At 42.2% G+C, this 72,089-nt stretch overlaps 5 protein-coding genes across 5 annotated transcripts; 2 read left to right on the plus strand and 3 right to left on the minus strand.

Annotated features, from left to right (window-relative positions):
* Positions 1–11,074: 11,074 nt before the first annotated feature.
* LOC113269193 (olfactory receptor 1D2) lies at positions 11,075–12,818 on the plus strand. The gene has a single exon (XM_026517934.4). The coding sequence runs from the start codon at positions 11,093–11,095 to the stop codon at positions 12,053–12,055; it is 963 nt and encodes a 320-aa protein (XP_026373719.2). The 5' UTR covers positions 11,075–11,092; the 3' UTR covers positions 12,056–12,818.
* An 8,300-nt stretch (positions 12,819–21,118) lies between these two features.
* Positions 21,119–22,072, minus strand: LOC113269194 (olfactory receptor 3A2-like). Its single transcript, XM_026517935.1, has one exon. The coding sequence runs from the start codon at positions 22,058–22,060 to the stop codon at positions 21,119–21,121; it is 942 nt and encodes a 313-aa protein (XP_026373720.1). The 5' UTR covers positions 22,061–22,072.
* A 10,481-nt stretch (positions 22,073–32,553) lies between these two features.
* Positions 32,554–33,513, minus strand: LOC113269195 (olfactory receptor 3A1). Its single transcript, XM_026517936.1, has one exon. It carries the CDS (start codon positions 33,499–33,501, stop codon positions 32,554–32,556), a length of 948 nt encoding a protein of 315 aa, XP_026373721.1. The 5' UTR covers positions 33,502–33,513.
* A 12,468-nt stretch (positions 33,514–45,981) lies between these two features.
* On the minus strand, positions 45,982–46,929 carry LOC113269196 (olfactory receptor 3A2-like). The gene has a single exon (XM_026517937.2). The coding sequence runs from the start codon at positions 46,927–46,929 to the stop codon at positions 45,982–45,984; it is 948 nt and encodes a 315-aa protein (XP_026373722.2).
* An 18,746-nt stretch (positions 46,930–65,675) lies between these two features.
* On the plus strand, positions 65,676–66,623 carry LOC113269197 (putative olfactory receptor 3A4). The gene has a single exon (XM_026517938.3). The coding sequence runs from the start codon at positions 65,676–65,678 to the stop codon at positions 66,621–66,623; it is 948 nt and encodes a 315-aa protein (XP_026373723.3).
* Positions 66,624–72,089: the final 5,466 nt, after the last annotated feature.

Below are 72,089 nucleotides of genomic sequence, written 5' to 3' on the forward strand. Positions count from 1 at the left end.
CTCTTTACTGCCCTGGGAAGTAGAGGGGCAGCCTGCGGCAGGACTGACTAATACTGGGTAGACAAAGCTGGCTCCTTACCTTTGGATAGAATTGATTCCATGGCTGCAATTCATGTTCTTGAGCTCCTCTCAAGCTCCTCTGGAGACCAGGTTGAAGCTAATGTGCTGAGTCCCTTCTTACCTCCATCTTCTTCTGAGGGTATGCCTTCAATAAACCGCTCTCACACTTCCCATGAGCCGCTCTGCTTCCGGGGAACCTGACACAAGGTAACAGTCATGTATTGCTAAAAACTCTCCAAAATGGTTGTATCAGTTTATGCAGTTAAGCCAGAGCTCAAAGGCTGAGAAGGAGAAAGCCATTCAGAGTTGAGGGAGAGTTTCCAGGCAGGAGGAAAACAAAGGTAAAAACCCTGAGATGAAATAGCTCTGTGACTTCAAAGAACTGAAAGAAAGCCAACATGGCTGAAGTTTTGGGAACAATAGGAAGAGAATGGTAGTGGTCGGGGTTAAGGATGTATATAGCAGTGAGACTAGGTAGGAACTTATAGGCTGTTTTACATTTTTTCTTTTTTCTTAAAGATTTTATTTATTTGAGAGAGAGAGACAGAGAAACAGAGAATGAACGGGGGAGAGGCAGAAGGAGAGAAAGTCTCAAGCAGATTCCCCGCTGAGTGTGGAGCCCAATGTGGGGGTTGATTCAGGGCCCGATGTGGGACTCGATACCAGGACCGTGGGATCATGACCTGAGCAGAAGTCAGACTCTTAACCGACTGAGTCACCCAGGTGCCCCACATTTTTTTCTTTTTTCTTTTTTTTTTTTTTTAAAGATTTTATTTATTTATGTGACAGAGAGACAGCCAGCGAGAGAGGGAACACAGCAGGGGGAGTGGGAGAGGAAGAAGCAGGCTCATAGCGGAGGAGCCTGATGTGGGACTCGATCCCGGAATGCCGGGATCACGCCCTGAGCCGAAGGCAGACGCTTTAACGACTGCGCTACCCAGGCGCCCCCCCACATTTTTTTTCTAATTGTAATAGTAAGTTCTTGAAATGAGTTAAGTAGGAAAGTGATAGGGGCCAGGTTAAACCTTAAGAAAATTACTCTGGTGTATATAGAGAATGGATTGGAAAGAGTAGCAGGGAGTTGGTGTCCACAGAACAAGGAGATTGAATCATAAAAAAAGTGTTAGTGCAAAAAGTAACAGACATAATGGGATCTACAGTATAATACTATTTATGTATATAAAATACACAGACGTGCAAACACGTGTATTCTTCTGGTTTACATGGGTGTATTGAAGTGGTTGTCTATGTGGGGGAAGAGGGAGTGAGTGGAGATTGGAGCTTATAAAAGACAATAAAGCCAGAGACACACCTTGAAAGGAATGGTGGTGATAATGTGCTATGAACTGAGGGTCTATAATTTACTCATCTCTGGACTCAAAGAAAACAAAAATCAAGACAACAGCAACCATACACTTCCCCACCACTATTTTCACTGTCCTTCTGGAGATCCCTGTTTGGGATGTGAAAGAGCAAAGATGGTGCCCCACTTGGCTTCAGAGAGTAATAATAACTTGCTCTGAGGGTCTCCAGGACCAGGTTTTCAGAGAGACATTCAAAATAACCCAACCTTTTACTTGTTATGTGGGCTTCACGGGGCTGCAGAGACCTTCCCTAGTGATTGACTTCAGCATGAGTCAGAACCTGAAGGCCAGAGGAAGCAGAAATTCCCTGGAGCCTCATTAGTAAGGAAACAGATGGAGCCCTGAGGCAGTCCGAGGAGGGATTCTGGAGGGGTGCTCCTGACGCAACTTTGCAGGCTAGTTCCTCATTTCCCTGGGGGGCTCCGTGGAGCCGGTCCTATCTCTGGGCTCCGAGAGAATCCAGGCTGAGATATCTTATTATTTCCTCTTTGCGCAAGTTTATGACCTGGTCCCAGGAGACTGAAAACAGAACTGCCACTATGTGTGATAGAGCTCTGTGCCTCAGGGCCCAGGGCAGGGATCGATACCCACTAGGTATCAGCAAATGTCTGTGGATTAAAAGTGATTGCCTGAATGCTCGACTGAGGGCAAAGGCCTTGATGTTTTCCTTTAAGCGCTCACGGAAGCATAAGGCATACTCTGCAGATGTATTTGTCAATTCATGTTCAAAGAATTTGTTAAGGTGGCTCCTTTGTTTCTCTGTGTAGCTTTGAGAGACTTAAAGTCCTGGAATCAGAAAGCATGTTTCAGGAAGAGTGTATGTCAGTTTTATCCAATGTCATGCTGGTCTGAGGGGCTTCAGGGCCACGTTCTCAGACACTGTTCGAGAAACTCCCAAACCTCAATTTATTGAGCAAGCCTCTGTGGGCCATAGTAGTTTCTTAGTAACTAACATCAGAGCCGAGGAGTATGGAGGAAGCCAAATCTTGCTGGATGGAGCCTTAACCAAAAATCTCCCAATAGGCAAATACCAGTAATGTCCTCTAGGCCCCAAGTCTTGGGCTGGGCCCTGTAGATATTGAGAGGAATGAGTGATTCTTACCCAGAGAAGGCCTAGGTCTTGGTCCAGTGGGAAACAAACATAAGTAAAAATCATCTCTAATCCCATCACCCAGAGACAGCTGCATGTAACATATTGGTATATTTACTTCTAATATTTTTTGTGCGCGTGTAGAAATAGTTTTCCTTCTTGTTGTTTTATCACATAAGAAATTTCCCATGCCCATAAACATGTTGCATAATATTTCACCTGTTATAGGTAGCATCACAGGCTTAAGCATTTCCTAATTGATGGGCATTTAGGCTCTTTTTATTTAAAAAATTATAAATAATATTATGACAGATATCTTTGTTTATAAAGCCGATTCAGTTTTGGATGATTTATTAGGACATGTATTGTAGCAGTAGAATTATAGGGTTAAATTTATGTGTTCATGGCTCTAGGTATCTTGTATATGTGAAAGTCTTCCAAGTTTACGCCACCATCTAAGAGGTCTTATACCTAAATATCTTCTTCCTATCTCCCCTGCTCACCTCTCAGAAGTTCAAACTCTTCCCTATGTTAATTCATTATGCTCCTTCCTCAGGTCCTCCAAGTCAGAACTAAAACATCATCCTTGATTTTACCCTTTCTTCTTCTTCTTTTTTAATGATCTGTTTATTTGAGAGAGAGAAAGAGCAAGCAAGCAAGTAGAGGGGGTAGGAGCAGAGGGAGAGGGAGAAGCAGACTCCCTGCTGAGCTGGGAGCCTGACATGGGGCTCGATCCCAGGACCCTGGGATCATGGCCTGAGCAGAAACCAAGAGTGGGACGCTCAACCAACTGAGCCACCCAGGGGCCCTGATGTTACCCTTTCCTTTCCTTTTTTTTTTTTTTAAAGATTTTATTTATTTATTTGACAGAGATAGAGACAGCTAGTGAGAGAGGGAACACAAGCAGGGGGACTGGGAGAGGAAGAAGCAGGCTCATAGCAGAGGAGCCTAACGTGGGGCTCGATCCCACAATGCCGGGATCACGCCCTGCCACCCAGGCGCCCCCAGATTTTACCCTTTCTTATATCTCTAGGGTCCAGTCCACTATTGAGCTTCATGATTTCATCTCCAAAGGTAGCTCGATCATCTCTTTTCCTCTCTCTCCTACTCCCATCCTAGTGCAGTCCACCCTCCCTCCTCGCCTGGCCCCTGCTCTTCCTGTCTGTCTCTAACATGGCAACCAGAGTGAACCATTCAACCTAAATCGAACCATCCCCCTCCACCAGCTGAAAATGCTTCCGTGACTCCTTGTTGCAGTTAGAATAAAAGCCAGAATGACTCCCTGGCTTAATCTGCCCCTGTGAACCGCCCCCCCCCCCACACCGCAACTTGAGCCACTCATGACTGCTGACAAAGCATCAGCACTGATTTCCTTCAGTTCTTGAACACCCATTTCTGTGCCTTTGCAGATGCTGTTCCCTCTCTCCAGAAATCTCTTTCCCTGACTCTCTGATGAGTGGGACCCTCTCAGCCATCTGGTCTCAGCTTGAATGTCTCTCAGGGAGACTTTCCCTGACCAGCCAATCTGAGATGGTGCCCATTCCTCCCGCAGTTATTCTCTATTTCAGATTACTGTTTCCTTGGGGCACTCATTGTTGAGATTGCTTTCTTCCCTGGGTATCTGCTTTTGGACGATCTCTCCTGTACTGGTCTGTAAGCTCCATGAGGGGAGGCAGCTGTGTCCATCCTGTTCATGGTAGTTTCCCCAGCACTGAGCCCAATGCCTGCCATCAATACAGGAATGAAGTAAGAAGGAAGGAAGGTAGACCCCCAGGCATGAGTATAACTGAGGTTGTTTTTTGATGAGAGGTGTTGGGTGTCCCGGCGGCTCCCAGAGGGGGTCCAGCTTGTGAAGACTGAGTGCGGGACTTCAGCAGCAGGAGAGAGGCCAACTATACAAACAGACTCCGTGGGCTGGCTGGGTGGAGGCACCAAGACACCTGTAACCACCTCATAATTTGACCAGTGGAGGGTTTGTTATTCTTAGATTTGAAAAGTGGGGAAACTGAGGCCTAGAACAATTCAATAAATTAATCATGGCCCATCAATATGGAACCAGGAACCATCTGAGATCACTCATGCTGTCCTCCAGGAGCGTGTCTGTGGCATTACCCTGTCCCGGATGAGGACTGCAAATGGAGACATTTGTTTTACAACTACCAACTATGAGACTGGAAGCACTTTTCTTGAATTTGTTTTAAGGTAATGAGCTCCCCATCAAAGAGAAGATACAAAGGCAAGGCAAAGTGTTCTCTGGACAGTTCCTCTATTTAGAGGGTGTGGAGGGGATAGATAAGCTTGTTTGAATCTAGAATCCTTTCATCTCTGAGTCAGTAGTGCTAGGAGTTTGGTCAGAGAGAGTATGGGTTGAGGGGAACTGTGGTTTGGGACATCCGAACTCATCCTATCCACCTAAACTAGGGAGGTAGGGGAACAGGGGGGAAGCTACGAAGTGAAAGAAGAGGGAAGGAGAATCTGGCTCACTCCTTGTAAACAAGACTCATTTCCCAAGACCCTTGTTCATTGGAGTGATTAGGCATGTTTGTCAGAAGAAGCTGCCTTGGGATTGCTTCCCTGAGGCCTCCCTAAAATTAACAAATAGGCCTGACACAGTCCTGACTCAGCCACTTCCTTCTGGAACTTGGGGCTCAGGCAGCAGCGTTTGGGCCCCCCAGCCTTGCTTGGGAGCCCACAGGCTTATAGCTTGTCTCCTCTGCTAGGGAATCAAAGATCCAGGTACTAGCTCCCCTGCTTTTCACCTTTACCCTGTTCCAGCCCCAAGTCCCAGGCTTACTGAAGATCCTTTATGGATCTTGACTGTGACTTTTTGTTAAACGGGGGAGAAAAGTGGAGGCAGCAGAACGAGTGAGCTCTAAGACCAGCACAGAGCAGTGAGTAAGGTTTGGATGTCATAGCCTCTCTCTCTCTTCCTTCTTATTCTTATCTCTTCTCGTTTCCATTTTCTCAATCACACAAACATACTCACATACTTTGAAAATTGTTCATAGAATCTAACACTTTAGTATTACAAGGTAAATAACAATCCCTCCAATCTTGTTAGCACTCTACAGTTTCCAAGGTGCTGTCACATGCTCTGTTCCACGTGATTCTCAAACCTGCAAGAAAGGCTTCCTGGGTGGGATGAGGAGGCTCGAGGAGGTTGCATGCCCTCCTCACGATCCTGCAGCCACGGAGCAACACAGGAGGTTCCAAGGACAGTTTTCTAACATCAGGTTTTGGAATACTTCTCCATGCCAGCCCTAGACCCTCTCCCCTCGCTGCAGAGGGGTTTGTGTCTCTGAGGCCATCTGACCACACAAGTGTTCAGAACCCACTGAGTCTTACAGACTCTGAACAGCATTTCAGTGCAATCAGAACCACCAGGTGACTGCTCAAAAGGACTTGGTCCTCAGCACAGAGCCACTGAATCATCTCAAGGAAGGGGACCTGGACATCTTTTAAAAACCTGTGTCACAGGTGATTCTGATGCACACTAAGATGTGGGGGACACTTGCCTTGAGGGCTAGAAAGCAGATGAGCCAATGTCCCTGAATGTCCTCTGGCTTTCCCCAGCCTTGTTACCTGCCTCTGGCTCTCGCTCCTGTCAGGGAGGAGTCCCAGAGGGCCCTGGGTCCAGGCACCTGGATGGCTGGGGAGGGGGCCGAGCCAGCGCTGAGCGCTTCCATGCATTTCCCTGTTCCCCCTCCTCACAGTGACAACACGGGGTGGACACCACTAGCTCAAGGCGGGGTAAACTGCACGTTTTCTCTTGTATCGTGTAAGAGCAAACGGGAATTTTAATTCAGCAGTTTTTATAAACATCTTTCCACATATAAATGAGAAAAAATTTAACATCATTTATGATGTTCATAATCTCTGATTTAATGGATTATATAATTTTTTAGAACAGCTTTATTGAGATGTAAGTCAATACCATTAAAATTAACCCATTTAAAGTATACGACCCAATGGTTTGAATATACTCACAGAATTGCACAACTGTCACCACAGTCTAATTTTAGAGCATTTTCGTGACTCCCAAAAGAAGTCCCGGGCCCATGAACAGTCACTCCCATTTTGCCCTTCCCACCGCTCCTGGCAACCGCCAGTCGACGTAATGTCTCTGTGGGTTTGCCTTTCTGTGACTTTTTAAGCAAAGTCTCTACTGTTGAATGTTTATGTTGTTTCTACGTTTTTACTATTATTAACAAGGCTCTGATAAACATATACATGTTTTTTCTACATTTTGCCTGATATCTTTCTTAAGATAAATTTCTAGAACTAAAACTTGCTTAATCAAAAGCATGTCCTTTTGTTTGTTTCCAAAGTCACAAAATGACATTGTTGAATAAACATTTTTCTCCTTTTTTGTTGTGTGTGGAAAATACCCAGTAATGTGGAGAAAATATTTTTCAACAGTAACTGTGTGTGTGTTTGTATGTGTGTATGAAAATGTACTTTATAGCGTACCTCTATGATTTTTCAGGAAATATAAAATTAAATTTACAAAAAACAGGAAAACCAAGTATAAGCAGTCTGGTATTTGCGTCAGTGCCCGGCATGATCACAGTGATTTCCAGCATAAAAGCAAGAAATTGCTGGATCTCAAGCATCTTCAATAACTGCCAGTCTAATTTACGACTATTGTCCTTGCTTCTTCAAGAGATACCTTTCTCAATATTTGTGATTTTTGCCCCAACCAGTCCATTTTGCTATTTCCTTGAGGTATTGAGTTAATTTAAAAACTTCTTTCTCTTGGTTTACCTGTAATGAAAGCTGTGAAAAATTAAAGCAGGTTTCACAAGTGAGCTTGGCAAAGGATGAATGAGCCTAGGACACTCTGGCAATACGTGTGAAAATGAAAAGCATGCGTCCTTTTGACTATAACTGAAAATATATCCAAACTATATGTACAAAAAAATATTCACTGGTATATTTCTGTAATAGGGAAAACAGGGAAAAAAAGTCTAAATATCCGTCATCGGAATATTAATAAAAATATGTATGATATAATCATAAAATGCAATAGTATGGAACCATTAAAAATGATGAAAATATTGATTTAGAGAATGTTCTCCAGGACATTGTTGAGTGAATAAAAATGATTTAATGAAAAAACAAAACAAAGAATTTCACCAAAATGTTAACAGAATCTGGGGTAATTTTTACTTTTTTTAAAAAAATATTTTTTTGTATTGCTTGAATATTTCATAATGAAATTTTTTGTTTATATTTAATAGATTGCAATATAGTAAAAAGCTAATTTTATTTAGAAAAAAACCCATGGAATATCTTTAAAGATTTATATTTAAGGGTAGGGACGACATTTCAACAAATTTCAAATAGAAGTTAACAATAAGTGAATACAAGTTTAAGATGGAAGTTAATTATCACAGATGTCACGATAAAAAGGAAAAAGATTGGCCCATACAATAACAAGCTATGGACCAATCTTATTTTTAAATAAGAAAAGTATGGTTTAATATCGGCGAAGTTATTACCAGTAATAGAGCACTGAAAAAGCATCTGACCAAAAATGCCACAGCCATATCAGATTATTCAAATATATCACAAAATACAAATAGGAAGATAATTGCTAAATATATATACCCTCTTTTGCTTAAAATCCTTTAAGCCTTCCTAATTGCACTTAGAATAAAGTTTTAAAACCTTTTTTTTTTAAAGATTTTATTTATTTATTTGACAGAGATAGAGACAGCCAGCGAGAGAGGGAACACAAGCAGGGGGAGTGGGAGAGGAAGAAGCAGGCTCATAGTGGAGGAGCCTGACGTGGGGCTCGATCCCATAACGCCGGGATCACGCCCTGAGCCGAAGGCAGATGCTTAACCGCTGTGCCACCCAGGCGCCCCTAAAGTTTTAAAACCTTAACCAGACTGCCTGCTCTGGACCCTGCTGGCCTGCATGACCTCACATCTCACCCATACCCTCCTCACTCAGCCACACTGGTCCTTATTCATTCCATAAACATGGCAAACCCTGCCTCAGGGCCTTTGCAATTACATTTCTAAAAGGCTCTTTGCTCAAGACTTCATAAGACTGACTGCTTTTTTTTTTATTTTAATGTTTTTTTATTATATTATGTTAGTCACCATACAGTACATCCCCGGTTTCCGATGCAAAGTTCGATGATTCATTAGTTGCGTATAACACCCGGTGCACCATGCAATACGTGCCCTCCTTACTACCCATCACCAGCCTATCCCATTCCCCCATCCCCCTCCCCTCTGAAGCCCTCAGTTTGCTTCTCAGAGTCCATAGCCTCTCATGCTTTATTACACCTTACGCCAGTTAGAATGGCAAAAATCGACAAGGCAAGAAACAACAATTGCTGGAGAGGATGTGGAGAAAGGGGATCCAAGACTGACTGCTTTTTGTCCTTCATGTCTCAACAAAACAGACATTGAAATGTGGAAAGTGGTTATCTATCCCTATATGGTGAATTAAATCAAGTCTAGTTATATTCTCTCATTTTTTATTTTCAAAGTTTTCATTCCACATATGGTAGATTTTCAAAAGAAAGAAAGACACAATAAACAGTTTTAATCTTAAATTTTAAAATGTTGTTGGTCTAATGTTTTCCCCTAAACAGACAGCTATCCCAATACCATTTATTGAATAATGCAACCTTACCTCATCGTTTTAAAGTACTACCCTAATAATCCACTCAGTCCTGCCTGCCTTGGCTCTGCTTCTAAAGCTCTACCCGGCACTCCAGCACCATTACCACACTGATTCAGACTCCTTTATAGTTGGTAGAGAAAGAGTCCCCTTCTTACACTTTTTAAGAATTTTCCTGGCTTATTTCCATATGAAATTTAGAATAGTCTTTGTTTCCCAAAAATCTTGTTATGATTTTGACTTCAGCTAGGTTAAATAAACTTCAGATTAATTTCGGAGAATATGCACCTTGGCAATATTTCATCTTTCTGTCTAGAAATTAGTGAGACTGTCCATTCATTATGAAATGGAGAGAAGGATAATTGGAAGGTCCTGCCCGATTCTTTTTTTTTTTAAGATTATTTATTTATTTATTTGACAGAGATAGAGACAGCCAGCGAGAGAGGGAACACAAGCAGGGGGAGTGGGAGAGGAAGAAGCAGGCTCATAGCAGAGGAGCCTGATGTGGGGCTCGATCCCATCACGCTGGGATCACGCCCTGAGCCGAAGGCAGACGCTTAACCGCTGTGCCACCCAGGCGCCCCAAGTCCTGCCTGATTCTTAATATCTTAATGCTTAGAATGTTGTGTTGATAATGTGACCAGGGTTGTTTCACATTGTATTTTCACCTCCTGATTGTTTACATATATTTATTTATAATAGGAATAGGCAATATGTATTGAGTGCCCACTACATGCCAGCTTTAAGCACTTTTTTGCTTAATTTTATCTTTGCTACCACTCACTTTTCACATGAAGAGAGCGAGTCCTAAGGAGCTCAGGTAACTGGCTTGACGTTTCATGGCAGGTGGCAGAGCTCAAACACAGATGCCAGCATGGGCCACCCGGTCCGAACATGGCGCTGTATGGCTCACTGGGAGCACTCTTGGTTTGGGGTCTGTTCATTGTGTGATTGACCACTTTGCTGAGGTGGCTTTCTATTTTGAATGGCATTTCAGTTGATTGTCATAGGTTCCCCAGATAGACCATCCTATCAGCAAATAACAGTGTTTCCTTCTCCTTTCCAATATTTTTATTCTCCCCCTTTGCCCAGTTGTATAATAGCCATTTCTTACAATGCCTACACCGGTTTTAGATACCAGAAATCTATTCGTTATCATCATATAGAGATCTTTAAACACTTCTCAGATATTGTAAGATGATAGAATTTTAAATAAGACAGACATTATTCCTATAATATTGAGTATGCCAGGTTAGAAGTTGCTGGAACGACTGAGATGCATAAGGATTTTCCATGTTATATGTTTGTGCCTGTTATTAGTTTGTTAACATAAGATATTATGTTTTTAATTTTTGGAGGAGGCTCCATACTGTTTTCCACAGTGGCTGCACCAGTTAGCATTCCCACAAGGTTTCCCTTTTCTGCACATTCTTGTCAACACTTATTGTTTCTTATCTTTTTAAAAAAGATTTATTTATATATTTGAGAGAGAGAGTGAGAAAGCACAAGCGGGAGGGGCAGAGGGAGACGGAGAAAAAATCTGAAGCAGACTCTGCACTGAGAAACAAAAACAGCAGACTTAAATGCAGAGAGCAAACTGGTGGTTGCCAGAGGGGAGGTGGGTAGGACCTAGATTAAGAAGTATCAACTTCCATTTATAAAATAAGCCACAGAAATGAAAAGTACAGCCAATAATATTGTAATAACATCGTGTAGTGGCAGATGGTGACTACATATACTGTGGTGAGCATTGCGTAATGCACAGAATTGCCAAATCACTATTATACACCTGAAACTAATATAACATTGTATATCAATAACATTTTTAAATTATAAAATTTAGTCAGATATTTTAATGCTAAGAAAACAGTTGATTTTGCTTATGTGAATGTCTTTGTTCAATTGAGGGCACTTAATAAACAAACATTTGTTGGTGCTGATGTTGCAGACAGTCAGGGAAATGGATGGAAGCAATCAGAGTGGAGTCTCTGAGTTCCTGCTCCTGGGGATCTCAGACAGTCCTGAGCAGCAGCGGGTCCTGTTCTGGATGTTCCTGGCCATGTACCTGGTCACAGTGGTGGGAAATGTGCTCATCATCCTGGCCATCGGCTTTGATCCCCGCCTACACACTCCCATGTACTTCTTCCTGACCAACCTCTCCTTCACTGACCTCTTCTTTGTCACCAACACAATTCCCAAGATGCTGGTGAGCCTCCAGTCTCAGAACAAAGCCATCTCCTATGCGGGGTGTCTAACCCAGCTCTACTTCCTGGTCTCCTTGGTGGCCCTGGACAACCTCATCCTGGCCACAATGGCGTATGACCGTTATGTGGCCATCTGCCGCCCTCTCCACTACTCCACAGCCATGAGCCCTGGACTCTGTATTTTGCTCCTCACCTTATGTTGGGCACTTTCTGTCTTCTATGGTCTCACCCACACCCTCCTCATGACCAGGGTGATATTCTGTGGGTCCCGGAAGATCCACTACATCTTCTGTGAGATGTATGTCCTGCTGAGGCTCGCATGTTCCAACACTCAAGTCAATCACACAGTGTTGATTGCCACAGGCTGCTTCATCTTCCTCACCCCGTTAGGGTTCATGATCATGTCCTACGTCCGAATTGTCAGAACTATCCTCCAAATACCCTCAGCCACTGGGAAGTACAAAGCTTTCTCCACCTGTGCCTCCCATTTGGCTGTGGTCTCCCTCTTCTATGGGACACTTGGTATGGTATATCTGCAGCCCCTCCAAACCTACTCCATGAAGGACTCGGTAGCCACAGTGATGTATGCTGTGGTGACCCCCATGATGAACCCTTTCATCTACAGCCTGAGGAACAAGGACATGCATGGGGCTCTCGGAAGACTGCTCCTAGGGAAAGCCTTCCAGAGGTTGACCTGAGATAATTTGGGGTATCGAAGTGGAGACTAGGAATTTCCTCTACCATGTGCAAGGCATTATCCTATGGGAGACAGAAGAGTGATTAGGACATATTTCCAGCTCAGAATGAGCTTATGTATCTGTGATGAAGAAAAGACACCTCTATGTAACCCAGTGTTCCCCAGACCTTGCCAGCCTTGGCAATGCTAACACTAATACTAGAATTTTACAGGATCATTCTTTCAACTCTCCTGATCATAAGACCACGGTGCCACCATCCCAGCCTTTTAAAATATGCCAAGTTATGGCTCGGGAGGGGTGGGTCTCCCGTGTTCTCTAGCACACATCCACTCATGGTCCTGAGTTCTGGCCCTTTCTAAGGGGCCTGCTGCCTATAAGCCACCTGGAGAAAACAACTTGCGCTACTCCCGTGGCAGGTGCACTGGGTGAGGTTGTCCATTTCCAGCTCTGCTGGGCACATCTCCCACTGCTTTAGTGCTAAGCCACATTTCCTCTGGACACAGTCCCTGTGTTCAGGCAAAACTTGTAGACAAGTTCTTCTCCTTTGCTCTGGGCTGATTTTCATCTCTCAGGCTTCAAAGCAATACCGACTGTGCCTTTCTCCTGCTTTCTTTTTCCCCGTGGGAAGACCTTCATTACTGTGGCTCCTCACTCCATTGCCCCGTTTCTTCTGTTTGCTACCACTCAGTCCTTCACTCAAAGCAAAACTCCCCAGCTTATCAACACATGCTCGTGAATAGGAGTGGTGGGGTAGGTAGTAGAAGGCGGGAGGTAACTGTGAGACTCAGTCTCTACTTAGGTTCAACCAGCCACGTAAAGTGCAATGAATAGAAACTGATTAGCAGCTGAGTCACTGGGTTAGTCACTGGGCTGTGGCAGTTCCAAAGAGGGAGCAAGCCTTTGCAGATCAGTGGAGCCAGACTGGACTTTGACAGATGGAGAATTGAATTGACCTGAGGTTCAATTCAAGTAATTGATAATGACTGAGTGCGTATTAAGGGCCTCAAACTGGGTTACAAACAGGCATCAGGAGCTGATAATAGACAGGGAGGAAGAGTATTTTAATTTAGCGCTGCCGTCAGAGAGAGAAGTGTCTGAAGGTAGCGGTTATGCTCAGGGCAGGAGGGTTGGGGCGCACAAAGCGGGAGCGCCTAGCTTGGCTTGTTAGTGAGGAAGGATTCAGGGAAGGCTTCCTTAGGGTGGTGACAACAGAGCTAAGACTTAAGCAACACCATGCCACGTGAAGAGTTACCCGGGAAAAGTGGCAGGGCAACGTAAGATCACCACAAGAGAGGAGGGGCATGGTGTGGAGGGGAGTCTTCCTGTCTGCAGGAGCCAGCCAGGGCTCTCGTCCCAGACCCACCTATCCCTCGTGTGGTCATGGTCATCCCTGGCTAGGCCTTGTGTTCTCATCTGAACGTTGAGTACAATAGCATCATGTCACTCAAAGGGTAGCCGTGAGGATGAAATGAGAGAGTCATTGGCCCACAGTGAGTGTGGTTGTTATTAAGCAGAAACAGGTAGACAAAGACAGGCAGAAAACAGCCTGACAGGTGAGGGGGGTGTCCCAACTGAGTGCACCTGGTGGAACAAGCAGAAGCCAGTGATGATGCTGAAGGGGTAGGTGGGAGGGATTTCAAATGGCCTCCAGTGCCTTGTAGAGGAGCTCGAAATAGAGTCTGTAGACAGTGCGGTACCAGGGGATGTTTATTAGTTTTAACTTTCATTGTTTTTAGTAAACCAACAGTGTGCATTTCTTGCAGAAATATTAAAATAAAAATAAACCCCAAATACCCGTATGTCTTCTACCCAAAGACAACTATTTGGTATAAACTCTAAAACATTTGGCATAAATTCTAAACTTTGATCTCTGCTCTCTCTCTCTCCTATAGAATAGGATTCTATATATATAGAATATATACACACACACACACACACACAGAATGAATTCAAATTCTCTTCAAACTTGTTTTTTCACTTAATAGTGCCTTTCTATGTTAGTAAATATTCAGCTGCATTACAACTTAATGCCTACACAGTATTTCGGTGTGCAATTTAATGAATGTAACAGAATTCATTTAACACATTTGTTCAATACTTAGCTGTGTTCAGCTTTCCTGTTGTTTGCAATATGGCAACAGTGTCTCCGTATGTACATCCTTGTTATTGTTTCCTTAGGGGAAATTGGTGAAATGGAATTGCGGGGCCAAATGTTTTTATTGTTCAGAGCCTTTGATACATTTCTTGAATCATCCTCCACAAAGTTCATGATGACCTAGACTTTAATAAGACGGGTCACGAGATCTTGTTGTTGTTTTGTTTGTGTTCATTGGCCTGGAGGGATGTGGGAAGGAAAGGAAGCTCCAGAACTTTTAAGTGTAACAGGCAAAAGCAAAAGCAACTTTGTGCCTCTTCAGCAACATCGTTCTACAAAGATGGGACAAGGTTTCTGGTGAGCTCAGCTTCTGACCTGTCACTCTCCCGGAAGCTGCACCCATGAGAAAATGCCCCTCTTTCAGCAATACAAAGGAAGGCTCTGGAAGGCAGGCACTGGCCACAGCAGGGCTGCTGCAGTGAGTGTATCACTCCCTTCCTGGTAGGATGGTGTCCCTCAGGAGCCAGGCTCGGCTCCACAATGACTCACTTCTTCCTCAACCATCCGGAAGGGATGACATCCCGACCATGGGAGTATCTTTCTCGGACCCACTTGGACACAGACGGGGGGATGAGGGGGCATGGCAGCTGGTGCCTCTGTTTTCTTCTTTGTCCTCTTCATCCCAATAAATCGACCTTTTATTTAAAATCCTGAGTGTTAATGGTGGTTAAGTTGGCCTTTTGAGCCGTGACAGATTGTGAGAAACTTCTGTTACTACAGGGCATTTAGGCATGTTTCCCTGTAGCGTAGTTCAAAGTTCTGGGACGTAAGCTCTGATTAGACAGTAGTCCCCTCTTAAGTGGGTTTTGCTTTCTGCGGTTTTGGTTATCCGAGGTCAGCCACAGTCAGGAAGCCGGCGATCCTCCTGACACATCCTCAGAATGTCAGAAGTATCCTAATGCTGCATCACAGTGCCTAAGTCGTTCGTCCCGCTCCGTCTCCTCACGTAGGCATTTTATCATCCTCACATCATCACAAGAGGAGCTAAGATATTTTAAGAGAGGGAAAGAACACATTCACATAATTTTTATTACAGTTCACTGTTATCATTGTTTTATTTTATTATTGTTGTTAATCTCTTACTGTACCTACTTTATATATTACACTTTATCCTGGGTATGTATGTGGAAAACCATGGTATATATAGGGTTTGGTACTATCCTGTGGTCTCAGGCACCTTGTTTATGAGGGTTGGCGCATTTCCTATTATGTGTTACTTCCAGAATGGAGCATGTTGGAAGTTCCAATTGAAAACCTCTTTCCCTTTGTCAGGACTCTACCTCCACTTTTTGTCTCTCTGGCTCCATAAGCCTGTTAAAGCTTGGCTCACGGCTCGGCCTCCCAGCTGCACCTTCTGCTCCAAAGCCTCTCCGCCCTTGTCTTGGAATCAACAAATGGCTTGTGGGCTCAAACTCACAACCCCGAGATCAAGAGTTGTGTGGTCTACCGACTGAGTCAGCCAGGCACCCCAGATGAAAGACTTTTGATCCCAGAATTCCACCTCTCAGAATGTATCCCAGAGAAATCGGAGAAGCCCTCAAAGATATGCACGCAAAGATATTAATCTCTGCATTGTTTATGCTCGTGAAAACTTTGAAACCATCCAAATAGCCATCAGTTAATTATTGGCCATCCATAAGGAATAATACACAGCCCATAAGGTATTAACATGGAAAGCCATGCAAGACATATCATGTTTAAAAGCAACTGTCAGGGCGCACGAGTAGATCAGTCGGTTAAGTGGCCAATTCTGGGTTTCGGCTGGGGTCATGATCTCAGGGTCATGGGATCAAGCCCTGTGTGGGGTTCTGCTGTCCCTCTCCGTCTGCTCCTCCCCCTGCTCGCTTGTATATGTTAATTAATTGAATTTAAGTAAAAAATGGAAAAAATAAAATAAATAAAATCTGAAAAGAAAAGCAATTGTCAGGGCAGTATGTATATGATTCCATTTTTTGTTTGGTGACTTGTCTGTGATATATGTATACATGCCTTGCTTATTAATATATGTAAATAATGGATAAAAACATATACCAATCTGTTAATAGTCTTTCAAAATAATACTGAAAGATTAAGAAATTTAGAAAAGTTGCTCAGTTTCACTGATAATTAAAATGAATGCAAATTAAAAAAAAATGGCTTGTGGGGAACGCAGTGCAATTGTCAGCAGTGTCTGTCGGGGATTCCTTTTTTCCCTGCATTTTGGCCCCTCAGTTCATTTGGTAGCTTTTTGATGCCTCTCAGACTTCTGAGGGCAAGGACGTTTCTTTACTTGACCAGGAGTGTTGACACAAAATGAACACAGCTTTACGATTTCTATGAGGAAGGGAGGGAGTTGTATTCAAGCCCAGGTGAGGACAGCTGCCTGGGACACACAGCTTCACGGAGTGCTCTGCAGAGGGAATGCCGAACGCGGGATCATGTATGCTTTTGTTACATCAAGAGTCACAAATCATCGTGACGAAGGACAGTTCAGAAATTACAGACTTTATCTTATGCTTTTAGTACGTGCAAGGTTGCGGGCTTCGGAGGTATGGGACCAGAACTCCGGGAGATTTTTACTCTTATCTTGAGTTTGACATGTTTCTTTTAGGTTATTTGCTAATGAGGCAGGTGTACAATGTGTGCTCAGGGCAGAAAGAGCTTGTGCTTTGAAGTGTGGTGAAGTCATTGTGACCTTGGTAAAAGCGTATCTTCTCTGGGAGCCCGGGAGCTGGGCCCACACACATCAAACCCTGAAAGTTTACTTTATGAGGGGCAAGTCTAGAGGGGCTCTTCCCGGCCAGAGTTCCACAGGGAGCTGAGTTCTAATAACCTAAGGTATCCATTCAATGTAGCGAGCTAACGTCTGTCCTGTGCATCCAGAAGGTTGCTAGCTGTGGAGCCTTCGGAGCGTTGAGAAAAATCATCATTCAGATAATTTTGTACAGAGCTTAATTCTGTCATGGAAACCCAGTTGTGAGATGCTAGTATTGTCACAGGATTACAGGTTTTTTTTTTTTAAGATTTTATTTATTTATTTGACAGAGAGAGAGAGACAGCCAGCGAGAGAGGGAACACAAGCAGGGGGAGTGGGAGAGGGAGAAGCAGCCGAGCAGGGAGCCCGACGTGGGGCTTGATCTCAGGACCCTGGGATCACGCCCTGAGCTGAAGGCAGACGCTGAACGGCTGTCCCTAGGATTACAGGGTTCTCGTCTCATAGAGTCGAAGAATGAATCTTGTGGACACAAAAGGTTGAAGTGAAGTGAAAGTTTATTAAGCGAAGGTGAGAGCCGAAAGGAAAGAAGAGGCTCTCTAGAGTTGAGAGGGGTCCCGGATGGGCTGCCACTGAGGACTGTTAGCGGCAGTCTTTTATTGAGAACTGACTGGGAAGCTTGTGCCTTGAGATTCTTGTGCCGGTCTTGGTTTGAGCAAGGACTATTGGTAATACCCTCAGTGACTTAATTCTTGGAGGTTTGGCGATTTTCTCTGATTGCACAGTAGCCACCAACATCGGAGGCCAGGTGATGTGTTTCTTGATCTCTCGTTCAGGCTGGCTCAGCGCTTCTGCCTGCCAGGAATAGTTTCAGAGCCCAGCCAGGGGCCCCCTCCCCCTCCCTGCCTATACCTCAACCCCTTCCTTATTCACTAGGAAGAATTGTATGAAGCTAGCTAGGCCACGTGCCCCATAGAACCATCACCACGGCCAGGCCGGCGGTACATGCCAGTACCTGCACTCTGGAGCTGCAGGTGGAACCACATTCCCGGGAACCACCCGGAGCTGAATAGAAACTAATCACTGTTACAAAAGGGGACTTAGACGTCAGAAAGACCATAGATGTTCACTGCAAGCAATTATCAGGTAAAATACAATGCAGACTTCTGGCTGCCTCCCTGACTTGGAAGTCATTACTCTCATCCTCAAAATAAGAAAAAAGATGAGCAATCACAACCACAGCAGCTCTTCTGGCTCCACCAAATGATTGAGGTCCCATAAGAATTTAACCTTGGCTGTTGAAAACCATCGAGATTTTAGGAGCTGTTTGTTAGCACAGTGTAACCTAGCCTATCTTACTTGATATAGATGGAAAAAATCTTTTCCACTCAAAGCGAGACACAAGGTCATGAAGCATTATAAGGAAAGACTGTCAATCTGGAAGTAAAGAGCCACAGCGAGAGGCAAATGAGCATTTATTTAGGATTAAAGAATTGCAGTTCAGAGCACAGACTCTGGTAGACACCCAAACAGTGCCCCGCTTACTGGATGAAAGCAACGGGCTTTTTATGAGGAAAAGGAAGGGGCAATTACATGAGTTGAAGAGGAAAAGAGTGTCTTTTAAACACGGAGAGGTGGGGATTTTTTGGCAGCTACACACTTAAAGGTCGTGCTTCTTCATGTGTCGTATGTGTGATTAGCATGTTAAATTTCCACCCCTGGGCATGACTTTTCATATTATAATGAGAGAGAAAGTGGGGGGAAAGGTCGGCTCTGGGATCATCTTGGCACAGACGGGTTTGGTCCCATCCTTGACAGTCTTTGTCGCTGTGTCCCTCCTTTGGTAGCTATCCTGCTTCTGCACTCCTACAAGATATGCTATTCACGGGGCTCTCGAGGAATGCTGGATTTTGCAGTTAGGGCTGAGAGGAATGCTGGATTTTGCAGTTAGGGCTGAGAGGACCAGAGTCCAGTCCCTGCTCTGTCTCACCAAGGTCCAGGGATCTTTAATGGGCAAGAGATAAGACTAGTTGGGGCAGTGTCAAATGCTCATAGGGTAGATGGAGTGATGGAAATAGTGGTGATAATGTTCTCAAATGTTTTCTGGGTTCAGCCCTAGGAAAAAGTTCATCCAGCCGATTGCAATCAAGGGTCATTTAATGTGAAGAACTGTGGAGATGATCTTGTCCCAGTTCTTTATGGTGTAGGTAAGAACAAGCCCAGCTGTAGAAAGGACATTTCTAAGGTCTCAGAGCGGTGGTTATAGCCCGCATTCCTGATTTTTACTCACAAGATCTTTGCCCTCTGACGGAAGCTCATTTTCTTTAACCCTGAGATGTCTGGAGACCCAAGAATATCAGGAAAGAGACATACACCATCTCTGCTTCTTAGACTGTATCAGCAGGCATTGTCCCCAAAGGCAGGGGGGCTGACAACTTGGCTGTGCCAGTGGGGTTGTGGGAGATGAACTCCCAGCACACACATCCGCCCTCCCTCTCCCCTATCAGCTCAACTCTCTGTTCTTCCGGGACTGGCTCCTACCCAGAGAAAGCAGAAGAGTACCTAGACTATTTTTCATTATTATACCTTCAACAAAACTTAAACTTTATTTCTTTTCCTAGTTAGAAGGCAGTGGGATTGGGGGGAGCCCAACAATAACATCAAAGGTGCTGTTATAACATGACCACATGCTGATGGGCAGTGATTCCACAGTATGAATTTTATTCTCATCTCCCATCATCATTCATTCTTCTTTTTCTCCATACTCATCTTTTTGTTCAACGTTCCTGAGGCATCTTGTTTGCTAATCCCAATTCTCCCACCCTCTCTCATCTCCTGTTCTCTTGGGTTCTTTCCCTAAATTCTATCCTTCCTTCTTACCCCTTCTGCTCACCACCCTCTCCTGTCCCTCCCTATATCCTCTTGTTATATCTTCATTCCTCCATTCTCATTCACTCTCCTGTGTTTTCTTCCCATCCTCATCTCAACCTGGCCTCAGTTCCGTGGCTCCAAGAAGAGATTACAGTGAATCCAAGCTCCAGATGTAGCCATAGGACAGACTTAGGGATGAGACAGCAGAGGGGCAGTGGAATTGCCAGGACGGGTAAGGAGCCTTCCAAGGGAGGCCGGAGAAAAGATGCAAATTAGAAATGGATGAACTGAAACATCAAAGTGAGAAATTTCTCTGGATTGGAGCTGTACTGATGTATTTATAAAGTTAGAAAAAGGCTTCACTCCCAGAAACTTCATAATGGGCATGATTTCTGAGCTAGGAGATTGGGGAGTCAAAAAAATAAGACTTTGAAAGAAAAGGTTATATTGTACATTCCTCACTGAAAAAAACAATAGAAAGGAGCTGGTTTTAGTATAAATGCGTGTTCTTCCAAAGGCTTTATCACATATGTGAACAAGAGGATTCATCCAATAACAAAGACATGGCAGGGGTGCAGGTGGGACATTCCTTTTCTGACATGAAGATATATCATGTATGCATTAATATCATTAATGTAGTTTTAATTTAGTGATCTCTTTCTCTGTATAGACCCTGTCTGTCCATTGAGCGTCCCACTGGGTTCTTGTGTGATAGTGAAGAGAAGGAATTGATTTTTTTTGGAGGTGAAAGGTGAAGTGTAGAATAGAATAAACGTGGCCCTGGGCCAATGGTTTAAAATGGTTTTCTGCACTCTGATCTAGATGGAATATTATGTCCCCACCAGAGAAGAACCTCACAGTGATATTCTTGGTTACTTAGGTTAATTGGTTACCTATTAGTTAAACAGCCTTTCCCTGTAGGGTACTGTTGTCCAGAACTACCCAGCTACCCAGAAAATGAGCACAGCCATACACAAGGTAGCAACTTACCCAGGGCAGTTGCTCATATGCCCCTAACTTATCTGTTTGTCTTGATAGCCCTTTTTGCTATGTGATATTCCACATGATGCTTATTTATGTATTTTGTCTCTCTTAAATAGAACGTGACTTGCATAAGTCCAGAGACTTCTGTCTATTTTGTTCACTAGTCCTCTAAGTGTCTGGATCATAGAAGCGATTTAATAAATATTTGCTGTATGAATCAATTATGTAAGACTTACAAATACATTACACAAACCTTCAGGCAGTGAGAGATATGGTTATGGACCATTTCCCCAGATTATTGCCTTCACGGGAAGTTTTCCTTGACCCGGAAAAGGCAAGAAAGAAGGGATACTATCAACCCTTAGGTCAGTGACTGCCTCCCCACAAGAACCCGCCACAGGGCACCCTGGACATCAGGGTTCCTAAGGCTGTAGATAAGTGGGTTCAGCATGGGATTGATAACAGTGTTAAAGACCCCAACCCCTTTATCCTTGTCTGAAGACTCATCAGTACCAAGACGCATGTAGTTGAAGATACCAGTACCATAGAAGAGGCAAACCACAGTGAGGTGGGAGCCACATGTGGAGAAGGCCTTCTTCCTGCCTTCCACTGAATGGATTTGTAGGACTGCAGCTGCCACATGTGCGTAGGACACAGTGATGAGGACCAAGGGGGCTACAGCCATGAAGGCTGCTGCTACAAAGAGCAGCAGCTCGTTGAGTTGGGTGCTGGAGCAGGACAGCTGGAAGAGCTGTGGGAGGTCACAGTAGAAGTGATTGATCACATTGGGACCACAGAAGTTGAGGGTATTTAGGGCAATAGTGTGATTTAGTGCATTGGTGAAACCTAAAGCCCAGGACACAGCCACCAATATCCTCTGGACTGTCTGGTTCATTCGGGCGCTGTAGGTGAGGGGCTGGCAGATGGCCAGGAATCGGTCATAGGCCATGACTGTCAGCAGGAAGCAGTCCATCCCAGCCAGAAGGTGAAAGAAGAAAAGTTGGGTGAGGCAGGCTCTATAGGGAATTGTACGCTTGTGGGACAGGAGACGAGCCAACATGGAGGGAACAGTGACAGTGATGCACCCAACATCCAGCACTGATAGGTTCCCCAGGAAGAAGTACATGGGGGTGTGGAGCTTGGGCTCTACCAAGATGGCAGCCAGGATGCTGAGGTTGCCTCCGACTGTGACCAGGTAGGCAAAGAGGAAGACTACAAAGACCACAGCCCGCAGCTGTTCTGTAAGGCCCAGGAGAATGAACTCAGTAACAGACGTCCTGTTGGCTCCAACTTCTGGATCCATAAGTTTCTGTAAGGAAATGTCCCAGGAGGGGAGATATCAGTCCACTCCAATTTATTTTTTCAACATAAATGTTTTAACCCACCCATGTTCAGAGCCTAAGGTAAGTTCTCAGCTGTCTAGGGGATGATATCCCACACCCCAGGTCACACCTCACTCACTGACATCCTCCTTCACCTCGATAGCTTTACTTTGCCCTCGGCTGAGATGCCTGAAACCATCACCACTTTGTCCCTCCCATCGTCTCCTATAGGAAAGGGTCAGAATACTTGGGAAAATGAATTAAGATAAAAGCAGACTTCCTCTTTAAATGTAGTGAGATTAAGATGGATGTCTCCATTTTACTTTGAGGGATTAGCCCAAACCAATCAGCAGATTTCAAAATAGAGAAATTAATATTTCCAGAGAAACCAGAAAGCATTTGAAAACCCAGGTTTCAAAGCTTTTAGAGATATTGAAGATCAAGCAAAGATACCCCAGGACTCAGACCCATGATTGCAGACGTCAGGTAGTTCAGCCAAGCACATTTCTCCAAGGGGAGGGACGCATGCTGAAGTACAAATTCAAAATCCCTACACCAGTAAAGTGCTGATGTTCTTGGTGCTAGCTAAGCCTTTACATTAGAATTCGAATAACAGCCTAATTAAAAGTTATTTGTTCTTTTTCAAAAAGATTTTATTTATTTATTTGTCAGAGAGAGAAAGAGAGAGCACAAGCAGGGGGAGCAGCAGGCAGAGGGAGAAGAAGGCTCCCCGCTGAGCAAAGAGCCCGATGCAGGACTCAATCCCAGGACTTCAGGATCATGACCTGAGCCGAAGGCAGACGCTTAACTGACTGAGCCACCCAGGTGTCCGTAAAGTTATTTATTCTTTTTATAGTATCTGCTGATTGCCTCTGGAATAAACAAACAAACAAACAAGCAAGCAACAACTGTAAGCATGACCTGTAGGTGAGCTGCAGCTGGGTGCAGTTAGCTTTCTGCATGACACAGCCACCACCCTTTCACTTGTCCTTGACTCAGGCACAGTGACTTAGACCAGTAGGTCTAAGGAGAGATCCTCAAATGAAGCAGGTGCATATGTAGAGAGCCAGATTGAGCCAAATTTTCCAAATCTTACAATAAGATCCTGATGAAAAGAATATCAGTGTCTCTATTGCCCACGGAATAAGCAGAGCGAGAGCACCCTGAGTAATGTTATTCTCCTGCATAGAATACACTGGAATCAGAGGGAAGCAGTTGGAGTCTGGTGACTCTAACAGAAGGAAGAGGGTGATGGGCTCACATGGATGAAAAGTTGGTTGCAGTGATTTTAAAATACCCTTAAAATTGTGGGATCACATGATTGGTGAGATGGAAGATTGTTCCCAGGCATACTCATCATTGATGAAATTGGTAAGTGCTTTGCAAATGGACAAATCAATGGATGGATAGCAGCTCTATACATACATCATATTAAAGAACAATTAACTACTCTCCATTTCCCCTTTCAGGTCCATTTTAACATAAGCATTAGATTGCGACCCTGTGATTTTCTACCTCCTTGCCGATACTGTTTTCTCTACCTGCAATGGTTCCTTTCCAATGCTACCTCCCATGTATTTCAAGACTTGACTTAAGCTAGTTTCCTGAAAGTTCCCTGTTTCAAAAGTATCTCTGTCTGTTTGTCTCTGTCTCCTAAGCTCTTACTACACATTATTTCATGTAACTTATTACTGTTTATCTTCTTGCTTATTTTTTATAGAGCATATCTGCCTACTTCTCTGTAAGTGACATGAGGACCAAAAATATGTTTCATTCAGTTTTGCAATAACAATACTTATCATATGCTTTACATAGCAAGTACTCAATATTTATTAAATAAATAAGTGAATGGTTCAAGTGTTCATAGGATTGCAGAGAAAGAGAGCATCAGCATGACCTAGAGTTGTCATGGAAGACTTTCTGGACAAATTGGAACTCAAGCTAGGCTTTTGTGAATTAGTATGGTTTACGGGGCGTGTAGAGGAAAATGCAAGGTGCAAGTCTGCTGCAGAGACTACTGCTTTCCTTGGTTTTATGGGACAAGCAGGTAATGTAGCTATACACACACTAACATGTTTCTTTTCAGGTAAACCACTGAAAAGAATAAGGCCCTTAGAAGAGGCATACCTTACAGATAAGTAGTTATAGCTAGGGATAAAAGAGCAACAAAGCAGCCGCCACCAACCTGCAAATGGTGAGAGATGCAGCTTGCTTGAAATCAGTGGGATCCTGGAAGACCTCTGATCATCCAGAGACATCCAGAGTGCCTAAGGGGTCACCATGACGCCCATCATGAGGAGCCTTCCCGCATGACGATTCTCAGGTTTGTTATGAGTCCCAGGTTCTCCCTACTGAGCTATTACAGCTCCCTATCCTGGAACTCCAAACAATCCCTCCACGTTCCCAGTGGGACCTGGGACTGGAGTGAAGGTTCTTGGCTGCCTGATGCAGTGGGTTCTTGGCAGTGAACCAGACCCAGTGAATCCCTTCATCCTCTCTCCTAAGAGTAACATAGAATAGGCTTCTAAGAAATGCGGCCTTTGGCAAAGGGGCACAGAAAAGGAGACAGGACCTTTGGGTTGTATCCTCTGATCTTCCCTTAAAACATTTTCTTTTCCCAGGGGCATCAGTTGCACCACATGAAAAGTCAGGTGTGAGCTAATGGCAGCGATGGAGGCTCTATGTCTATTTTGTAAGGGCAGGGTCAGGACCCCTGGGCATACTCACCGAGGCATGGGCATAGAAGCCAATGAGGCTCTTCAGGAAAGAAGATGAGGAGCTATGCAGACCCAGTTATCCACCAGAAAGTAAGTTCCTGAGGGAAACAAGCTGACGTGCTCTCAGTTGTGGGGCTATCCTCTTTACAGTGTTATCCCTCCCAGAAGAGAGGAGACAGATCGGGAGAGAGACAAGTTGTTTTGTAAACAACCCTTCCTAGACATAGCAACCATGCCTTACACCTTCTGGTATTTAGACTTTAAAAAGGAAGAAAACAAGGCTTTCTCTCTAGCTCTAGCTGTAGAGGAGGTAGTTTGGGAAGGTGATCTAAATTCCGCTTAATGGCGGTGTCACTGAGGTCTATAGAACTTGTTCAAATCCTCAGAGCCACCCAGGAAGCTAGTGTAAGCGGGACTAGATATAGGTTTGCTGAGGGAGGAGTTTATTTTTCAGATGTCTACCCAAGCAGAGCTTTTGAGCAGAGATAAGCGAATTTCCAAACTTGCTTGGACCTGGGGATAAGGAGGAGGCCCCAGAAGAGAGGCAAGAGGGAGAAACCCAGTTTCCTAATGAGTCCTCAGGAATGTGGTGCTTTCTCCCTCAGGGCCTTGTTAGTTGGAAACCCCTGGGACTGCATCTTTGGTATGTTCAATGACTCGATGTGGGGATCGAAGAGCTATATCGTGCGAGGAGGACTCCTGTGGAGTTGCCTGCCAACACGACTGTCTAGGCCAGGCTCTGAGGGATTAAGAGCCCCGGTGAAGGCCACACAGAAGATGTGGGAAGGTTGAGGGGTGTGTTCTCTGACTCCTGTATTTACCACTACCTACTCAACACCCCTCTCTCTCGAGAGGGTGGGTGCTCTGTCTTCTCCCACCAGAGAACCCTTCTATCATAGGAAATGTACTGTAGACAGACCTGTTTTCTTGTTACTAGTGGTTGAACTTGGACAAGATGCTGTACCCTTTTGAGCCTCAGTTCCCTCATCTGTGAAATGAGCATATCTTCTATCATAGAGCATTGCTTGCAGATTAAATAAAATAAGATTCACTAAGATGCAAGTAAGAGTTGCCAACATGTCAACATACCAACTGATAACATTTACAGGTGTTTGTTAGGTATATGGTAATATGCTAAGCACCTTATGAGCCTGAAGTCCCTGCGAATCCTCATACTTCTAGGAAGCACGTTGTGGTAGACATTTCAGATGTCTGAGTCACATCTCCTTCAGCCTTTCTTCTAATTTCAGCTGTGGTTGGGTTGGACATTTCCCAGCAGGCTGCTGCTTGTGGCCAGGTGACAGAGGGTAGCCTCTTCCTTGGGATTCTCTGATTCCATGAATAATGGCGGTGGGGGTGGGGTACTTACTAGGTCTGAGCATGTGTACTCAGAGTGCAAGGAGCACCGTAACAGCACGAAAGGGGAGCCAATGAATAAACACCCCAACACGCCCTCCTTAGACAATTCCAGGAGGCATTCCATACGCTCACGCTCAACCGAGTCTCCGCTGGATGTCCATAGCAGAGACTTTGGTGGTAACCCCTCAGTCAGGTATGCTGCTTCTTTCTTTGTCTCCTCATAACCTGTCTTCCTCCCAGGGACCCCTGCTCCCTGAGATGACTTCCCAGTTACGCACACATGCATCTTGTCTCAGGCTCTGCTTTTGGGGGAGCCTGACTAAGACAGCTACTACTGGGAGTAGCCCTAGGAAGCACATCCTCCAGATGGGATTCTGGAACTGGACCATTCAGCACTGTTTGGGAAGGTGGGGTTGGCGATAACCGTAGCTTCATTACTGAGACTGAGTTGTGGTGCGTTGGGGTGAGGTACAGGCGAAAGGTTAAACACTGGGTCATGTGCTAGCACTAGCACATTCATATGAGGAGAACCATGGTAATTATAAGAATTGTGGAGTTTTAAGAACTAAGGGTAGCTTCTGTTAACTTTCCTGGAAGTCTGAAGAAACAATGATAGGGACAGGTCAGGCAACGATCAATTTAGGATATGTTGTGAAAGCCAGAAAACTTCCTTGGCAACGTTTCATGAGGCATTAATCTTCTGCAGCCACAAGGCAGACAGCACTGAAAATTGGTTCTCGTACCTAATTGTAAGGGTTACAAAACTACAAGGGAGGCTGAATGTGCGGTTTAAAGGGAAGGGCACCTCCTGTGCTAAATCCAGGGCCCTGCTAAAGAAGGAATGAGACCCTGAGTCTTGGGATGGGGATATTTGAGAGGTTGAGCATGAGAATTTTGAACCCCCAGTCTCTCTTGTAGCCACTTGGCAAAAACATCCCTTCCCCTTCGCTGGTGGAGATCAACCTCCTTTTGTGCGATGGCCATGAAAAGACCTCATTTGAAGCAGATGCCTTACAAGATGATTCTTTCCCTCCTCAAGAACATTTCCCGTGTCTTCTCTGTACCTCCAGAATAATTGGGATTGGGTCTCAACACATTCTGAGAAAAGCAATCCCACCCATGATGCAAGAGAAATAATTTACTCACTGAAAAGAATCCCATACCTGGCCGTGAGAGGCTGAATAATGCCCCCCCTTGATATCCACATCTTAATCCCTGAAATCAACTTTATATGGAAAAATCAGGATCTCGTAAACGTGGTTGCTATGGGTCTTCATCTGGGGAGATGATCCTGGTCCATTCAAGTGGGTCCTAACCATCAGCCCAAGAGTACTGACAAGAGAGAAGATGAAGGATATTTGATTATAGAAGAGAAGGCAACGTGAAGATGGGAGCAGAGCGGTAGTGAGGGGACCACATGGCAAGGAATGCCAGCAGCCCCTGGAGGCTGGGGGGACAAGGAATGCCAGCAGCCCCTGGAGGCTGGGGGGACAAGGAATGCCAGCAGCCCCTGGAGGCTGGGGGGACAAGGAATGCCAGCAGCCCCTGGAGGCTGGGGGGACAAGGAATGCCAGCAGCCCCTGGAGGCTGGGGGGACAAGGAATGCCAGCAGCCCCTGGAGGCTGGGGGGACAAGGAATGCCAGCAGCCCCTGGAGGCTGGGGGGACAAGGAATGCCAGCAGCCCCTGGAGGCTGGGGGGACAAGGAATGCCAGCAGCCCCTGGAGCCTCTGTAACAAACTTTCCTTGCTGACATTTGAAGTTAGCCCTATATGATTCATTTTGGACCTTTGGCCTCCAGAGCCATGGGAGAATACATTTCTGCTGTTTTAAGTCACTAAGTGTGTGGCAGTTAGTCACAGCAGCAGTAGGAAACTAATACACTAGCCAAATTATCCTGGCAGGAACTGGAAGTGCCTCTTGTTTATAGAGGAGCAATGTGGGAGTGGGTCATGGGGGCCGAAGGAGTAGGTGGAACGTAAGGCTGAATAGGGAGAGTTAATCAACAAGGAAGCACTTTTCATGATTCATGATTTAACATCCCGGCAAGGATGCCTGAAGCCTGTCCTAATAAACTGCAGAGATGTCTCTTTGAAGCTGAATGTTGGTTATAGGACCTCTTTAAGATCTATAGGTTGGCAGGCCTACCTCTGGGAATGTGTCTTCCTCCAGGTCCTTGTGGGCACAAACGTTCCCAGCCCATCACTTCAAGGTTATGGGGTCACTTTAATCTACAGTTGGATGGAGGTCAGTGGGGTAACCTCTGGGTGCATAGAAGAATGTGTCTTCTGGTGGGTCCCTGCACAAGCAGGAGTATTCCCGGCCCATGACTGTGAGGTGCAGGAGCCAAGTTATGGGCCTTTTCAGTGTCTTCAGTTGGACTGAGGTCGGAGGGCCTGAGAGGCATGGACGAATGTGGGGCGCTTGTCCCTGGTGGGGCAGGACTGGCAGCTAAGAGGGGTGGAGCTGGGTCATGGGCAGCTTCAGTATCCACAGCCAGGGTCAAGGTTGGCAGGGCTATTAACTGGGGTGCAGGTGGGCGTGATTTCTGTTGGGTCCCTTGGCAGGTGTTGCTGGTGACAGGACCAAGGCCAAAAGGAGCTGTAGCTGAGTTCACAAGGGGACCAAGCTGCTTCCAGGTCTGTAGCCAGGACTATTGTTGGCACATATGCTGCCTGGGCACAGGTCTTCCTTCTCAAACAGCCCTCCCAGTCTTGGGTTCCACCAGGGTCTCACAGTCTCCTACCTAGAGCCCAAAACTCCCACAGCAGCATTTTCTGTCTAAAATATTGTTGCTGAGGGAGGAATGTGAGTGGGGGACTTCCTCTTCTGCCATTTCACAGTCTCCTATTTTATTTACATATGTATCTACTCATATATATATATATATATATATATATATATATATATATATATATATCATGTACACTGTACAAGCAAACTTGTATTTTACAGGATTGGGGCAACTTTTATCAACTGGGGGAAAAGTTAGAACACACACAAAAATAAATTCTTTGTATTTTAAATATTTGACTTAAATATAAATGGAAATATACTAGAAAAACATCACTGACAAATATTTATACAACATTTAGATGGAAATGTCATTTTTTTCTAAGTGTGTTGGAGCAAAGAAGATAAACTTCATGAAAATGTCAAACTTCATTTGGGCAAGAGAAGCCTAAGCAACATAAAAGACAAATGGGAAACGGGGAATATATTTGCAACATACACAGCAAGGAGATATTACCCTAAAACCGAAGTGTTTACACCAATTGTTAAGATAAACTACCTCCAAGGTGCAAAAACATGAACTGGCAATTTTGAAAGCATAAACACAAATAAGAAATAAATATATAAAAATCAGTTGACTCATACTCATAAAAAAGAAATTAAAATTTAAAAATAATGCAATATTTAATCTAATTATCAAAGATAAAAAATTCTATATATAACACCCAGTTAAAGCAAGTGAGGTAAGAAGCATTCCTACAAACTGCCAATCAAGATGTAAAGTGATTTTTGGCAAAGAGAAAGGCAGACTATTTACCAAGTTTTAACTTTGTGTTTCCTTACATGGGTACACACAGATACACACACAACCTTTATGAATTTAACCAGTGAAATAATTTCCGTTCTATGGAAACATATATTAGCCCCAGTATTATTAGCAATTGCAGAAAGATAAGGAAAGAAATAAAATCCATAAGGATTTGTTAAACAGATTATAGTTTATACGTAAAATGGAATATTATGCAGCCTTTAAAATGGATAAAATTGATTTGTAGGTTGATATGTAAAAAATCATAACGTGTAATGCAGAGAGGGGAACAGCACATTGCAAAACAGTGTAGTGTTTCACTTGCGCGTGTGTGTGCGTGCAAGTGTGTGCTTGTTCATTTGTGTGGAAAGCTAAACAACTATTTCCACTAGGTCTTTTTTAAAAAAATTGGATTACTGAGGGAATGGTATAAAAGAGTGACAATGACATTCTGTATTGTCTGAACTTTTACAACATGACGTAGTACATGTATGATAAACTTTTTAAGTAGCAAAAGATTGGAATAAAAATTTGGAATAAAAAAAAAACCTAGGCAAATTCCCAAGGGAAGGTAATCTCCAAATTTTTAAAGAAACCCTATGATCCTGGAGAGTAGATGAAGTGCCAGGAATCAGTGTCTTGGGTCATCATTTATGATGTTGAAACAGTTGATCCATTTTACTCCACTAATTACACATGAAATCAACCCTTGAGGCTTGAGATGAGTGTTCATATGGAAGAAAGGTCAGAGGCACAGGGATTTTTGGAAGCAAATAAGTGCCCTTTTGCAGCAGTGTTCGATGCTGGTGAGTAGAAAAAATGGTGGTGAAAGATGTGGTAACTCTTCGGGGTAAACTGGGTGAGACAGTCTATTCATTCAGACTAGCAGAATCAGAGGCATGACAAGTGGAAGAACCTTGATGGTTTTATTACCTGTGCCTCTGTCAAGTAGTGCCAGACAACAAGTACATTGCTGATGAGAGGAAGTGATGAGGTCAAGACCATGCTGTAGATCTTCCTTGGCAGTTTTCTTGGCCCTTTGAGGAAGCTCACTGTAGCCGTGAAGTTTATTTGGTAGCTAAGAAAGGGTCAGGAAAGAGCTCTCGTTTCCCCATGCCTTTTGATAGTCTTGGCAGGCGTGACTCAAAAAGCAGAGAGTAAGGGGACTGGGTGGATGGTTAGTGACACATTCTGATGACATTTTAGAGATGCAGGTGGATAAAATACCCAGCACTTCCTTTCACTCTTTGGCCATCTTGTAAGCCTCCTTAACTTCGAGGAGCACCTTCTGTTCAGAGAAATGGAAAATGAGTCCCCTGGATAATTTTTAGCACTTTCAGTGAAACTTAAAATGTTTTTTTCTCCTCGGAAGAGAGGATAAGCTACAATGATGGTATTAGTTGGGGTTGTATAAATGGGTTCTTGCTGGACATACAGAACAAGAAGCTGCCCTGTACAGAAGCCCACCTCTTTCATCCCTGACTCACTAATTTTATTGCCCCTCTTCCTTCCTCTGACCTTTTAACTGTCCCAAGGCATCTTATCCTATTTCTCTAACTTTCTCATCTCCACTCTCTCTGTACGCCATCGGGTCCTCTCCAGTGCCTCAATCTTTTCTTCTCAGCCCATTTGCTTGCAATTTTCTCTGATTTTTCCCCATTTCCATCTTTCTTCTTCATTTTCCCACAAACTTTCCACCTCTAATCTTGTTCTGCTTCCCTCCCTCATGTCCTTTCTCTTCATCTCCATCTTACTCAATCCTTTCAACTCTTGCACCGCCATGAAAACTCATGGAGAAGTCATGCCACAGGTGCAGGTCAAAAGGATGTTTTAGAGAAATGAATCAGGAAACATCAGTGGTTTGGTAGAGATTCCTAGAATGGGCAATGCATCTCAAAGAGAGTTTAGAAGGAAAATACAGCCAAATACAGACTGGACAAAAGCCTGGGAAGCAGCATGCAAGATGAGAGAATGTTCTAGGTTAGAGACTGCTCTCCTACTGAGAAGGGAAATTTTAGGGGAGGCCTCACCATATCGCTTTATTTACAGATACGGATTATCTCAGCAGGAAGGTTTGGGGACTGAGAGTGAGGATTTAGAGAGGAAGTTCATATTGAGCAGCTTGGGGTTTTTTCATGTTTGAATAATATTTACATTACAAAAGATTATCTTTTCAAAAGATTTGAAGTACATCAGGAAAGATAGAGGAGGAACATTCATTTTATAAGATTTATCATATGTGTTAAGGTAGTTTTAAAAATTTGCACACAGGGATCATGCTCTTCAGAGTTACTAGAGAACACATGCCCAATGCAACTTCCCCTCTGTCCCCTCTATACCCCATGGTATCTGTGTGATAGGAAAAGATCGGAGTGCTTTTTTTGCTTTGTAGAAACCTGATGGGAAAAATAAAATGATTCTGATCTCAAGGCCCATGTTTTATAACCAGACCCTCCATACCTGAACTTTTGGGAATCACATGACCTGCTAGTGGGTGGGAGTGGGGTGGAGAGGATTTTGATCAGATATTTTTGGGAATCCAGACTATAACCAACTTGTGGGATATGTAATAGTCAAGGATCTGAGGTTTCACTTCTACACAGAAAAGGGAGCATGCAGGGACTGAAACTGTAATTTGTCAAAGGGGCTGGCCTCAGCAGAGCTTACACACCTATTGTCTATAAATTGGGCACGACTGCTTTGGGAAACAATAACTATTATCCCTAACAAAAAATCCTCATATGCAGGGAGACAGAAGCAATTATGGACCATTTGTCTTAGTTACTGGCTTTAGAGTATTTCTCTTTTAGTTCAGAAAGAGAAAAGGAGGGAGTGACATTCCAGACCTCAAGATCTTGTCAAGCTAGTGACCGCCTCCCCTTGAGCACCCGCCAGAGGGCACCCTGTACATCAGGGTTCCTGAGGCTGTAGATGATTGGATTCAGCATGGGGTTGAAAACAGTGTTGAAGACCCCAACTCCTTTATCCTTGTCTGAAAGCTTGGCTGAACCCAGTCGCATGTAATTAAATATACCTGAACCATAGAATATGACAACCACAGTGAGATGAGAACCACATGTGGAGAAGGTTTTCTTCCTGCCCTCAGCAGAGCGGATTCGTAGGACTGCAGCTGCCACGTGAGCATAGGAGGTGATGATGAGAGCCAAGGGGGTACCTGCCATTATGAAACCCACAGCAAAGAGCAGCAGCTCGTTGAATTGGGTGCTGGAGCAGGAGAGCTGGAAGAGCTGTGGGAGGTCACAGTAGAAGTGATTGATCACATTGGGACCACAAAAGTTGAGTGTGGCTATGGCTACTGTGTGGGTCAGTGCATTGGTGAAAGCTAAAGCCCAGGACACAGCCACCAATATCTTCTGGACTGTCTGGTTCATTCGGGCGCTGTAGGTGAGGGGCCGGCAGATGGCCAGAAATCGGTCATAGGCCATGGCTGTCAGCAGGAAGCAGTCTACCCCAACCAAGAGATGGAAGAAGAAAAGTTGGGTGAGGCAGGCTCCATAGGGAACTGTATGCTTGTGGAACAAGAGACGAGCCAACATGGAGGGAACAGTGACGGTGATGCACCCAACATCCAGCACTGATAGGTTCCCCAGGAAGAAGTACATGGGGGTGTGGAGTTTGGGCTCTACCAAGATGGCAGCCAGGATGCTGAGGTTGCCTCCAACTGTGACCAGGTAGGCAAAGAGGAAGACTACAAAGACAACTGGCCACAGCTCTGGTGTCTCCACCAAGCCCAGCAGGATGAACTCAGTAATGGCTGTTCTATTGGCCCCAAATTTTGACTGCATTAGTTCCTGCAAGGAAATATCCAAGGAGAAAAAGAATCATTCCTCTCAATATATTGATTCAAAAAGAAGAAACAGACTCTGTAGGGCAGCAAAATTTGCCAATCCAAATGGCATGTGGATTATTTTAGGCTGATTACTTTTAAAAACAGAAGTCTCAGGAAGAACCTTTGCCTTCCCCCCATATGCCTTAAAGATAGAGGACTTGCTCCTGGAAGGGAGCTATCACCATAGATACCTACAGTATCACATAAACTAAGCGTGGTAGACAGGAAGCATTATAGTGACTAACAGTCCACAATAGGATTAATTGACAGAATAAAGTAAGACTGTAAAAGTTGTCAATATAATTATTCAGGAGGTAAAACTAATTGGTATATATGCCTTTCCCAAATGCCCATGAAACATTCACCCCTCCAAAAAAGAGCATGTTGGAATGCCTGGGTGGCTCAGTTGGTTAAACATCCGACTCTTGATTTCAGCTCAGGTCATGATCTCAGGTTTCTGGGATGGAGCCCCTCACTGGGCTCTGTGCTCCACAAGGAGTCTGCTGGAGATTTTCTCTCCTTCAACCTTTGCCCCTTCCCCTTCTCTCTCTCTCTCTCTCTCAAATAAATAAATAAATAAATAAATAAATAAATAAAGTTTTTGAAAAGAGCATGTATAAACCTGAAATTCAGAAAATTCCAAAAGAATAAAAAATACAGGTAATAGTATTTAATTGTAATCCAATTTAAGGAAAAGTGATTTTTAAAAAATAAATCCTAATGTTTTAAATAATCTGTAAGAAACGGCTGCACCAGAGGGAATCAAAACTAAAACTAAAGAACATCGGGGAAGGGTGAAAAGGGGATAGTGAAACCAGCACACACTAGAACATGAGGGTTATTACTAAATCAGGGTTCATAAGCAAAGTTATAACCCTAAGTAAATACATTAAAAACAAAAAATAAAGTGATTAAGTAATCAGATCAAGACATTAGAAAAAGAACTATAAGAAACGGGGAGAGGCTGGTAAGAGGTACAAACTTTCAGCCATAAGAGCAATAGGAATTTGAGGATCTCATGTAGAATGTGGTGACTATAGTTGATAACACCGTGTTATATAATTGACATTTTCTAAGAGAGTAGACCTTACGTGTTTTCACACACAAAAGAAAAGCTAAATGTGTGAGGCGACGGATGTGTCAACTTGGGTGTGGGAATCCTTTCACAATGTAAACATATATCAAACCTTCATGGTGGATACTTTACATATATTATAATTTTATTTGTCAGTTTTACCTCAAAAAAGCTGAAAAAATAGAAAATAAAATAACATTTTATGAGCTTTTAAAAAAAGAGAAATGAAGTGTCCATTACTAATGTAATACAGGTATTTAATACATGATACAGTGGCATCTTAAATGGATGGGAAAATGTACTGTTCGATAAGTACTATGAGGGCAGTAGTACAGCTATCTGGGAAAAACTTAAGTTGTACACAGACCTCATATAATTTGCAAAAATAAATTCTAAACAGATCAAAAATTTAAATATAAAAATTAAACTGGGAAGTTTTAGGGAAAAATTAAAGAACTTAAATAGTGTAAGGATGACTCAAAATATTGAAAAAAATTAAAAATAACCAAAATTAATGATTCCATTAAAATTCAAAAATTCTGGCAAATTAGCTAAGCTGGAACTACATTTCCCCAAATCTTGTTCTCTGTGTGGGTGTGGGTTAGTGGCTACAAGGGGAATTTGTAAGATAGTTGTAAGTCAGAAATGAAAAGTTAAAAAAGGCAATTTGGCATTATATTCCAAAATTACCAATGTATTTTCTTCTTACCTGGAAATTCCACTTCTGGGAATTTATCCAACAGATATATGGTCACATATAAGAGGTGACATACGCATGAGGTTATTTGTTACAGCATGGTTTGTGAGAGCAAATAATTGAAAATAAACTGTGTTCACCACGAGAGGGCTGAGTAAATTAATTTGGTATATCCTTACAAAGGAATACTATTCAGCTGTGGGAAACAGTTCTGTCTGTGCTGACTCAAAAGATATCAAAGCCATATTATTAAATGTAAAGCACAACTGGTAGAAGGAATATAGTATTCTTTGGTTGGTTTTAAAAAGAAGGGAAAGAGCTCTCTCTCTCTCTCTCTCTCTCTTACACACACACACACACACACACACACACACACACACACACTATAAATTCTCTGGTTATGGAATGGCTGAGTCATGGGAATAAAAGACACAGTATAAGGAATATAGCCAGGGATACTGTAGTAGCAATGTAATGGGACAGATGGTAGCTACACTTCTGCTAAACATAGTATAGTGTATAAACTTGTCAAATCCCTAAGTTGTACATCTGAAACTAATGTAACATTGTGTATCAACTATACTAAAATTAAAAAATAATAAGAAAATATAAGTCTATTTAAATAATTAGATAGACTGTCATCTGGGTAAGAAAATGCAAGAAGAAAAGGGATGAATACAAACAATTGAGAATTAGGAAGCGTTATTGGGGTGACTGGGTGGCACAGCTGGTTAAGCATCCAACTCTTGGTGTTTGCTTAGGTCATGATCTTAGGGGCATTAGATCGAGCTCTGCACTGGGCTTCACATTTCTCTCTCCCTCGCCCTCTGTTCCTCCCCCATGCAAGCTCTCGCTCTCTCAAATAAATAAATAAATAAATAAAATCTTTAAAAAAGAATTAGAAAGGATGATAGCCACAGATACACAAAGAAAAAATTAAACAATTTTTAAAGATTATTTATTTATTTATTTGACAGAGAGAGAGCACAAGCAGGGGAGCAGAGGGAGAGGGAGAAGCAGGCTCTCCGCTGAGCAGGGAGCCTGATGCAGGGCTCGATCCCAGGACCCTGGGATCATGACCTGACCCAAAGGCAGATGCTTAACAGACTGAGCCACCCCGGTGCCCCAGAACAAATAAAATTTTAAGTGAATAATACTCCCTTTAACTCTATATTATTTAAATGGAAAATTTCAGTAAAATAGATACAATTGTAGGAAAATATAAATTAAAATATATTCAAGAACAGTCTTAATACTCAAGTAAACCAGAAGTCAAAAAATTGTCAAAGAAATAATTACCCTAGTAGCAATCTCTAGCCACATAAAACTGCTGAGAGAAGTTTGATTTAACTTCAATGAAGAGAATATTCGCATGCTATGTAAACTTTCCTGCAGCACCAGAAAAAAATTTAAGCTTCCCAATACCTTTTAAAAAAAATTGTAGTTGACAATGTTACTTAAGTTTCAGGTGTACAACATAGTGACTGGACAAGTCTATACGTTGTGCTCTGCTCATCAGAGTGTGGCTACCATCTGTCACCACACAGTGCTTCTGTGGCTGTACCTTTCATCCCCGTGACTTATACATTCCATAACTGGAAGCCTGTAACTCCCACTCCTCTTCACCATTTTGCCCATTCCCCCAATCCCCTTTCCCTCTGGCAACCACCAGTTTGTTCTCTATATTTATGGGCTCTTTGTTTTGTCTTGATTTTTAGATTCTATGCATAAATAAAATTGTATGATATTCGCCTAATATGTTTCATTTAGCATCATACTCTCTAGGTCCTATAGACTTTTTATGAAGTTAGCATACATTTGATACTGAAAATATAAAATTTTTGGAAGAAATATATGAAATATCACTAGAGAGCAGCTTCAGTTGCAACCATAGAAGCAAAATGCCATCTATAACTACAGGAAATTTTAAATATCAGAATACTTAAAGAACCTATCATGATTAAGAGACCTCTTATAAAAAATTGAAGATGATTTAATATAAGTAAATGTATGTATATAATATATCAGAGCAATTGCCTAAAAGGTACTTTTTACAGGTTACAATCCATTCTTGATTTAAAAGAAAAAAACATCGAGCTATTGTCATCTAGGAATAGAGGGGTACTGCAGGATCATTTCTAATGGAGAGTAACAAACAGGAGTAAGAGAGGGATCCCCACCGTTACATCTATTTTTATCATTGTCCTAGAACCATCATGAAATTAATGTCAAGAAAGGGATAAAGAAAGGGGGGATAATAAGAAGGGGGAATGAAGCATGAGAGACTATGGATTATGAGAAACAAACTGAGGGCTTCAGAGGGGAGGAGGGTGGGGGAATGGGATGGACCGGTGATGGGTAGTAAGGAGGGCACGTATTGCATGGTGCACTGGGTGTTATATGCAACTAATGAATCATCGAACTTTACATCAGAAACTGGGGATGTACTGTATGGTGACTAACATAATATAATAAAAAAACATTAAAATAAAAAAAAGAAATAGAAAAATCAAGTTTAAATATTGAAAAGGAAGAGAAAGCAAGTTTTTTGATTGTCCATAAAAAATAATGAAGAATTACTGAAAAAAGTAGCAAGATAAAAATGAAACATACAAAAATATACATTCCTTATCATCATCATCATCATCATCATCATCATCAGTGTATATTGATGGAAAACATTATGTAAAACAATAAAAAAATTAAATTCTTATGTTAAGTGACTAAAGCAGGATGCAAAACTGTACAACATGGTGTTATTTTAATATTAACACAGACAAATACACACTCATACTCTCACACTCTCACACACAGAAACAAGACTGGAAAGAAATACCAAACTTTATTAGTGGTTTGAGTAATAATGCGAATGGTTTTTATTATCTTTCTTCTATTCTTCTCTACTTTCTGGTTTTTCTACCGTGAATGTAGATTATTTTTATAATATTTTATGTAGTACCACCTCCTGGGAATAATCACGAAATACTAAGTCCCCCATCATAATGAAGGAACTATGCAAAAGAAACCAGAAATCCCTTCCCCTGTGATATCTACAGTTCAGGTTGTCCTGGTGTCTTTGATACTGACCGAATTTCCTCGGGGCTGTCCCTGACAACAATTGCAGCTAGGAGCTGTTAGGAGAATTGCCCTGGGTGAGGCACTGTGCACAGTCCTAAGTGCTTTATATGTATTAACTCCTTTATTCCTCACAACCCGCACTATGAGATGGATACCTTTTATAATCCCAATTTTATAGAAAGAACATAAGTCACATAAAGCAAGAGGCAGAGGCAGGATGTTAGCTCAGGTCATCTGACTCTAGAGCCCCTGCCTCTTAACCTTTACACATACCACCGCTCCAGGTGAAGCCGGGTAGTTCTGAATTCTGTCTGAATCCATTTCTGACTCATGCTTATGACTCGAAGGCCCACTCCCGCTGTAGCTGTGCCCTTGCAGGTCCCAAAGTCTTGCCTTGCACGCTGCGGTTGCTCAGGGTCAAACAAGTGCCTTGGCTGGATCGCACCCACAGTCAGCAGTTGCCCCAATTTCCCTTTTTTTATTTTAACCCATGTCATCAGATGGCAAACTCTGTTCTCCTACATCCCCACCTTTGCTTTTGCTCTTTTCTCTATCTAGAATATCCTTCTTCATTGTCACATGGTCAAAGTCTTTAAGACTCAGCTCAAATACTACCTCCTCCAGAAATACCTTCCTGATGTGCCCATTTTTAAGGGACATTCGCATCTTCAGTATTCCCAGCACACTTCAGTTGTATTCACGTGGCACTTACCACTGTACCTTCCAGCACAATCATTTAGTGATTTAGTGTAGTTCTCTCAGTCCAACTGAAGCATAGGACTCATGTCAGAATTTAGGAACTATATGCATAAACTCATTTTAGTTATGTGCCATTCATAAATGAATACTGACTGCACTCATTGACAAATGAGTTTTCTGACAAAGAAGGCATCATTGTGGGATACAGTAGTGAAGAAGGGGTTTCTGGACAAGTGGGAATTTGTTCTAGGCTTTGAAGGATTGGTATGACTTGGACAAGGGAGAGTCAAATGAAAGGCACAAGTGACAGTTGTAGGAATGACTCCTCCACTTATCTAGATGGGGCATGCGGTGCATGTAGCAATCCATACACGGACATACAGCTTTTTATATAAACTTCTTTCACATATTTTCTATAATCAGAAGAAATATTCCTCAAAAACGAGTAAGTCATGAGTCAGAATAATATGCTGTCCTAGTAGCTTCTGTCTGGCCCTCAATCATTGAGAGATGAAGCTTACGTAAGATCTCCTAAGTTCTGGGTTGTTCACCAGACTATTGCTATAGGATCAGTCTAGGATTAGTCTGTGGCTAACCAAATCACAAGAGTAATAATTGATGAGGAAGCCCTTCTGGATCACCACTCTTGGGGGTCCATATGAGTCCCAGGCTTGCCTCATGCCGTGGGAATTCCCTGCTCTGAAGTTCCTATAGGTTCTCCACGTAGCAGTGTGGGTCTCAGTGAATTGGTGAGGCCACCAGCAAGGCTTGGGTTCTGGGCAGGGAAATTGAATACTGAATCTCATCCCACTCATCCCTAACAGTCAGAAGAAAAACTTCATCTAGAAAAGAGAGGATTGGTAAAGATGCCTAGAAGGGGAACCTCAATCTCTGGGGAATAGTCCCAGCTCTTCCACTCACCTGATATGTCATCCTGAGCACGTCTCTTATTTTTGCTTTTGAGACTTAGGTTGCTGCACCTGTAAAACCAGGAAGTTTGACTTAGTAACAAGTAAATTTCCTTCCATTTTACAGAAGAGCAGAGGGAGGATCATAAGAAAACTCACCTGTAACCACACGGAGGCCAGTGAGGTTGCATGGGAAGGAACGCAAGGGAGGTGAGAATCTGCACAAGCTCAGTCAGCTACTCCAGGGGTCACCAAGGGTATATAGACGGAAATTAGATAAAAAAGAGGAGCCCATCTCTGTCATGGGGCTTCTCCACCACAGGGTAATGCTCTTGTGTCCTTAAAATTGCCCAAGCAGGGAAGAGGAGGTGGGAGACCTAACTAAATAATACAAGTGCTAATAAATAGAGCAGTAGTAAAGCAGCGGTGCCTCGTACAGCCGTCGTGATCTAGAATTTCTCCAAATCTTTATCTCCATCCCCCATATTGATCTATGAGGATAGATGGGGCAGTCATCCCGATAACTCCACGTAACAAGAGGGGATATAAGGGGGATCAGCAATGAATCTGGGTCCCCGGTCTAGGTGTTGTTCTCCCAGATGTCTGGGCCAAATGGGATTTGGGGGCAGAGACAAGCTGACTCCTAAGCTGGGGATGAGGAAGAAACCCAAGAGAAGAGGCAAAAACTGGAGATGCCCTTTCCAACTTGAAATTCTCAATGAATCCCCAGGAACAAAATATATTCTCCCCTAGGGCCTTGTTAGTGAGGGCCACAGGCACTGTGTCTTGGGAGCCCCAAAACGATCCTGAGAGAGTTGGTTGAAGCACTGTGCTGTGCTGTGCTGGGAGGGAGCAGGGGACCCCTGGGAAGGTGCCCCCCCATGATTATCTGGGCCAGACCCTTAGAAAATAAGAATTTAGTGATAGCGATGATGAGAGAGGAAATTGGAGAGGTTGTATAATGTAACCCTTGGACTCTTAGATCTTCCTCAGTAATAACTCACCTAAGTCCATGTGATAGCTTACTCTCTTTGGGAAGCCTGCTGGACTTTGTAGACAGCTAGACCTGCTCTTCCAGCTATTAGCAACTACTGAACCCCTTTGGACCCCAGTTTCCTTATTTGTGGAATGAGAGTAATATCCTCTCAAAATGCTGTTGGGTGGATTAAATGAAATAACACAGATAGAGTTCCTAGCGGGAGACCATTATGTTATTAACATAACAATAATTGATAACATGTACATGACCCCACGGTATAAGATTTATATGCCCTAAATCCCAATCAACTCTTACAACATTCCCTTGAAGTAGATATCTTTACTATTCCCATTTTAGAGATAAATGATTGAGGTTCAGAGTGACTCAGTAATCTGCCTAAGGCCACATACTTAGGGCTTTGAGGAGTTGGGGCTCAAACTTGCATTTGTCTGATTCCAAGGTGCATGATCTCAACAATTATGCTATGTGATCGACTCTTCCACCCCCGTCCAATTAACCCCTGTCCCCCAAACAATATACTTGTTTATACTGTTGTTTGTGACCAATATTGCTTCTAATATGCAATGGACTATGCTCCAGGATGAGCCTAAGGCATCCTCCTCTCAGTAATAGTGGCCTCTCACCACCCCAATGGCTTAGTCCACAACACTGGGATTGACTTCCAGCTGCTGCCTCCAGTGTAACCATCTTGCTCTCCTATTATATCTGCTTATTCTCACTGCAAAGAATTATGACCTCGACTCAGTGCTCTTAGGGGGAGCTGACCTTCCAGTGTTAGGCTGGCATGGTTGTCCTAGGGTGGAATATATAAATGTTAAGGCTTTTTATCATTTAGTAACATTTTTCTAAAGACAGATTAAATCTATATTTAATTGGAGCTCTAGAAGTTGTTCAGAGATGGCAGGAAAACAGTAATACTTGAAGAGTATTGTCTATGAGTTTATTTATAAAGCATATATTTGAAAACATAAAACTATTGAACTTCCAATTGTTGGAAGACATCAAAAACAAAGATGAAAGAAAAATGGTGAATTGGGAAACTGTTAGAATTATTTGTAAATATATGGCTAAAGATATTCACAATTCATAACGAGTTCCCAAAAATCAATTAAAAAATTAACAATCCAGTAGAAAAAGAGGCAAAGGACATTAAAAAAAAAACAATTTTCAGGGAGCCATGAGATTAGCAAGGTGGCAGGATAGGCGGTCCCAATATTCATCTCCAGGGGCCCCACCACTGCTGTGCCCTGCTCTCTGAATACCTCGCCACCTACAAGATGGGAGCTGCCACTGCTTTGTACCCCACACACTGGGTCCCAAGTCATAGCTCTGGCCCAATGTCACCAAGACAAGGTGTGCTGCTGTGTGACTGCATCTTGGTTCCTTAGTAGAAGCTTTCACCTGCCATCACCAGGGAGTCCTGCCATTGTCCTGTGCCTCGCAACCTAGGTCCTGAGTCAGGGCTGTGACATTCCATCACAGGGGCTGTGTTGCTGTGGCTTTGTGTCCCAACTCCTGGGCCCTAGTCTTGGCAGAGACCCACATCACCGGGCTGCATTGCTGTAGCTCTCTGTCCTGCCCCCCACGTCTTGAGTCAGGGCTTTGATCCACCATCACTAGGACTGTGCTCTTGCTGCTTTTTGCTTTGCACTCTGGAGTGCTGAGTCAGAGTTCTCACCCAGTATCACCAGGGCCAAGCTGCTACTGCACCCTGCCACTTAGCCCCAAACCACCATTGTCCTTTGTTATCCCTGGGCTCGCCACTGCAGCATTTTCCTTCCCTCTCAGAGCCTGAGTCACCGTGAGCCCTGGAAGAGCAGACCCTAGTTCTATGGGAGACCTGCATGTGTTCATATGTCAGACACTAGCACCACCACCACAGCAAGTGCACTTAATCCCAGGACTCAGACTCAGTGGCCACCATGACTGCCAACCCAGCAGACCTGGTGCCAAGAGGGATCCCCTTAGCAAGAGCTTACCCCCATGGGCAAATAGAATAAGAGAATGCCAGTAGCCTTTACCACCAAGAACCCCAAGAACCCTAGCTGCCGTTGTTTGGACCTCTAAATACCCCTGTGGTCTTTGCCAGTGTTGAACTGGCATCTGCCCAGCAAAGGAAGCCATTAATAAATTGAAAAGGCAACCTGTGACATGGGAGAAAATATTTGCAAACCATATATTTGATAAGGGGTTAATAGCAAAAATATATAAAGAACTCATGCAACACAATAAGAAAAACACATAATCCAATTTTAAAAGTGGGCAAAGGATCTGAATAGACCTTTTTCCAAAGAGACATACAAATGGCCAACAGGTATTAGAAAAGGTACTCAACATCACTAATCATCAGCACATCAAAACTGTCATGAGATGTTACCTCACACCTGTCAGGTGGACTATTATAAAAAAGACAAGAGATAGTAAGTGTTGATGAGATGTGGAGAAAAAATAAACCTTGTGCTCTCTTTGTGACAATGTAAATTGGTAGAGTCACTATGGAAAACAGTATGGCAGCTCCTCAAAAAATTAGAAATAGAACTACTGTATAATCCAGCAATCCCACTTCTGGCTATAGATATGAAGTAAGTGAAATCACTATCTCACCAGGATATCTGTAGTTTCATGTTCACTGCAGTGCTACTCACAAAGCCAAGATATGGAAATATCTAATGTCCTCTGATGGATGATTAGATAAAGACAATGTGATATATAGATAGATATTGACACACACACACTCACATAATGGAACTCCTCACGCTTCTGACGATGAGGACGGAATTTGATAGCATTATGCTAAGTGAAATAAGCCAGAAAGAGAAAGATGATTTTGGTACCACGTGTATGTATGTGGCATCTTAAAAGCAAAAAAAGCCAGCTTCATAGAAACAGAGAGTAGAATGGTGGTCGCCAGGGACTGGAGTGAGGGCAACATGGGGAGAGTAGGGCGAAGGCCACAAGCTTTCAGTTATAAGATGAATAAGTTCTGAGGATTAATGTACAGCATGGTGACTACAGTTGATAATACTACATTCTTGAATTTGAATAGATATTAAACATTCTCACCACACACACACACACACACACACATGAATTAACTATGTGAAGAAAAGGATGTGTTAATTATCCTGTCCTTGGTAATCATTTCGCGTGTGTGTATACATATCATCATGTCATACACTTTCATTTATACAATTATATTTGTCAATTATTCCTCAATAAACTTGGGAAAAATTAATTCCCAGTGAAGAAATAATAATGGATTATATTAGTTGGCTCAGGCCTCCATAACAAAATACCATAGACTGGGTACTAAACAACAGAAATTTATTTTTTCACAGCTCTGGAGGCTAGTAGTCCAAGGTTAGGTGCCAGCATGGTCAGATTCTGGTGGGAGCTCTCTCTTCCTGCCTTGCAGGTGGCTGCCTTCCCGCTGTGTCCTCATGCAGCATGTCTCTTGCTCTTTTACAGGTCACAGTCCACCGGGTTGGGGCCACAACCTAATTTAATCTTAATTACTTCCTAAAATACCTCATTAATACTTCCTAATTAATCTCATTTAGCCTTAATTATTTCCTAAAGACCCTGATTCATATACAGTCACATTGGGGCTTAGGGCTTCAACATATGAATTTTGGCGGGACCCAGTATAGTCCACATCATGGATAATAAACATTTGAAAATATATTCAACCTTAAGTGATGTCAAAGAAATGCATATTAAAATAATAATTAGTATTTTTCAACCATTATAATGTCAAGAAACAGAAGAATTTATTTATAATAGTTACTGTTAACAAAGTTGTGGGGAGCAAGAAGTCTCACTAACCATTGTAACAATAAAAGAGTGAATTTTTTGTGGGATCAGGGGAAATATATATATATATATACACCTGTTTTTATTTTTTTCGACTCAGGAATCTTACTAATTAGAACTTATTGAAATGCTTGCAAGATAATAAAAACACATCTTTGAAGAATATTATTTATATTATCAATCGTAATTACAGTAACTCTAGAAACAATATAAACCATCAGAAGAAATATGGTTAAGTAAATTATGGTTAACTCATAAATTAACATTAGGCAGGTATTAAAATAAGTAAGGTAAGTTTTTAAATATTTTGATAGAGAATAAAGTCTACCAAGTAATGGGTAAACAAAAAAAGACATGGCATGACATGCCCTTATAGATATGACATACACGTAAATATTATTATATTGATAAAAAATATGTAAATGTATTTATATATGTATAAAAAACTAGAAGGGAAGCACCAAATTCTTAACAGTGGTTTCTTCTGGAAATTGAATTATGAAGGGCTTGGATAGAGACGGTAAAGATTTGACTTTCATTTTTCACTGGTAAAATTTTGTTTTGTTCTCATTTTTATAAACATAAATTCTAATGGGAAATTTAAAACCAATGAATGATATTTCCATTTTAGAAAAAAATAAGAAGTACCAAAGGAAGTATAAACTCTTCACTGTTAAATACCCTAGAATCTTGCAATGTAGACAGAGTACTCAATGTCTCAAATTATACTGTACTAAGTCTAGAATCTTGTGTGGGATCCTGGTGTCAGAACAAGTTGGGGAAGCTGTTTCAGGGGAAGCCAGATGGGAGGATGTACTAATACTTGGTACCAAGCTGTGACTTTCCATATTCCAGTTTGCAGAGAATCTTTGCTGGAGTATTTTTAGGGACATCAGCAGAAAATAAACAAAGGGTCCTGCCTGTAGGACCATGAGTCTCCCAGAATGCAGAGCGTCCTGGGTTCTAGCTCCAACTGGAGTGGAAAGGGTAACTAGGACGAAAAGGCAACTAGCCAAGGATTTTGGTCTACAGAATCTGTAGATACATTACCAGGTAGAGCCTCCTTGGGGAACAAGAAGTCTTACTTCGTAACAAAAGTCATTTTGCTCAAGGATCTAGGAGAGACAGGAAACACTTGCTGTAGTTCTGCCCTTCTGATACACTCCTCATACAAGGGCTCGCTTCCCCGTGAACACCTGCCGCAGAGCCCCCTGCACATCAGGGTTCCGGAGGCTGTAGATGAGTGGGTTCAGCATGGGGCTGATGACAGTGTTGAGGATGCCAATCCCTTTGTCCTTGTCTGAGGCCTCCACTGAGCCCAGCCTCATGTAGCTGAAGACACCTGTCCCATAGAATATGCCCACCACAGTGAGGTGGGAGCCGCATGTGGAGAAAGCTTTCTTTCTGCCCTCAGCAGAGCGGATTCGTAGGACTGCAGCTACCACATGGATGTAGGAGGTGACAATGAGAATCACAGGTGCACCTGCCATGAGGATACCCAGTCCAAAGAGCAGCAGCTCATTGAGTTGGGTGCTGGAGCAGGACAGGTGGAAGAGCTGTGGGAGGTCACAGTAGAAGTGATTGATCACATTGGGACCACAGAAGCTGAGTGTGGCTATGGCTACTGTGTGGGTCAGTGCATTGGTGAAAGCTAAAGCCCAGGACACAGCCACCAATATCCTCTGGACTGCCTGGTTCATTCGGGTGCTGTAGGTGAGGGGCCGGCAGATGGCCAGGAATCGGTCATAGGCCATGGCTGTCAGCAGGAAGCAGTCCACACCAGCCAACTGATGAAAGAAGAAAAGTTGGGTGAGACAGGCTCCATAAGGAATTGTATGCTTGTGGGACAGGAGACGAGCTAACATGGAGGGAACAGTGACGGTGATGCACCCAACATCCAGCACTGATAGGTTCCCCAGGAAGAAGTACATGGGGGTGTGGAGTTTGGGCTCTACCAAGATGGCAGCCAGGATGCTGAGGTTGCCTCCAACTGTGACCAGGTAGGCAAAGAGGAAGACTACAAAGACAACTGGTCGTATCTGTGATGTCTCCACCAAGCCCAGCAGGATGAACTCAGTAACAGCTGTTCCATTGGTCCTGGATTCTGGGTCCATGGGTCCCTGAAAGGGATCAGTGTTCGCAACTTAGTTATTCAAGAAAATTGTATCAACTCACTCTCAAATGCCAAGCCCGAGGCTAAATTTCGAAGTGTCCCTAGTGGTTATTTGTCCACTCCTTAGGCACACCTCACTCATTAACCCTCGTCTTCACCTCATTGCCCTCACCCAAGTTCCAGGTGCGTTACACCACAACTACCTTGGTATTCCCCCTTCTTGTGAAAGATATATAAATCCTTTCTTCCAGTGTTCCCTAGAATCAAGGAATGAGGTCCTCCCAACAACCTGTGTGAAGAGATTTGGGAAAATATGATGCTAAAAGTAAAAGTGAATAGGTAGTAAAATAGAAACAACAGAAGAATGTTGTAAGTATATTACAAAGGAATAAATATATGGCAAAGAAGCAAGAAAAATGTCAAGATAAACAGAATTAGGAAGTGAAAGGCAGCAGACCAAAAATAAATCAAATGTCTTTGGTATACTATCTGCTCCTGACAATCAGCTATAAAACCCAAAAGTCCCAAGAGTAAGATGAAATCTTATAATATAAAATGAAGCATGAAGCAGAAAGTGAATTTATACCTGAATCGTATATGTAAGCACCTAGAAAAAAGACCCAAAATAAACATCTCTCAATTCCACTGACTGGTAGGAATACGGGAGAATTTTAATTCTTTTTTTCCACTTTTCTTTTGCTTTTAAATGATCTACAATAAATCTGATTACTTTTATAATACTAAATATATTTTTAATGATCTGTTTCCTCCAGATTACAGAGATCTTTAAAGGCCAGCAATAACAGCTCAAGGGCTCCTCCTCTCTGTCACGTTTCCAGAAGGTTCAGGGAGCTCCTACCCAGCAGGTTAAAGGTTTAGAGTGGTACACCCATCTTCCATCTTGATTTGCCTCACTGCTCCGTGAAGTAATGAAATAACACTTGCTTCATTTTACTTCCTTTACAATTACAACCCACTTGTAGTGAAATAGCAGACTTGCTTACCAGCTTCTGCCCACATTAATTTATGCGGTAACCATCAGTGGAAGTTTATGGTCTCTTTTATTCTCTGTGTGCATGTTTTAGCAGAAGATGAATGTTTTAAGACTGTATTTATCTTCTACTCATTAAACTGATTCCTTTGACTTTTTTCTGTTTTTTGATGGAACTTTTAAAATATAGTAACCTGGTAACATTGGTACTGGAAATATTTAGGGATTTTTAAAATTATAATTAAACACATCACAGATAATAATAATTAAAAGTTGTGATTTTGACAACTGTATTATGATATAAGAATTATGAAGATAGGTTCCTAAATACTGAGGAATACTTTAAAATTCAAGACACAATGTCAATTTTCCATCAGTAATGTAGATCCTGAGTCATGGTGGGAGGCCCACATCCAGAGTAATATTCAGCTGGAATCCACTGGTGGAAATTACCAGCCTGGTACTTGTTAAATATTTTGACTAGAACCCTCACCCTCAGCATGGCCTCCTCAGTGCACGAAGCTGTAATCAGTACACCCTGTATATAGTGTCATTGAGTCAAAGAAGTACGAAGTTGGTTGACATCTTGCAGGGTATCTACTTCCTCATTTTACTAAAGAGGAAACTACGGTGGAGCATTGTGGGGCTGGAGTTGTTGGGATTAGAGTGAACACTGGATATACTTATAAACTGTCTGGTTTTCTATTTTTTAAAAAAGTACCTAATCCTGGGCCAGCCCATTGTATGCTTGCTACCCCAAATAACTCTGAGGCTATCAGAGAAGGATTTGTATGAGGACACCAGAAATTTGTTCACTGGTTTGACCAGCCCAAATTGGCTGCTTCCAACCAGGCCCCCAAGGGGCATTTCCTGGCACTTACTGAGGGATGGAAGAATCCATGTCTTTAGGGCTGCCCTGGGTGTCCTCTTCTTCTTCTTCTTTTTTAAATTGTATTTATTTATTTGAGAGAGAGCGGAAGCGAGAGCCAGAGGGGACAAGCTGGGGAGGGGGAGAGGGGCAGAGGAAGAAGCGGGCTCCTCACTGAGCAGGGAGTCTGACGTGGGGCTCGATCCCAGGACCCTGAGATCATGACCTGAGCAGAAGACAGTTGCTTAACCTGCTGAGCCACCCAGGTGTCCCTGGGTGCACTCTTCTGACTGAGAAACCTATTCTGTAGCCCACCTGTGCCTTGTGGACCTCACGCTTTCAGGCTCACACACCTGTGGTAAGTAGCTCTCCAATAAGCAGGCTCTGTGGTCGTGGTTACAGTCAGCACCTGCCTCCCTTCATTCTGCATCCTACCAACCACAGAGTTCATTCTGGAGCTCTCCTCCCTCATGTATCCTGTGAGGACCTTTTCTCTGATGTCTTCCTGATTCAGGTTTTCTCAATCTGTCACCAAATGTAAGAGAACCTCGGGTCTCTAATGAGTGCAGGTCTGTGGGGACACTTCTCAGGCACCAACAGTCTGCCTCCCAGCCCTCTGCTTTCCGTTTCATCCAAAGACAGCCCATTTTGCCCAGAGGAAACCACCCTGCTTTCCATGCCTCTTCAATGCTGTACCTTATGGTCTTCCTCTAGCTGATGGCAGGCTGCCATTCCTCCCAACCCCAGTCTTCCCTCTGCCATCATAATCATCACCCGTTATTCCTATTCTCTCAAAATAAGAACTTCGTTCCTTCTCATGTTAAGAGGTTTTCTGATAATTATAATTTTCTGATAATTATATTGTAGTATGTAAAAACAATGACAAATACAGGAAAATTACAGGAGTTTAGAATATCTTGCAACATCCTTGTCACAAATGTCCTCTTGCCCTGTCTGAACAGTCCCTGGAAACCAACCTAATGGCCCCTCATTCTCTTTTTCCATCTCATGCTCTCCTGACCCCTTTAGATCCTGCAGAAATCCTCTTTTCTATACAGGTTCATTTTACATGTGCAATTAAGGCAGCACAGCAGCTGTAGACATGCAAGGATAGTTGGTGAAAACCTCAATGCCAGAATCCAAATTAGATCTCTGTATTAGTGGCTGTCAGTTTTAGGGGATGCTGCATAGATGATTCCACGTGGGTGAGAAATTTGATGTAGTGTCTCCTAAGTGATGTGGTTTTGGAATACTGGTGAGGTTCGGTGGGGTGTCTTCCGGAGCCAACGACCAAGAAAGAATTCTTGAGACGTCTGGTGCAAAATGGTGGTTTATTAAAGCACGGGGACAGGACCCGTGGCAGAAAGAGCTGCCTCACCAGGGTTGTGAGGGTGGCTGATTATATACTATGGGGTTGGGGGAGGTGAGGAAAAGGGAGGTTTTGAGAAAGAACTTTCATATGTTAAAGACGACTCACAGGATACAAGAGGCCTTGCCATTGTCAAATTAAGGTTGTTTTGCCTCCTAGTAAGGCATTAACAGTAAGATAATTGGGAGTTTCCTGGAGGAGCATCACACTTTGCCTGCTTCAAGTATCTGTCAATGGACGGCAGAGTATAAGGACATTTAATTGTGTTTACATTCCCTTCTGGAAGCTAGACCATTGATAGAAATGCTTTGTTCTTGTAAATTGCTAAGACTTTTGTAAACCGAGGGAGACTCATATCCTGCAGGACTGCGGATCTCCATAAATTACCTATTTGTTTTTCTTTTAAGGCAGCCCGGAGTGCCCAAGGAATGTCTCATTAATCACTTGGGGGGGGTGTTGTGGGGTTTCAGCTTCTGCCTGTCCTAAAATAATCTTCTGCTCTCTCATCACTAAGGTCATTTGGAAGCTCAGAAATCCATGATTCCTGTTGAATCACCTTGTGGTCTAATTATAGACCTAGACTCATTCAGTAGATACTGTGTAATTTGACATCGATAAGAGCAAAGCAGCTCTCCACACATATTGCATAATTAAAGAACAATCAAACTGCCTCCCAGTTGTCCTCTCGAATCTACATGAACTTGCGCGTTATAAGGTGTCACACTCTGATCTCATACTTCCCTATCTTTGCTCAAACTGTTTTAGCTGGAATGTCCTCTTGCTAACTCCAAGTGCTCAACTCTTTGACTCAGCTAAAATGTTTCTCTTCCATAAACGTTTTCCTGATCCCCATCTGAAGCTCCTCAGCTAACCTCACGCAGCACTTTAATTGCATATTCACAGCACTTCTCTCAGTGACTTTCTTGCATGGTAATTTCTCTCTAGAGACTCCACCACTCCTCTGCCCACTGTAAGTGGCTTCAGGACAGGTTACACCTGACTCAGCTTTGCATTCTCAATGCCTATCGTCACACTTGCATACAGTAGGTGCTCAATATTTCTGAAATAAATAAATGAATCAGTTTTGCAACTATGATCATAAGATCAAAAACTTTTTGGTGAAAGGAGGCATAAGATTGGGCTGTAGTAGTTGGGAAAGATTTTCTGGATAAGCTGGAATTTATGCAAGACCAGGAACAATTAACAGAATTTGGAAGAAGTGTAAGTTTGAGTAAAAGGCACAGACTAGTGCTGTAAGAATCTCTGCTCCCTTTAGACGGGGCATTGGGAACAGTTAAGATAGTAGTTAAAAGAATCCCTTCACTGATACAATGTCTTTTCATGAAAACAGCTTCAAAGACTTTGGCAATGGGGGGGGGGGGGATAGAAGCTATGAATAAATAAGTCTAGACCAGAAGAGTACACCCCACAGACATGCCATGTAACCTTCACTCTGTAGAGGTGAAACCACCACCAAGATTTTATGACTGTAACGGCACTCCAGTCAGTCTCAGGGGTTAGCTTGCTCCCAGATAACACACTCCTTACTTGCTGACCTAAAGCTCTTGATCTGTAAGAGAACTAATTTACTGTCTGTGAGATGTGCCAAGAACTGGCGTTGAGGAGTGAAGGACCGAAGGACAGAAGCCAGCAAGTCTGTTCGAAGCCGCCTCAGTTTCCTTATTACCCTAAGCATTTTATTAGCAAAATATTTTCTTTTTCAGGGCACACAAATGCTTTTACTAAACTCCCTTTATGTATCTGTAGACCTGGCCTTCCTTTGCAGAAAGAACACAGTACTCCTGCACATCACAAAACAGGAAACCAAACCCCTCGCACAGCCCCCCCAAGAGCTGAGATAACATTTATAGCCAGCACCACGGAGTCTGCATGTGATCCAGAAATGCTGCAGACCACTGCACTCCCTTTGCTGAGAAACTACCCTAAACCCCCTTAAAAATCACGGGCCCAGGCAGAAACCTGGGAGTTGGCCTTTGGACAAGAGTCTGCCTTCTCCTCAGGTGGCCAAATTGCTTTCCAATCAAAACTGGTCTTTTGATCTTTCAGGCAACAGGCAGTCGAATTTGCGTTCAGTAACATGATGACTACTGGTCTATGCACTTAGGAAGTCCATCTTAAACAAGATCACCATGGTCATGTCAACTGCAGAGGTCCTCCTAGATAACCATTCTTGGGTGAGCCTCAAGCTACACTTGCTGGGTGTTCACTGCTCCCTGCTCTGATATTCCAGCTAAAAGCTGTATGTACCTGATGATGAAGATACACTCCGACCATCTGATGTAGGAGTCTGGCCCAAGGTTACTTCCAAAGGAATGGGTCCAACAGGAGACTGGATTAGATGAATGCTCTCATACTCCAATAAAGGCAGGCTTTGTCCAAGAATGACAGGTGTTGGCAAAATGGTTTGGCATAGGAGGGTGCCAACCGTTTCTCTCACTTGATGTGTTACCCCAAACAAGACTCTCTTTACTGAATCTTCTGTGAAATAGGAGGATTGACTTGCTTAGTAACAACTCAAGTGTCTTATCTATTATTAGGGTACAGAAGGAGGACCCTAGAGAATACTCACCTTGTTACAGGTACAGAAGCCAGAGAAGTTTCTGATGAAGGGAGTGAAGAGGGTGCAGTGCTATGCAGGCCCCAGCCTGAGAGAGTGTGGAAGGGGCCATATATAAGAAAATGAGTGAAAGAGAGATGAGATCATCTCTGCTGTGGGACTTTATCCACTGCAGTGCCATCCCCTGCAGACCTCAAAAATTAGTCCTCCTAGGAAGAAGTGGGGCTTTGGGGAGTCACGGACTGATAAATAACCCAAGGCTTTAATGAACCCAATAATGATGCTTCACAACTCTGTGATGCTTTTGATTTTCTCAAAAAGGCCTCACATCTAACCCCTTACTCCACCTCTCATATTGTTCCTTGAGGGTGTTAGTAATTCCATTTATCTCAGAGGACAGTGAAGTCCAAAAAGTTTATCTATCTATTCTTTTTCTTTCTTTTTTAAACGATTTTATTTAAATTCCAGTTAGTTAAAATACAATGCAGTATTAGTTTCAGGTGTACAATATACTGATTCAACACTTATGCAGTGCTCATCACAACAAGTGCACTCCTTAATCCCCATCACCTATTTAACCCATCCTCCCATCTCCCCTCCGGTAACCATCAGTTTGTTCTCTAGGGTTAAGAGTCTGTTTCTTGGTTTGTCTCTCTTTTTTCCCCCTTTGCTCATTTGTTCTTTTTTTCTGAAATTCCACAGATGAGTGAAATCATATGGTATTTGTTTCTCGTTGTCTGACTTATTTCACTTAATACAATATTCTCTAGCTCCATGTCATTGCAAATGGCAAGATTTCGTTTTTTATGGCTGAGTAATATTCATATATATGTTGTTGATTTTAGCCATTCTGACAGGTGTGAGTTATATCTCATTGTAGTTTTGATTTGTATTTCCCTCACAATCACTGATATTGAGCAACTTTTCATGTGTTTGTTGGCCATCTCTATGTCTTCTTTGGAAAAATGTCTTTCACTGGCTAAAATTAACAAGTCAGGAAACAGCAGGTGTTGGTGAGAATGTGGAGAAAGAGGAACTCTCCTACACTGTTGGTGGGAATGCAAACTGGTGCAGCCACTCTGCAACACAGTACGGAGGTTCCTCAAAAAGTTGAAAATAGAGCGACCCTATGATCCAGCAATTGCACTACTAGGAATTTATCTACAGGATACAAACATAGTGATTTGAAGGGCACCAGCACCCCAATGTTTATAGCAACAACGTCCACAGTAGCCAAATATGGAAAGAGCCCAGAAGTCCATTGACAGATGAATGGATAAAGGATATATATATCTACCACATCTTCTTTATCCATTTACCTGTTCTTAACTGTGTGTGTGTATGTATATGTATAGAATATTAGAATATTCTGTATAGAATATAGAATATTACTCAGCCATCAAAAAGAACGAAGTCTTGCCATTTGCAACGACATGAATGGAACTAGAGGGTATTATATTGGCAAAATAAGTTAGAGAAAGACAAATCCCATACAATTTCATGCATATGTGGAATTTAAGAAACAAAACAGATTAACATAGGGGAAGGGATGGAAAAATAAAATAAGATGAAAACAGAGAGGGAGGAAAACCATAAGAGATGCTTAACTCTAGGAAACAAACTGGTGGTTGCTGGAGAGGAGGTGTGGGGGGGATAGGGTAATTGGGTGATGGGCACTGAGGAGGACACTTAATGTAATGAGCACTGGGTGTTTTGCAACTGATGAATCACTAAATTCCACCCCTGAAACTAATAATACAGTATGTGCTACCTAATTGAATTTAAATTTAAAGAAGTCTATTCATGTCTTCTGCTCATTTTTAATTTGATTACTCATTTTTTGAGTGTTGAGTTTTATAAGTTCTTTATTTGTTTTGTATACTAACCCTTTACCAGATATGTCATTTGCAAATATCTTCCCATTCTGTAGGTTGCCTTTCAGTTTTGTTGATTGTTTCCTTTAGTTATTCCTGAGTTGCAAGTGTGGTTCAATATTCACGAATCAATCAATGTGATACACCACATTAATAAAAGAAAGGATAAGAACCATATGATCATTTCAACAGATGCACAAAAAGCGTCTGACAAAGTGTAACATTACTTTATGATGGAAACCCTCAACAAAGTAAGTTTAGAAGGAATATACCTCAACAGAATAGAGGCCATCTACAAGAAACCCATAGCTAATATCATCCCAAAAGGGGAAAAACTGAGGTTTTCCTCTTTGGTCACGAACAAGGCAGGGATGTCCACTCTCACCACTTCTATTCAACATAGTATTAGAAGTCCTAGCCACAGCAATCAGACAACAAAAAGAAATAAAAGGCATCCAAATCAGTAAGGAAGAAGTAAAGAGAAGTATTTGCAGATGACGTGATACTCTATAGAAAATCCAAAAAACTCCACCAAATAATTGCTAGAACTGAAACACAAATTCAGTAAAGCAGCACAATACAGAATCAACATATAGAAATCTGTTGTATGTCTATAAACCAATAATAAATCAGCCGAAAGAGAAATTAAGAAATCAATCCCATTTATAATAGCACCAAAAACTGTAATAAGAAGCTTAGGAATAAACCTAACCAAAGAGGTGAAAGGCCTGTACTCTGAAAACTTTGGTACACTGATGAAAGAAATTGAAAAGAACACAAACAAATGGAAAGACATTCCATGCTCATGGATCAGAAGAACATACATTGTTAAAATGTCTATACTACCCAAAACCTTCTACACATTTAATGCAATCCCTATCAAAATACCAACAGCATTTTTCACAGAGCTAGAACAAGCAATTCTAAAATTTGTAAGGAATCACAAAAGATCCTGAATAGCCACAGCAATTTTGAAAAAGAAAAGCAAAGCTGGAGGCATCACAATTCTGGACTTCAAGTTATATTATAAAGCTGTAGTGATCAAGACAGTATGGTACTGGCACAAAAATAGACACATAGATCAATGGAAAAGAAAGAAAACCCAGAAATAAACTCACAACTCTATGGTCAATTAATCTTTGACAAAGCAGGAAAGAATATCTAATGTGACAAGGACAGTCTCTTCAACAAATGGTGTTCAGAAAACTGGACAGCAACATGCAAAAGAATGAAACTGGACCACTCTCTTACACCATATACCCTATGTTTTTTGATTGGAGAATTTAGCCCATTTACATTCAAAGTAATTATGGATAGATATGTATTTATTGCCATTTTATTACTTGTTTTGTAATTATTTCTGGAAATTTTCTCTGATCCTTTTGTCTTTGTCAATTTTGGCCTCTCTGTTACACTCAAAGAGTCCCCTTTAATATTTCTTGCAGGGCTGGTTTACGATCATGAGCTACTTTAGTTTTTGTTTGTCTGGGAAAATCTATCTCTCTTATTCTGAATGATAGCCTTGCTGGATAGAGTATTCTTGGGTGCAGATTTTTTCTATTCAGCACGTCGAATATATCATGACACTCCCTTCTGGCTTGCCAAGTTCTATTGTGAAATCTCCTGCTAGACTTATGGGTTTTCCCTTGTAAGTTAAGAACTTTTTGTATTGTTGCTTTTATGAATTTTTTTCTTTATCACTATATTTCACAAATTTAATTGCAGTATGTCTTGGTGTTGCCCTGCTTTTGTTGACATTGATGGGAGTTTATGTGCCTCCTGGATCTGGATGTCGTTTCCTTCTCCAGATTACAGAAGTTTTCTTCTCTTATTTCTTCAAATAAACTTTCTGTCCCCTTTTCTCTCTCTTCTTCTTCTGGGACTCCTATGATACAAATATTATTACATTTGATGGAGTCACTGAGTTCCCTAAGTCTATTCTTGTGTCACATAATTCCTCTTTCATTCAGCTGCATTATTTTCCATTATTTTGTCTTCTAGGTCACTAATTTGTTCCTCTGCTTCTTTTAGTCTGCTGTTCATTGCATCAAGCCTGTTTCCAATCTCATTTATTGCACTCTCTATCTCTGATTGATTCTTTTTTTACTCTTTTATCTGTGGTCAGGGTTTCACTGATGTCTTCTATTCTTTTTTTTTTTAATTTTATTTATTTATTTATTTATTTGACAGAGAGAGACAGCCAGCGAGAGAGGGAACACAAGCAGGGGGGAGTGGGAGAGGAAGAAGCAGGCTCACAGCAGAAGAGACTGATGTGGGGCTCGATCCCATAACGCCGGGATCACGCCCTGAGCCGAAGGCAGACGCTTAACGACTGCGCCACCCAGGTGCCCCTCACTGATGTCTTCTATTCTTTTCTCAAGCCCGGTGAGTATCTTCATGATTGCCACTTTAAATTCTCCATCAGACATGTTACTTACATCTGTTTCACTTAGGTTGCGGGCCTTATCTTGTTTTTCATATGGGATAAATTTGTCTGTCTTGCCATTTTGTCTAAGTTTCTGCCTTCTTCTCTGTGTTAGAAAAGCCACCAAAATGTCTCCTGCTCCTGAAAGTAATGATCTTATGAAGAAGATGTCATTGTAGTGCCCCATTCCTGGTGCTTTGGGGAGTGTCTCCCATGTGTGCTGTGTGTGTTCTGATGTTATGTTTTGGCTGCTCTATCCTTTAGGCCAGTTATCTACAGAGGCTCTCCTTGCCTGCAGTGGCAGTGTTTGGTCCCTGGCCTGAATATGGCAACTTTTAACTAGGTGTGTTCTGATCTGCTTGTGAAATGAGACCTGACAGGACTTCTACCAGAACGGATGCCCTGCGATCTCTCTGGTCAGGAGACATGGTGGGGGTGGGGTTTCTGCTGGTCTTCTGGGGGAGGGTCTTGCCATGCTGGGACTGAGGCAAGCATGACTGAGAAGGGCAGTCCCACCAGAGTGCAGGGGAGTGGTGTTTGATGTTTGGAAGTTAGGCAGCCAGTATGGGCACTGTGCTGCTTCCTGCAGGTGGCTCTGTGTTTATGTTCTTCAGATCACTGTTTCCATGCTGTCTGCCCCTGCGTCGTTTCCCTGCCTTTCTTCGAGGAATAGAATGTGCCCTCTGGGCTCTATTCCAGCCAAGCTTCCTGACCTTTAAAACTCCAGACTTTAAACCCCATTGATTGCAAGAACTCATGAAATTCAGCCCCTCTCATTTTCCAAGCCAATGGTTTTGGGGAAACATTCTCCTTATGTATCCTCCTGTGTGCTCCTCTCTTTCACTCTTCTCCATGATCATGGCTCCCTCTCCTCTGCAGCACCCATGATCTATTTCTCCCCTAAACCATGTCTCTGCACACCCTACCTTCTTTGATGTGGCCTCTTCTCTCCCTTTAGCTGTGGAATTTGTTCTTTCAGTCTTTAGGTCGATTTCTGGATTATTTAGGATGATTAGATAATTATTTAGTTGTGTTCATGGAATGAGGTGAGCTTAGGGTCCTCCTACTCCACCACTATCTTCCTCTTCCAACCCTAGAATGTCTATTTATCTTTTCAATGTCACCCATGAAGCTAATGGTGGAGCTAGGACTTAACCAGAGTCCAGCCTGAGTGCCTTGCTCTCCCAGATTCCTGGCCCAAAGTAGAGCTCTGAGCAGAGAGCAGCCAGCTTCCAGGCTCACCTTGGTTTGGCGACAAGAGGAGGCACAAGGAAGGGGTAAAGGGGAGAAGCCTTCTGCAAACTCAGTTCCCTAATGAGTCCTCAGGATTGCAATACCTTCCCCCTCAGGGGCACTGAGATTGCATTATGGGGGGGGTACCATAATGATTCTGGAAGTAGCAGTAGAACTGAGTTGTGTTAGGAGGGACAATGGGGTCCCAGGGTCTCCCACTCCGGCTTTTAGGCCAGATCCTTAGAAACCAAGGATCCAAGTGATAAAATTAACAAATAGAAAATGTGGAGAGGTTATCTAGTTCTCTCTCAGTGCCCTACTGCCTGTTCAAGCAGTGACTGCCCATAATAATGGAGACCTTGCATTTTTTTAGAGATAGGACCCCCAGTTCCTACTACTTTGTCAGGGCAGCCCAGGTTATATGAAAAGCATGGATGTTCTATAGTTAGACTCGCTTTCCAATTATTCATGATATGACTTAGGACCAGCTGCTGAACTCCTGTGGGCTTCAGTTTTCTCATCTGTGAAATGAGAACAGTCTCTCTGACGACATAGGGTTGGTCTAGGAACTAAATACAAGAACATGCTTAAAGTACTTGGTAGGGGATCAACAAGTATTAGCAATAATAAGATAGCAAGCACTAGTATCTATTGCATTTTAGTGCATTATTTTTCTTAATCTTTCCAATAATTCTTTGATGTAGTTTCATGATTTGCCCCACTTCGCACAAGAAGAAACTAAGGCTCAGAGAAGTTTAGAAACTCGTATGATGTTGTCCATCTACAATGTAGCAGAGCTGGAACTCAAACCCCATAATGTGGTTTTGGTGACTTTTCCACCCCTCTTCGGCCAACTGCTTCAAAAAGCGACTGCTGCCACATACACTCTTGTGACTCTGCCACCAAGATGTACTTTGATGTTGGTGCCAGTCTTTTCCAGCTCTTTCCTGGTCAGTTGTAAGTGGCTCCACCTTTAGTATATTAGCCATTTGGGAAGGAGTTAGTGAGCACATTTTCACCCTCAGATGCTTGCCATCCATCTTATAATGTGCCTGGTATCTGTCATGCAGTGGATAAGCCTGGGGCTCCACCTCCAAGTCGTGCTCATTCTGGTCAGCCTAGTTTTCAACCCTGGACTCCATTCCAGCTAAAAACTGCTACTTCCACAGTATGACTCTCTTACTGTCTCATGAAGCTGCACCTGACCACCCTATAAGGCATCATAACATATTTTAAAGGTATAGTAATTAAGACCATGTCATACCTGAGCAAAATTAGAGAAATGGACAAAAGAATGAATTAGGGAGCCTGAAAATAATATGTAGAAATTTGATATGTGACATGAGTAGCCTCCAGAGCAGTAGGAAAAAGACTTTTCAGTAAGCAGTGTGTCTATAGAGGGAAAAAAACCCAACAAAACACAGTGTCTTTCTCCCTCCACACACAAAAATCAGCTTCAGGTGCGTGAGGTACTTACATTGTAGAGTTAAAATGTAAAACCTTAAAAATAGTCTATGGGATATCTTCATGATCCTCTAGGAGCTCGGTCATTCTTAAAGATGTCCAAAAAACATTGACCATTAAAAAAAGACTAACATTTGCCTATATTAAAATTTAAAACCTCTACTCATCACAGGACAACAACTTTTAAGTGAAAAGACAACTACAAACTAGAAGAGATTTCTGGAGAACCCAAGACATATCAAAAACTTCGACAACTAGTACAAAAAATAAAAGGTTCACAATAGATAATAGACAAAAGTTAGGATTTCACAGGAAACACAAATGGCCAATGAAATTAGGAAAGGAATCTCAGCCCTATTTGTCATCTAGTAAATGCAAATGAGAACCACACTGGAGACACCGTATCATACTCACTACATTGTCCAAATGAATAAATGAGATAATAGCCAGTTTTGATGAGAATACAGGGCAACAAAAATTCTTGTACACTGCTGATAAGATTATAAAATGGTACCAGCACTTTGGAAAAGAATTTGATTTTATCCTTTAAATCTGAAGATGCACAAATTCCATTCCTAATTAGAGACGGTAGAGAAATTCTTGCATGTGTGCACCAGGGGATGAGTCCAAGAGTGTTCAGAGAAGCAAAATACCTTCAGACAGAAAACAAATGAACTGTGGTATCGTCGCACTACACAATGCTTTACAACCATAAAAACCCAATGAGCAGCAGTTGCAGGCGCTCACTACCGGAGAACCACACAAACACTGAGCGAAATAAACAAGTCGAAGGAAGAATAACTATTGAGTGATCTCATTTATATAAAGACCAAATATATGCAAAACTTAATATTTTGCTTAGAGAATCATAGATATGTAATAAAAAGATTTTTTAAATATTTTTTTTTTCAGAATAGTGTTATCTGAGTGAGGAGATAAAGGATTAGGCTTAAGGAGGGAAACACAGGAGTCTCCAAAGGCAATGGAATATTCTATCTCATAAATTGTGTCGTGGGTAGGATATTTGCTTTATTGATTTATTATTCCTTTTTTTAAAGTCAGTTTTGTTGAGGTATGATTTACAAACAGTAAAATTTACCCTTTATAGGTGTCTATGAGTTTTGACCAATGTATTCGGTTGTATACATCACCACCATGAAGATATAGAATATTGCTATCACTCCAAAAATTCCCTCCTATCCCTTTGTCGTCAATCATCGTTGCCCTCTCCATCCCCGTAGAAACCACTGATGTGTCTCCATCACCATAGCTGCCTTTTTTAGAATGTCATATAAAGGGAATCGTACAACCCTTTGTGTCTAATTCTCCAATTCTCAAGCTGAGAACACAACTGCATACGCAATATTGTTATATTGTTGTTTTATTTATGAAACACATTAAAAATAAAACTCATGGGCAAAGTATATTAATCAAATTAAAGAATTAAAAACAGATTTTTCAAAAGTTTTTAAAAGATTTTATTTATTTGAGAGAGAGAGAGTGCGCACAAATAGGCAGAGCGGCAGCAGAGGCAGAGGGAGAAGCAGAGCCACCGCTGAGCAGGGAGCCCGATGCAGGGCTCCATCCCAGGACCCAGGGATCATGACCTGAGCTAAGGCAGACGCAACCAACTGAGCCCCCCAAGCATCCCTAAAAACAGATTTTGTAGACTTTTTCAGTTCGGTTGCAAACTGAAGTCTGGAGATTGTAGTAAGGTTATCGTATTGAGTAAACTCTATTTCACTATTATCTTAAGTAAAAATGATGCAACTGTCCCCAGCAGCAGCTGCAGCAGCACCCTCATTAGTCCAGAGAGAAATGCTCTAAACGCTTAAGCGAATTTGCTTCCTTCCCACTAGGGGATCTTTATTACATGAGGGTTTTGAATTGCCACGTGTTTACCTAATGAATCTTCTTTTCTTTTCCTTCATTGTTAACTGAATTGAAAAACCTATGCTAACAAATAAGTCAATAGGCCTTGAAGCCATTTAAAACTTCTTACATCGAAAACTGGGGATGTACTGTATGGTGACTAACATAATATAATAAAAAAATACTATTATAAAAAAAACAAAAACAAAGATACAGGCATCATGTATGAGCAATATTGGTGAGGGATATGAAGAAGACATGTTTTCCCTGTCCCTTACATAAAAGATAAATAGTTAAGTAATTCGTAATTTGGTCATAAGGTAACAAGGAATCTAGCCTTGAGAATGTAGAATATCAATGGATGAGACAAGATCTTTGCACAAATTGGGGGTAGAAACTATTTAGAACATAGGACAAATATCAGAGATGCAGAGACTTGTTTGCATTTTTATTTATAAAAGTGAAAAATTGGAAACAATCCAGCGGTTAGGTAAATTTTGGCAAATGCAAATGATAGAATATTAGAAAGTCATTATAAAAATTTGAAGAGTAGTACATTAATTAAATGAAGCTCAAAATATAAAGATAATTTTTTAAAAGCTGCAAAAGAAATAATCCAGTCAAGAAATGGGCAGATGGCATGAACTGACACTTCTCCAAAGAAGACCATTCAAATGGCTAACAGACACATGAAAAAATGTTCAACATCACTTGCCATCAGGGAAATACAAATCAAAACCACAATGAGATACCACCTTACACCAGCTAGAATGGCCAAAATTAATAAGACAGGGACAAAACAAGTGCTGGGGAGGTTGTGGAGAAAGGGGAAACTCTTACACTATTGATGGGAATGCAAGCTGCTACAGCCACTCTGGAAAACAGTGTGGAGGTACAATAATGGGTTCCCTTTGGGCTCTGTAACCTGCAGGTCCCTTCCACAGACAGCTGTCAACAGAGATCCTAACTTATCCTAATTCCCTGCCTACTCTTCCTTGGCTTATGACAGCCTTGAGCCACTATGGAGCTGCTCAATTGATCCTGCAAAGAGTTTCTCCCAAACTTGCTAATTAGAGCCAGTGGGTAAATCACTAAATTGTACACCTGAAACTAATTTTACCATATATGTTAACTAACTAGAATTTAAATTAAAAATTGACGTTAAAAAAAGAAAACGAGCAGGAAAGCTTTCTTACTTAACAAGAATTGTTAGTAGTTGTACTTGATGCCTAAAGCCACTTTCAGGAGTTAGCAAAAGTAGGGCAGTCTTAGTCTAAAAGATACTCCAAATCTTTATCTTTCTTTATGATACTGGGGGCCTTAAGGTTGGAAACATTTTGGATCAGGACGCTACAGGGTCTGGATTATTGAGTGGAAGCAGAAAAAGGGCAAGGCATTTGTTTGAGGCTAGAAGAGAGGCCGAGTTTGAGGATGGTTAATGGGGGAGATGTGATGTGAACTTGTGAGATGATGGAGGTCCAGGGTTGCTGCTCCAGGGATGAGATAGGAGCAAATTCTGCCCAGGCTCCACCCTCCTCTCAGCCCCAGGCTGCAGGCAAGATAGGAAGTCACAAGTCACTGCTTTTCCCCTCCCAAGATGATGGGCTGGACTAAAGCAGAAATCCAAAGTCCCAACTCCATCCTCAACACTGTGTGTGATCTTTGATGCACTTTAAGACTTCCTGAAATTCATTTTTACTCCATAAAATGTTGATAACAGGGCAGACGCATATTGTGTAAATTAATAAAGGGAAAGATATCACCAAAATGGAGCTTGGAAGCCAGAAGGGGGGCTCTCACTCTGTGCCACTCTTCCTCAATTATAGGAAGACCTGTCAATTACAGAAGACCTGTCAACTAACAGAAAAATTCTCAAGGGAAAAGAATCATCAATTTCAGGCCCCAACAGAGAAGGATGTACATTTCATCTCTGACAAGAAATAGACTACCCCAGCAACTCAGCCAATAAGAAACCATCATCACCCTGAACTCTTGCTTTTCTCCAAGGGACAACTCTTCCCAACTTCCTCCTTCTGCATAAAGTAACATTCCTCTGTTTTGTTTGTTGGACTAGCCTATGGTTTTTGCCATAGCTTGCTTGTTCCAAACTGCAATTCTCTTTTATTCCTGAATAAACCTATTTTTGCTGGTGAAATAACTGACTTTTATTTGTAAGGTTAACAGTAGTAAGTGCTAAAAAATAATTTTGTTAAATAAATAAATGCATTTTGCCATATCCACGAAGGTTGTACTCGGAAACATGTTGAGGAAGAATAAAACATTTTAAAGGTTCTAGAGATCATGTGTCTATGGCAAACACAGGTGTTTACGTGGCTCTGGCTCCCCCTGGAAGGTGCTAATTTCTGAGGTCTCATGAGGTAACAATGGAGTGGAAAAAAATCCCAATATGAAAATGATGTCAGCTGAGTTGTTTGTCTCTCTCTGTCCTTTATAAGCCATTGCCTTTGTGAGGGCCTCTGGGCTGGCATGACTGTCCCTCCTCTTTGGTCCAGAAGTGACTGTCCTCTTGACTGGGTGAGTGCCAAGTCCCAAGACTCCTCACTGCCCTCTCAACTTGGTTTCTATACCAAGCAAAATGGCTTCTCTCTTTCTCCAAAATTTCGAGTGGAACTTGGGTGCTTTAAAGTGAGGGATTAGAGAGAGAGAGGGCATCAGTGAAGACTAACGTCTTCACTCTTGCTCCTGGGAGGATGGCAAAGCTGTTACCAAAATATTGAAGTCAAGAGCAGATTAAGAAAGAAGGAGACCAATTCAGATCTGGAGAGACTGACTTGGAGGTGAACAACATGTCCATGTAGAAGAGGCCAGACCCCTTGTGAACTTGACGTTGTTCTCAAACTGATCATCAGGAAATATCTTCCTCTGCTCATAGCTTTTGCCCCTTGGGGAGCTCCAACTCCAGCCTTTTCCTGTTCAGGGTGACTTAAACATCCATCCTTCAGCCAGAGGTTGAGGCAGATCACTGTGCGTTTTATTAGTGTGACCACTCTGGGGAAAGGAAGCAGTATGCAACTGATCGTGTGGGCGGGCCAGTCGTGGCACCGTACCAGACTTTGCCCTTATCCGGTCATCAGGTCTGTGATAGTATGTAGGTTGGATGACGTGAGCCTAGAGCCAGGAGACAGAAGAGCCAGAAGCTAAGTGATGGTGGAATTGGAAGCAGAAGGGAATTCAGGGGCTGGGTATCTGCTTGTTTAGCTGCATGAGAGTTCAACTAGGTATCCACTGACACCACCTGGGAGCTTAGGCCTGCAAATTCTCACCCTGCTCAAAAACTCTTTTTTTTTTTTTTTTTTTTTTACATTTTTCTTATTCAGTAAAAGGTCAGTACTTTGGAGCCCAAATTTCCCAATTTGTCTATATGGAGAAATGCAAAATAATCTTGTGGTTTAGAAAATCTACAAGGCTGGTAGCCACCAGCTGTGGAGTTGGAAATGTCCTCAATGACATCTTCTCATTTCATTTCATTGTTTTCATTTCTTTTCACTTTTCCTGAAAAGTCCAGACCAACGCTCAGCTTCACAAGTTAATCTCTTAATAGTCTGAGCAACAGCAAGCATCTCACTACTGCCATCATACGTGATGACATGTGTATGTGGAGATTGTGAGGACACAGGTTGGGGGAGCATGCCTTCCCATCCCCTTCCCCTCAAGCCTCTATTTCATCCCCTGGGATCTTGTGTACCCAAATTATGGCCATGCCACGATATGCAGGCATGGATGGAACTTTCTTCTTGAAACTTTGGTCTCAGGGAAATTATCTCTCCCTTTAAATTACAAAAGATTACATTTGCTCCCCATTTTATGTCTATTCATCCAGCTCTGTTTGAGTCTGTCCAATGCTACTGTTCTTACCCATTAAGTGTCAGATTTATCAGGTTTTTTCCTATTATGCCATAATCTTTAATTTTCTGTTAAATTTTGTGTGCCTGCATCCTGTCCCTCTCCCGGATGTTGCTGCAGTTGGTGGTTGCCATCAGGCTCTCATTCTCCTTTTACCACCATTAGCTCCTCCTACTTTTGCTCAGTTCTACTGCTGGTGGAAGAAAGCCATGGATCTGGGGGCTTCAGAAAATGATTCCATTGTCACTGAGTTTGTGCTGCTCGGCCTAACAGAGGCTCCAGCTCTACAGCCCATCCTCTTCATCATCTTCCTTCTCGCTTATGTAGCTACTGTTGGGGGCAACGTCAGCATCCTGGCTGCCATCCTCGCTGAACCCAAACTCCACACCCCCATGTACTTCTTTCTGGGGAACTTGTCCCTGCTGGATGTCGGGAGCATCAGTGTCACTGTCCCTGCCATGCTGAGGCGCCTCATGTCCAATAACAGAAGCATTTCCTACAGCGCCTGCCTCTCCCAGCTCTTCTGCTTCCACCTCCTGGCAGGAGCGGACTGCTTCCTGCTGACAGCCATGGCCTATGACCGCTATCTGGCCATCTGTCAGCCCCTCACCTACAGCACCCGCATGAGCTGGGGAATCCAGCAAGCACTAGTGGGCATGTCATGTGTCTTTTCCTTCACCAATGCACTGACTCAAACTGTTGCCTTATCTACTCTTAAGTTCTGTGGCCCCCATGTGATCAATCACTTCTACTGTGACCTCCCACAGCTCTTCCAGGTCTCCTGCTCCAGCACCCAGCTCAACGAGCTGCTGCTTTTTATAGCAGCAGCCTTCATGGGTGTGGCCCCCTTGGTCCTCATCACTGTGTCCTATGCACATGTGGCAGCTGCAGTCCTACGAATCCGCTCTGCTGAGGGCAGAAAGAAAGCTTTCTCCACATGTGGCTCCCACCTCACTGTGGTGGGCATATTCTATGGGACAGGTGTCTTCAGCTACATGAGGCTGGGCTCAGTGGAGGCTTCAGAGAAGGACAAAGGGATTGGCATCCTCAACACTGTCATCAGCCCCATGCTGAACCCTCTCATCTACAGCTTCCGGAACCCTGATGTGCAGGGTGCCCTGCGGCGGGTGTTCACAGGCAGACGGCCTTCGGAGTGAGATCCCTCCTCTGGCCTTAATGAATGTCATGGCTCTTTGTCTTTGCTGCTTCCAAAAGGTATTGTGATTAGTGCAGATGGGAAGTGAGTGTGATGAAATGGGGTTAGAGACTGGCTTAGGAAGGAAAGTACAATAAAGATGATAATAGCCATCACTTATGAAATATGACAGGCCCCGTTCTAAGTGACTGAGGTCTACTAACTCATTTAATCCTCATAACAACCTTGTGAGGTAGATACAGATTTACAAATTACAGATTAGGAAACTGAACCTCAGAGAGGTTAAGTAACTTGCCAAAAGTCACACAGCTAATGAACATCAGAGCTGGGATTTGAACCCAGGCAGGCTGAATCTTTAAAGACTGCATCTCATTTCAGGGAGGAGGGATATCTGTAAGGTGTGTGTGTGGGGGGGATGAGTAAAAAAAGAATTAAAAAGAAAAGGAAAATCAGTGTTACAGGAAAAAAGCTATTTAAATAAAACAGTAGTATGAATTAAGACATTTTTGTTCCTTTGACAAATTTATAGTTTGCTCCAGAGTAGCTGGTAGAGGCTGAAGGAATTACTGGAAGCCAATTTCAACAAATAAATCAACAGAAAGGAAATAATTTTTAAAAACCAAGTCTGAGGGAATAGGCCCTGTTTAGAAATACCAGAGAGGTGAGGCAGAGTATTTTCATATTCATTTCAACAATACAAAAAGTATGTGTAATAAAGTTAGAAAAAGAGGTTCAACTCATTTAGAAAAGTCTTCCCGACTGAATGGAATCTTTGCCATCTCTGATAGAAACCTGAAACCAAGCCTTTCTCTCTGTATTGCTGCAAGGGGGAACGTACTTCATTTATTCAATTTATAACTTTAAAAGCTTTTTCCATAATGTAATAAAAATGCATGATTTAAAAAATTAGAAAGTTCAAAAAGAATAAAATTAAATTTACCTTTAAGTGTGCCATTTGGAGATAATCATTATAGACATTAAGCATACAGTTGTTAAAAAAATGTTCATACTTAATATATATTTGCCAAAGTAGACTTATTCTATACTTAATCTCTATACTCTGCTTTTTTTCAGAATTATGTAAGGGAACATCTTTCCATGATAATAAATATAGATCTTTCTCATCTTTTTCTATGGTTGCATAGTATTTCTTTGAATGGGTGGCACAAAATGACTGCCTATTAGCGAAACTGTGTTGGTTCAAGTGATCCTGTTCTATGGAAAGCTGCAGTGAGCATCCTTATACATTCACCTGTGCACGCTCTTCTAAATATTTGCTGAGGATAATTTCCCATGGAGTGGAATTCCTGGGTCAAAGTATATGAAACTTTTCGAGGCACTGGAAAACAAATTGCCATTCAGAAAAGATTGAACAGATCGAAATTCCATATTACCAATTGCTTCTATCTCGGCTAATGTGATAGGCCAAGTATTATAATTCGGTGTTCTAATTCAAAATTAATCAGTAGTAAAGTTAAATGTATGTGTATGTGTTTCTAAGAGCTTCTTCTTATAAATTTGGAAGTACTCTTTTTTTTTAAAAAGGTTATTTATTTATTTATTTATTTGACTGAGAGAGAGAGAGAATGCACGTGCACGAGTGTGTGTGTGTGGGGGGGGAATGACAGACAGAGGGAGAGGCAGAAGCAGGCTCCCCACTGAACAGGGAGCGGGCTGTAGGGCTCAATCCCAGGAGCCCTGGGATCATGACCTGAGCCAAAGGCAGACCCTTAACCAACTGAGCCACTCAAGTGCCCCTGGAAGTACTCTTATTAATGATATTAATTCTTCATCTTGTAAATAGAGCAAATACAATGCTCTTTTTTGCCACACAGAAGTTTAAATTTACACGTGGTAGAAGGGCTCCATCTTTTCAGCTATAAAGTTTCAGTATCTGGTTTCGGCCTGATGTCTAGAAAAACCTTTTTAAATTTTGAATGGATGGATTCATTGATTCTTTCTCCCACTGATACTAAATGACACTCTTGCTAAATATCCTTATAGTTTAGGGTTTGTTGTGGGACTCCTTTTCCAGCACTGCACTTTTTAATCACGGCGGTATTACAGTACAAATTACTACGCAGTTCTTAAGGTCTAGCCTTGCCAATTCCTGCAGCAGCTTACTCTCATCAACCGTCCTGCTAGATTAATTCTAATATAGACTGTAGCAACGTATAAATTTAGGAAGTAGTGACATCTTTAAATTATTACATCTCCCATTCTGGAACAAAGTATATCTCTTCAGTTAATCAAGTCATGTTTTAGAGTATAAGATATTTTTTAAAGTTTTTATTTTAATTCCAGTTAGTTAACATACAGTGTTATATTGGTGTTGGGCGTACAATATAGTGATTCAGCAATTCTATACTCAGTGTTCATCACAGCAAGCGCACTCTTCAATCCCCATCAATTATTTAACTCATCTCCCACCCATCTCTTCTCTGGTAACCATCAGTTTGTTCTCTACGGTTAAGAGTCTGTTTCTCGGTTTGTCTCTCTCTCTCTTTTTTCCCTTTGTTTGTTTGTTTTGTTTCTTTAATTCCACATATGAGTGAAATCATACCGTATTTGTCTTTCTCTGACCAACTTATTTCACTTAGCATAATACTCTCCAGCTCCATCCATGTCATTGCAAATGGCAAGATTTTATTCTTTTTATGGCTGAGTAATATTCCATTGTGTGTGTGTGTGTGTAGATATATCCATATCTAATCTCTATCTCTATCTATCTATCATCTATCTATCTATCTATCTATCTATCTATCTATCTATCTATCATCTATCTATCTATCATCTATCTATCATCTATCTATCTATCTATCTATCTATCTATCTATCTATCATCTATCTATCTATCATCTATCTATCATCTATCTATCTATCTATCTATCTATCTATCTATCTATCTAATCTATCATCTATCTATCTACCTATCACATCTTCTTTATCCATTCATCTATCGAGGGACACTTGGGCTGCTTCCCTATCTTGGCTATTGTAGATAATGGTGCTATAAACATAGGGGTGCATGTATCCCTTTGAATTAGTGTTCTTATATTCTTTGGGTAAATACCTAGTATTGCAATTGCTGGATCCTAGGGTAATTCCATTTTTAGATTTTTGAGGACCCTCCATACTGTTTTCCACAGTGACTGCACCAGTTTGCATTCCCACCAACAGTGCAAGAGGGTTCCTTTTTCTCCACATCCTTGCCAACATCTATTGTTTCTTGTGTTGTTGATTTTATCCATTCTGACCAGTGTGAGGTGATATCTCATTGTAGTTTTGATTTGTACTTCCCTGATGGTAAGTGGTGACAAGCATCTTTTCATGTATCTGCTGGCTATGTGGATGTCTTCTTTGGAGAAATGTCTGTTCATGTCTTCTGCAATTTAAATTGGATTATTTGGGTTTTGGGGGGATATTGAGTTTTATAAGTTCTTTATGTATTTTGGATACTAACCCTTTCTCAGATATGTCATCTGCAAAAATCTCCCATTCTGTACATTGATTTTTAGTTTTGTTCATTGTTTCCTTTGCTATGCAGAAGCTTTTTGTTTTGATGTAGTCCCTGTAGTCTATTTTTGCTTTTTTTCCCTTTGCCTCAGGAGACATATCTAGTAAGAAGTTCCTACAGCTGGTGTCAAAGAGGTTGCTGCCTGTGCTCTCTTCTAGTATTTCTATGGTTTCAGGTCTCACATTTAGATCTTTAATCCGTTTTGAATTTATATTTGTGTATGGTGTAAGAAAGTGGTCCAGTTTCATTCTGTTGCATGTAGCTGTCCAGTTTTCCCAACACCATTTGTTGAAAAGATTGTCCTTTTCCCATTGGATATTCTTCCCTGTTTGTCAAAGATTAATCAACCATATAGTTGTGAGTCTATTTCTGGGTTTTCTATTCTGTTCCACTGATCTATGTGTCTATTTTTGTGCCAATGCCATACTGTTTTGATTACTGTAGCTTTGACAAAGGTAGAACTTCAAACCCAGAAATGTGATGCTTCCAGCTTTGCTTTTCTTTTTCAAGGTTGCTTTGACTATTTGGGGTCTTTTGTGGTTCCGTATGAATTTTAGAATTGTTTGTTCTAGCTCTATGAAAAATGCTGTTGGTATTTTTATAGGGATTGCATTATAGATTGCTTTTTTTTAGTAATAATTTTTTATTATGTTATGTTAGTCACCATACAGTATATCCTTACTCTTCGACGTAGTGTTCCATGATTCATTATTTGCATATAACACCCAGTGCACCACGCAATATGTGCCCTCCTTAGTACCCATCACTGGCCTATCCCATTCCCCCCACCATCGAAGCCCTCAGTTTGTTTCCCAGAGTCCATAGACTCTCATGGTTCATTCCCCCTTCTTTTCACCCCCCTTTCTTCTTCTTCCTTCTCCTACCAATCTTCCTGCTATTTCTTATGTTCCATAAATGAGTGAAACCATATGATAATTGTCTTTCTCTGCTTGACTTATTTCACTTAGCATTATCTCCTCCAGTCCCATCCATGTTGCTGCAAATGTTGTATAATCCTTCTGATGGCTGAGTAATATTCCATTGTATATATGCACCACATCTTCTTAATCCAGTCATCTGTTGAAGGGCATCTCGGTTCCTTCCACAATTTAGCTATTGTGGACATTGCTGCTATGAACATTGGGGTGCATATGGCCCTTCTCTTCACTACGTCTGTATCTTTGGGGTAAATACCCAGTAGTGCAATGGCTGGGTCATAGGGTACCTCAATTTTTAACTTTTTAAGGGACCTCCACACTGTTTTCCAGAGTGGCTGTACCAATTTGCATTCCCACCAACAATGTAGGAGGGATCCCCTTTCTCCACATCCTCTCCAGCAATTGTTGTTTCCTGCCTTGTCAATCTTTGCCATCCTAATTGGTGTAAGGTGGTATCTCAAAGTGGTTTTGATTCGAATTTTCCTGATGGTTAGTGATTTTGAACATTTTTTTATGTGTCTGTTAGCCATTTGTATGTCTTCATTGGAAAAGTGTCTGTTCATATCTTCTGCCCATTTTTTGATTTGTTTATTTGTTTCTCGTGTATTGAGTTTGAGAAGTTCTTTGTAGATCTTGGATACCAGTCTTTTATCTGTAGTGTCATTTGCAAATATCTTCTCCCATTCCGTGGGCTGCCTCTTCGTTTTTTTGACTGTTTCCTTGGCTGTGCAGAAGCTTTTTATCTTGATGAAGTCCCACAAGTTCATTTTATCTTTTGTTTCTCTTGCCTTTGGAGATGTGTCATGAAAAAGATTGCTTTGGCCGATGTCGTAGAGGTTGCTGCCTATGTTCTCCTCTAGGATTTTGATGGATTCCTGTCTCACATCAAGGTCTTTCATCCATTCGGAGTTTATCTTTGTGTATGGTGTGAGATAGTGGTCAAGTTTCATTCTTTTGCATGTAGCTGTCCAATTTTCCCAGCACCATTTATTGAAGAGACTGTCTTTTTTCC

The sequence above is a fragment of the Ursus arctos genome, unplaced genomic scaffold, assembly GCF_023065955.2.
Source record: "Ursus arctos isolate Adak ecotype North America unplaced genomic scaffold, UrsArc2.0 scaffold_24, whole genome shotgun sequence".
Classification (NCBI taxonomy): Eukaryota; Metazoa; Chordata; class Mammalia; order Carnivora; family Ursidae; genus Ursus; species Ursus arctos.

Excerpts from the sequence above, each read along its gene's own strand:
- LOC113269193 (XM_026517934.4), top strand. The coding sequence starts at position 11,093 with ATGTTGCAGACAGTCAGGGAAATGGATGGAAGCAATCAGAGTGGAGTC.
- LOC113269194 (XM_026517935.1), bottom strand. The coding sequence starts at position 22,060 with ATGGATCCAGAAGTTGGAGCCAACAGGACGTCTGTTACTGAGTTCATT.
- LOC113269197 (XM_026517938.3), top strand. The coding sequence starts at position 65,676 with ATGGATCTGGGGGCTTCAGAAAATGATTCCATTGTCACTGAGTTTGTG.
- LOC113269196 (XM_026517937.2), bottom strand. The coding sequence starts at position 46,929 with ATGGACCCAGAATCCAGGACCAATGGAACAGCTGTTACTGAGTTCATC.
- LOC113269195 (XM_026517936.1), bottom strand. The coding sequence starts at position 33,501 with ATGCAGTCAAAATTTGGGGCCAATAGAACAGCCATTACTGAGTTCATC.